Source organism: Eleutherodactylus coqui, chromosome 9 (genome assembly GCF_035609145.1).
Source record: "Eleutherodactylus coqui strain aEleCoq1 chromosome 9, aEleCoq1.hap1, whole genome shotgun sequence".
NCBI classification, from domain to species: domain Eukaryota; kingdom Metazoa; phylum Chordata; class Amphibia; order Anura; family Eleutherodactylidae; genus Eleutherodactylus; species Eleutherodactylus coqui.
Genome location: NC_089845.1, coordinates 994541 through 1066629, shown reverse-complemented (window position 1 = coordinate 1066629; position 72089 = coordinate 994541).

The window sequence follows — 72089 nt, the reverse complement described above, 5'->3', positions numbered from 1 at the left end:
GGCAGAAATGTGGGCCGAGGCCAAGGTCGTTAGCGGGGTGAAACTCTCCCATGGTTGGGCACTCTGATTTCTTCCTGTGTAATACCATCTTTGTGCACGGACAGCATAGGTGAGCCCAAGGAATTCAAAGAGTTCCCCTTGCAGTGTGGAGCTATCTGTTTGGGGACACATGGATTTCCCATTGCTGTGTCACTCAGGGCACCTTGGGTCACACAAGGTGGAGGCTGGGACCAAGCCTGACCCTGGGCCTGCTCACGTACTTCCCACACAGATTATAGAGGGTCCTGGTCATAGTTTCTTGGCCTTGTAATGCCACCTCCTCCTCCAGCTTGGGGTCATGGAATCAGCACTGGGTAATATGTATTTTCTCTCGTGTTACCACAGTTATCCGCAGCACTGGTTTGGGCCAAACAAGAGGAGCGTTACTGCATTAATGAGACGTTCACAGCTGCACTAGCATCGGAGTCCGCTCTATGCCCGCGATTGCTGAGGGTGTGTGCAGAGGCCTATGTCCTCGGCGCAGTGAAAGTCTTCCATGTTTGGGCACTGTGATTTCTTCATTTTTAATACTGTCTTTGAGTTCCTTGGACTCGCCTATGCTGTGGGTGCACAAAGACTTCCCATAGCGGTGTTTTACCTGTCTGGCACAAATACACTGACTGACTTGGGTAGGGTGCACAGTGCAGATGGCTTTCCCCTCGCGTTGTCGATTGAGGTATCCGACCCCTACACAGAATGAATAGTGTGTGGACAAATGGATTTCCCATTGCTATGTCACTCGCGGCACCTTGGGTCACACAAGGTGTTTGCTGGGACCGAACCTGACCCTGGGCCTGCTCACATACTTCCCACACAGACTATAGCGGGTCCTGGTCATGGTTTCTTGGCCTTGTAATGCTACCTCCTCCTCCAGCTTGGGGTCATGAGATCAGCACTGGGCAACATGTATTTTCTCTCGTGTTACTACAGCTATCCGCGGCAATGGCTTGGGCCAAACAAGAGGAGCGTTACTGCATTAATAAGATGTTCACTGCTGTACTAGCATCGGAGTCCGCTTTATGCCCAAGATTGCTGAGGGTGTGTGCACAGGCCGAGGTCCTCGGCGGAGTGAAAGTCTGCCATGTTTGGGCACTGTAATTGCTTCATGTTTATTACTTTCCTTGGGTTACTTTGGCTCGCCTATGCTGTGAGTGCGCAAAGACTTCCCATAGCGGTGTTTTACCTGTCTGACACTAATATACTGACTGACTAGGGCAGAAAAGTAGGCTGAGGCCCTTCGCAGGGTGAAACTCTGCCATGTTTGGGCACTCTGATTTCCTCATGTGTAATACCATGCTTGAGTTTCTTGGGCTAGCCTATGCTGTGAATGCACAATGACTTCCCATTGCATTGCTTTACCTGTCTGGCACAAATGCACTGACTGACTAGGGAAGAAATGTGGGCTGAGGTCCTTGGCGGGATGAAACTCTGCCATGTTTCGGTGCTCTGATTTCTTCTTGTGTAATACCATCTTTGTGCACCGACAGCATAGGCAAGCCCAAGGAACTCAAAGATTTTCCATTACGGTGTTGAGCTATCTAACACCTACACAGAATGAATTGTGTGTGGACACATGGATTTCCCATTGCTATGTAACTCGCGGCACCTTGGGTCACACAAGGTGGAGGCTGGGACCGAGCCTGACCCTGGGCCCGCTCACGTGCTTCCCACACACAGTATTGTTGCATTGTGGAGATGTGTAGAAGTGCTGGCACCTGAGTCCCCTTTATGCCCACGTTTGCGGCTCCTGACAATTTTGCGACGGAGGTGCCACGGGATTGGAATGATGATCGCATGTCAATTGATCATCGATTCTCAACAGCATTGTGGGCTATCACCCCCACTTTCAAAGAGGGTCGCTGCCTGGCCCTGCTAACCCTCTGCAGTGTGTCCCTCCAGTTCCTTCTCATCGCAGACGCACTTAGAAATAGATATGAGGGTGGTGTAGCTATGAAGCGAGCGTGTGGCATGAGGGCAGCTGAAGGCTGCGCAGGGAAACTTCTGTGTGCGCTGTGGACGCAGGGTCGTGCGGGGGGTGGGACAGCAATGCCAGTATGTAACCCAGGAGAAGAGGCAGCGGTGTCACCCGCAGGCAGTGATTGTCATTGGTTGCAGGTAGTGTGGTGCTTAACTAAGGTGTGCCCTGCTAATGAGGGTTTGTCCAAAGTAAAAATTGTTAGGAGGGTGACGCCAGACTCTTGTCCCCATTTTGGCTTAATAGTTGGACGTGGGAGCCTCAGATGAAGCCATGCATGCTACCCCTGCCCTTCCTTATCCGTTTCTGTGGTGTTTCCATTTCTTTCTCTTAGTTTTCTGGTGTTTCACAAGTCATGACCTATGCCAAGCATCAGTCCTATACAAAAATGCTCGAGTCGCCCATTGACTTCAATGGGGTTCGTTACTTGAAACGAGCTCTCGAGCATCGCGAAAAGTTCGACTCGAGCACCCGAGCATTTTGGTGCTCGCTCATCTCTATTCCCAACCTTCTTTAACATTTCTGTACTTAAGAACATCCAGCCATTGGATTCTTCCTACCCTCTTCCTGCCTTTCTGAAATCCAACCTTGAGGTCTGAGTTTTCTTAGGTCTTCCTCCCCTTTTTATTCACAATTCAAGGATAGTATGATCACTGCCTCCTAAGGCCCCAGCCACCCTTACTTCCTCAACCATTTCTTTCCTGTTGGTAAGAATTAGGTCCATGGCAAACAAACTCCTGACATCGCAGCCAGTGTCAGGTTAAAACAAGGTCATGCTGACAGGTCAGTGTATCTCGACTGGGGCAGGAGGGTGAAAATGAAAGGCAGCTTTTGTTGGCTGCCCCACTAATCATGGTATAGTTAATCTACCATGGACGTTAAGTAGAACGCAATGTGCTCTCCACCTCATGGTCGTTCTCACTGTGTCGCCGTCATGTGATGTTCATTCCCTGTCAGAGGCTGAAAGAGGTCACAAAGTAGAAGAGAAAAAAAGGGGATCTGCGGGTATTCCCGCTTGTCTTCTGCATAAAGCTGTTCTCTGCTCAGAGCGCCTGGCTCATTGAGCGCTGTGTACTCGGGGAAGAAAAAGGCAGAAAGGGTTAAAAACCTCTCCTGCCTTCTCTTCTTGGTTATCAGCTGTCACTAACAGTTGATAACCCATCCTGCCTCTGATTGATTGCAGGAGGCTTAAAGCGCCTCCGTAATTTTACATATGGCTAGGCTTTAAGACCATGACCAGGCGCTGTAAATTTTCAGTTCCTGGTCCTAAACAGGTTAAGTGTATTATATAAGCTAGATTTTTATTGTAATGATGGGTAGGTTGGTAGGGGAACTAATCCTGTATAGGGTTTTCCCTTGTTACTTCATCACCTTCAGGCAATCTTTGTCAGAGCCGGGGAGACACACATCTCTGCTGTGGAGAAACCTGGCTGCAGTGTCATATCCACTATACTCAATTTGTAGGTGAGGAATCCTCCGTTTTGTTAGAGCTCAGACCAGCAGGGGGTTATTTTCTTTATTTGCATGAGTCTACATCTAGTACGCGGCTATGTTCCCCAAAATTTCTGCTTGTGTTCTAAAGAAAGCCAAGTTAACTGTCTCAGCAATTGTGTCTTTGCTAAACCGCAGCCCCAAAACATACATTGTGACACCACTGTGGGAGATGACTGAAATGTTATTCATTTTGTATGTATATTTTCATATATTCAGCTATATAGCTTTTTGCATTGGTTTAGTGGCCCAGAGTTAGGGTATCTCTAATTGGTGTTTGTCTACCCCAGTTGAAATGTCTTTCTTCTTTTGTGTGTATGTGGATCTATGTACCGTGTTCATGTTGGTGTCACTATTCTTGGTGGTGTTGGTGAGTCTGTCTCCCTAACCTGCTCTGTGTGGCGTGATTGGTCATTAGAGAGGTTGGGGGTGGAGCTAGTGGGTGGAGGAGGACTTGTGAGCAGGCGGCTCTGCTGCCTCTGCTTGGGCAGGGCCCAGGCCTTTTTCCCAATTGCTATGGGAAGTATCCCTCCAGGGACTGGAGCTCAGAGACTGAATCCTGTATGAGGAGTTGACAGATAGTATCACACACTCCCTGGCTTAAAGGGGTTGTCTCATGCCGAAACGGGCTTTTTTTAAAATTCAATAGGCCCCCCGTTCGGCGCAAGACAAACACAAGGGATGGGTTAAAAAAAAAAAAAGTTTATTACTTACCCGAATCCCCGCGCTGCGGCGACTTCTTTCTTCCTTTACCAAGATGGCCGCCGGGATCTTCACCCACGATGCACCGCGGGTCTTCTCCCATGGTGCACCGTGGGCTCTGTGCGGTCCATTGCCGATTCCAGCCTCCTGATTGGCTGGAATCGGCACACATGACGGGGCGGAGCTACGAGGACCAGCTCTCCGGCACGAGCGGCCCCATTCACCAGGGAGAAGACCGGACTGCGCAAGCGCGTCTAAAAAAGCCAGAAGACAGCGAATTTAGACGGATCCATGGCGACGGGGACACTAGCAACGGAGCAGGTAAGTGAATAACGATGTATATTACAAAGTACATTAATATGGCCATACAGAAGTGCTGAACCCCACTTGATTTCACGAGACAACCCCTTTAACTACATGTTGGAGAAAAGGGACTGACTCCACTATTGCAGGTCAGAGGGCAGGTTTTATGTAAGCAACTGCTCCGCAAGAATGCCGCTAGAGAAGCAAGTTCAGGGATGTAGCAAGTGATGAATCAGGAATAAGTGTTTCCCCTCCTTGTTCGGAGCGTTCTCTCAAGAGTTCTACCATCAGATGACTAAGACTGATGATGACTGTACTAAAGGAGAAGAGTTACTCCTAATTACCGAAGTGTTGTACCTAAGATTGTCTGTCAATTACACCTTTGACTGTGGACTCATTTATTTGACTTGGGTGATTTATCACTCAGAAGAGGCACTGGCATCACGTGAACAGATAAGTATCGAGAGTTCCATAGCATGGTTACTAATTTTATCCCCTGCATGCAGCCGGGCCATGTGTTTTTTGGAGGTACCAGGAGGAGATGATAGCAAATTGTGACCTTCCACCATCTTTATTTCCTACTGTCTTGGCCAGATGTCTGATCCCGGTCGCTGCATTGTTTTTTATGTTTCGATTTTTGAATATGCTTGTTCCAGCAACCATCCCTCATACAAAAAGAGAGTGTTGATTCCTTTTCATCTCTTACGTAGAGAACCTTCAAAGTAAACAGGAGAAAACAGGAAAAAATGGATTCTTATCTTGCGCAGGAAACCAGCAGAGAGAGGAGATGCATAAGCCTATTTCTTACTTTGTCATGTGGCAAGACTCTACTGAGCATGTCTGTTAATTCCTCTCCCTTTTTGATTACGTCATGAACACTCCCCATGAAAATGACCTATCAGTACACGAATATGTTGTAATGTAGTTGCAATATAAACTCTTTCCCACCAAAATTAAAACAGATGTCCTTTGGTTCACACACTATACTGCATGTTATTCATTGGCTTCTCTGAGCTTGTACCAACCATGTCTAATTTGGCACCCACAGTATATCTAAGAGAGCATTTTAGCTAACACCTCTTACACACATTTTCATCCAGACCAAGCATTTTATATACCAACTTTTTGTATGGCACAGTATCAAACACTTTGGAAAAATTGAGATATATGACATCCAATGACTCTCCACAATCCAGCCTCAAACTTACTTCCTCATAGAAGCTAATTAGATTCATTTGACAGAAGTGATCTATCACAAACCCAATTCTGATTAGCTATTTTCATTGAGGTAATGTAAGAGGAACAGTTAGTAGAGTGCACACTGGCTCTTTTTGTCAAGAGGCAGACGTACACACCAGCCCTACAGCCCAAAAACTGGAGAGGAGACAGGATGTGGCATGCACCATTAGAACTAGGATGCCAACCGACTGCAAACCCAGCAGTAGATGAGCGGGGGTAACAGTGGTGGCGCACCGTAACAGACTCCGTGATTTGTTTTGTTTATTCCTTTTAAAGCAGCTCCACACTTTTTCCTGGTTTAGACTGGTGATATTTAATGAACAGTTTACTTTTCAACATTCCCTTATAAGAATGAAATCAATGTGGCTGGACAAGACTGTAAGGGGGGCAATAAAGGGGGGGAAAAAAGCGTTTAAACTACTAAAATAAGAAGGCAGCGAAGAAGCGTTACAATCATACAGAGAAAAAAAACAAATCATGTAAAGAAAAGATCAAAATTACTAAGGAGGAGGCAGAAAGACTGATCGCCAAAGAGCAAGGATAACCCTAAACCTTTTTCCAATTACATAAACAGTAAAAGGATTTCCACTGAAAGCACTGGCCCGCTAGCAAATAATGCAGGAGAAACCAGATAAGATGATGGGGGAAGGCAAATCTATGAAATAATTTTTTTCAAGTGTATTCACAAATGAAAAAGAAATGCCACACGAGATGAAAGGGAATAAAAGGACCCCTCCCCATTAAATATTGCATGCCTAACAAAGGAGAAAGTGCAGAGTCAGTTAAAGAGGATTAAAATTGATGAATTCCTGGTTCCAGATGGGATACACCCAAGGGTTCTAAGGGAACTAAGTGATGTGATAGCTAGACCGCTATTTCTTATATTTATGGCCACTACTGAGACCCGGGTTGCACCACTGGATTGGCGCATTGCCAATGTGGTTCCAATATACAAAAAGGGGTCCAAAAGAGAGCCTGGTAACTACAGCCCGGTAAGTCTCACTTCAATAATTGGAAAAATATTCAAGGGGTTTCTGAGAGATGCCATCCTAGAATACCTCAAATAAAACAACGGCATAACTCCTCACCAGCATGGGTTTATGAGGGTTCGATCATGTCAGACCAATTTGATCAGCTTATATGAAGAAGTAAGCTCTATACTGGACCTAGTAAAGTCTATATGGATTTATATGGATTTCTCTAAAGGATTTGATACCATGCCACATAATAGGTTGATATATAAAATAAGATAGCTCAGTCTGGGTGAAAACGTGTGTATCTGGGTAAAGAACTGTCTCAGAGACAGAAAGCAGAGGGTGGTCATAAATGGTTTGTACTCTGATTGGGCCACCATTGCTAGTGGGGTGCCACAGGGCTCAGTATTAGGCCCCATTCTGTTCAATATATTTATCAATGACCCAATAGAGGGACTGCACTGTAAAATATCAATATCTGCAGATGATACAAAATTATACAAGATAGTTAATACAACGCAGGACAATGTGCGGCTACAAAAGGACCTAGATAAACTGTGGGCTTGGGTAGAAAAATGGCAAATGAAGTTCAATATTGATAAATGTAAGGTTATGCACATGGGCAGGAGAAATGGATGTCACCAATATACACTAAATGGGGTGCTACTAGGGAAAAGGGATATGGAAAAGGATCTGGGGGTACTAGTGGACTGTAGATTAAACTGGAGCAATCAATGCCAATCAGCTGCTGCAAAAGCAAATAAAGACTTGAAGTGCATTAAAAGAGGTATAGGGGCGAGGGACAAGAACATTATTCTTCCACTTATAAGGCACTTGTCAGGCCCCACATGGAATACTGTGTACAGTTCTGGACACCGGTGCTCAGGAAAGATGTTGCAATGCTTGAGGGGGTTCAAAGAGGGGCAACTAAATTAATAAACGGAATGGGAGGACTGGAATAACCAGAGAGGCTATCCAAATTGGGATTATTTACCCTAGAAAAAAACAGCTAAGGGGCGATCAAATAACTATGTATAAATACATTAGGGGACAATAGAAGGATCTCTCCCATGATCTGTTTATACCCAGGTCTGCGACGGTAACAAGAGGGCATCCTCTACGTCTAGAGGAAAGCAGGTTTCATTACCAATATAGAAGGGGGTTCTTTACTGTAAGAGCAGTGAGACTGTGGAACTCTCTGCCTGAGGACGTGGTGATGGCAAAATCCATAGAGGAGTTTAAGAAGAGACTAGATGTCTTTCTAGAGCACTATGACATTACAGGATATAGACATTAGGTGACCAGCGTGGTTGTTGATTCAAATGACTGATCCCGGGATTACTCTGGCTGCCATTATGGAGTCAGGAAGGATTTTTTTTCCTCCAAATGAGCTAAATTGGCTAGTTGGGTTTTTCTGCCTTCCTCTGGACCAACAAGGGGAGAGGGGAATTGAAACAGGCTGAACTAGATGGACATTGTCTTCATTTAGCCTATCATACTATGTATCATAGATGAACACAACATGGCACTGTGCTACACCTGAAAGCGTAAAGTAAGGTATGGCCAGGGCACAAATGTAGGAGCTATAGCTTTATGTAAGCATACAAAGCAGCATCACAAGGCCACATGGGACAATAAAACTGCCCCACAACATGAAGAACTTGCTACTGCTCCGAATCCCTGTCATCGTCTGGTAGCCAGGCCTCATCCACAGGCAGTACAGTCTCGTTTTCATAATCACTTTCATCTAGTGCTAGCTATCTATAACAAATCTATAGCCAACAAACCGTACTATGTACTCAGTCATCCAGTTGTGTAGCTGAACTCACACCAGGCTAAGTTGTTTGGGGTGCAGTCATTGCTGTACCACCTGGTTGAGTCCAGTGCCTTTAGGCATCTGATGGGGTGCACTTAGCCTAGGTGCAGATACCTAGCTGCCATTACTTCTCCAAGAAAGTCATCCCTGCCTTGTGGAGGAAAGGTTGGAATAGTCCTTGCAATTGTTGGTGTGCAGCAAGGTGCATGCCTCCATCAATATGTGGAACAGCAGTTATGGCCATGGATAGTATATGTTTCGTGGCTCACTGTGCCAATATTTTGCAGTATGATGCACCACCGCAACAAGGCAAGGCATTACTGATACCTTCACAATTCTGCTGGTCCAGTTTAACGTCTGACACCAAGGACATATCCTCCTTCTCCATGTCCTCCTCAATAGACATAGCTTACACTCCTCCTCCCTTCTTTCAAAGGTGAAACGCTGCAATGCTGAATTACACCTGCTGAGCTTGGGCCAGAAATGTTACACAGGGTAGGAGCTGCTGCTGTCCATGAAAGAGGAAGCCTCACTCTGGCTGTCTCCTTGAAAGCTCACACTGAGCAATGTGGTCTGATAACTGTTTAAAAAATCATTCAAACAAATAAAATGGAAACAATATCGTTCAGTTTAAACACGAGTCAATGGCGAAAAAACTAAACAAATCATTCACTTTTCATTCTTCGTTCATGTTATGCAGGCATAAGAACCCAACGGTTCGTTCACTTATCATTCGATTTAATTACTGGTCGTTCAGTTCCTCTCACTAGCTTAGGCCTCTTTCACATGAGCGTATATCGGCCGCCGTTTTCACGGTCAGGCGCTATAAGCAACGATCTGATGCATTGGATTCCAATGCATCAGATCACATTGTCGTATTCCCGCGGCGTAAAAGCGCCCGGCTGGGTCAATATAGCGCCGAGTCCTGGAACTATCTTTCGGGTCGGAATACGTCGGTCGCTGCATGGCCTCCTATGGGAGCCAACCAGTGGCCGGAGAAGGGAGGTGGGAGAAAGTTTAGCAGCGTGACTGCTAAACTTTTTGCCTCTTCTCTCCTCCTCTCTCCTCTCCTCTGGCATTTTGCAATGGGAGGGGGCAGGACAGGGCGGAGCTAGGCTCTGCCCCCCATTGCTGGCTACAGACAAGGGACAGAGAGGGGCTGGAGCTTAGCTCCACCCCGTCCAACCCCTTCCCATTGCACACAGCCGGACGGGAGGAGAGAGGAGGTGAGCCAGTGAGGGGGGGAGGGAGGGGAGGCCCAATGGCATTGCGGGCTCAATGTGTATGCGTCGGGGCTTGTGCCATCTGAATGGATGCACAAGCGTTAGATTTGTGCCCCCGTCCACGTGCTCTTATGGCGCCGGTAGGCGCAAATAAAAACGACTATAGCTGTGTGAGGGAACCCTCATACAGAGACTGAACCATTCTCATTTGAATGAGCCAACGATGTATCTGCCTGTCTAAACAGGCTACACAAGAGCGAACAAACCAGCATTCGCTTGTTAAAATGATAATTGTCTCATCTAAAGGGACCCTGAGCAGTGATCACAGGATTTATTTACCATATTCATCACAAAGTACCTTCTTTTGTTCATTTCAGAAAAAAATGCCTATTTAGGTGATATATTGAAGCCAATGAGCTGTAGTGTAACAACACTATGAAGCAATGTCTTTCTGTCCTGTATACTGTGTGTCATGAAGTTCAGAAAAAGCTTGAATATTGTTTTAAATTATTTTTATTACAGTCTAATAATTAAAATCCTGCACATTGAACATGCATGTAGAAGGGAAAAAAGATCCCTGGCAAAGAACGTATCTCTTGGAAAAGGTTATTAAAGGCAAAAACTGCTTCATGTAAATAGTTCATTCTATACAGATGTACACACCTACAACATATACTGTTCACTGCCCCTAAGGGTGTTCTCATTGTAGGAATCTATAGTATACTTTTCATCTTAAGACTGGACAGGTCACCACTATTAAACTTACACCCCCCAGGCTGAATCTTAACCTTTCACATTGAGTATTGATCAGCCAAAGGTTATCTGTTCAGTATTTTTCGATTCAATGTACAAAGCATTCTGCGTCCGGCACCTTGTAATGCTCCTACATGTCCATAGGAACCTAAGGCTTACTATTTCATTAGTCATCCCATTTGTCATCTGAAAAATATTTTGGAATCTTTATTCACTTTTTCTTCTGAAGTTTAATTGCTGTGTGTGAATTAGAATGAAATGCCAATTTAGTTTAGGCCATGCTCAGAATGGGCTTTGTTGTTGATATTTGGTGAATATTTTACACCAACAACCTGCAAGAGATTACAGCCAAATACATGCAACATGTTAACCCTCTTCACATGTTTCTTATTTTGTGTTGCAGTAGAAGCCAATGTTCTGCATTTAATCCATTAGGGACCCGGCGCGGTAAATATACGGCACCTGGTCATGGACTTAAAGCACCGCCGATAGTCAAATTATGGTGGCGCTTTAAGCCTCCTGTCTCTGCAATCAATTAAGTGTGCAAATGAACCCTCCACTGAAGACAGTTAATAGCCAGAGGCTATTATCTGTGCTCAGATCCTGTGTTCTCCACGGGAAAACAATGTTATCAGCACTCCCCGTGGAGAACTTCTAATAAAAGTGAAAGACGAATTTTAGGTTGCACTGAATTTAATGATCAGCTAGCAGTGCCCGAAAAGCAGGTGATGGGCGCACATTTACACGCACCAATTATCGCTAAAACGATCGCAGATTAGTGATTTTTTTAGCGATTATCGGCTGGTGTAAATGCGCCATAACTTTCACTACAGGAGCATGTGACCACTGGAGTTCCCTACTACAGCAGAGCTGGAGGGTCATACTAGACCTTGGCCAGCTCTGCCAGTGACTAATGTCACTACAGGGCTTGTTTTCACCTGTAACTGGTGCTCCTATGGATGCCCCAGCTACAGTGGAAAAGTGTCAAATACAAAATTTAAAAAAAAATGCATGTCCCCCAGAGGTCTTATATGATGTCATTGGGGACATATATAGTAAAAAAAAAAACATGATTACATACACAAATAAAACAAAATTACAGAATAAAACAACAATATATACATAAGAAAGAAAATAACACAAAGCGACACCAACCAAAACCGTCGTTGTATGCGCCCTATAAACCAAAACCATACATACTATATATCAAAACGTCTGAAACAAAATAAGGAACCCCTTCCCATACTTTATTTTAGCACTAATGTACTACATAAAAAACAAACAAACTATAAATGTTTAAAAAACCTTTTTTTAGCATCTTATCCTCAATAAAACAAAAAAACGGAAAAAAAGTCAGTGAAAAACATATTTAAAAAATCGCACTATATGTCACGGGGAAAAAACGCAAGAGAAAACATTTTGGTAGCTAAAGGAAACAAAATAGGGCAGTAAAACAGCCACATGGGTAAAATCCCTAAAAAAGTGTCTGGTCCTTAAAGGGGTTGTCCCGCGCCGAAACAGGTTTTTTTTTTTTTTAAACCCCCCCCCCCCGTTCGGCGCGAGACAACCCCGATGCAGGGGTTAAAAAAACAACCCCCACAGCGCTTACCTGAATCCCGGCGGTCCGGCGTCTTCATACTCACCTGCTGAAGATGGCCGCCGGGATCCTCTGTCTTCATGGACCGCAGGGCTTCTGTGCGGTCCATTGCCGGTTCCAGCCTCCTGATTGGCTGGAATCGGCACGTGACGGGGCGGAGCTACACGGAGCTACACGGAGCCCCATTCAGAAAAGAAGAAGACCCGGACTGCGCAAGCGCGGCTAATTTGGCCATCGGAGGGCGAAAATTAGTCGGCACCATGGAGACGAGGACGCCAGCAACGGAGCAGGTAAGTATAAAACTTTTTATAACTTCTGCATGGCTCATAATTAATGCACAATGTACATTACAAAGTGCATTATTATGGCCATACAGAAGTGTATAGACCCACTTGCTGCCTCGGGACAACCCCTTTAAGGTACAAAACAGCCTGGTCCTTAAGGGGTTAAGGAAAAAAATTCCTTCCTGGCTTCAATCTGAATAATCCCCAGATCAGCGAGCTTCTGAAATCATAAGTGATTATAATATACAATATTGTCCTGGGCCATTTGTTTCCTTGTGCTACAATTGACTGTACTTTGTGATGTTATTGTGACATTGATGTATTGTGATGCAGATTTTGTGTGATGGTGTATCTCCCTGGCACTCTTCAGTGGCGACTAGGAGGATGACCCCAGGCATAGCTAGAAAGTGAACTATGCATTAGGCGCTTTGCCTAATTAGCCATGCCAATATCTAGAGCATGTGAAGTTACTCCTGAGCAATACATGGGTGGTGACTCAGAGCCAAGAGACCTTGGTGCCAAAATATTGTTGGGTGTTCACTAAGGATAAAAAGAGTTTCTGTGATTTTGTGTGCCACAGTTAGCAAGCAGGGTCGGAGCTACTGAGTTCATGTAATGGAAGGACCTGTATGTGACCTGAGTGGCAGATTTATAGGAAGCTGAATAACTGTGACCAGGAGTGGACTGGGCTAGATGGCAGGGGGCATAAGCCCCCCAGGCCAATCCCCCAGAGGCTTTAATGGCTGTGCGATCTAGTCTTCCCCTTTAGTTAAAACATACCATATATAGCGCTAAGTCACAGCAGACTTCAGCTGAGCTCCTCCTATCTCCGGTCTGATGCTTCATAATGCTTACTTACTGCTATGAGAGAAGGAAGCAATGGATGAAATCTGCATGCCGTGTGGACCCGCTGTGACTGTCAGCAGTACAGATAGGATGTTGTGTCTTGCTGCGCAATATCTTTGGGTGGGTGGGGTGCACAGACGGGGACCCACTAAATCGTGGCCACAGAGGGCATGCAATATAACTTAATGGTGGCCACAAAGGAGATGCAATATCGCTTAATGGCCACAGAGGGGACTCGCTATTACTTAGTGCATCCTCTCTGTGGCCACTATTAAATAATAGTTGGTCCCCTCTGTGGTCACCATTATCACTTAAAGGGTTTCTTTCAGACACTTTTTATTTATGGCCTATCCTCAGAACAGGTCATCATTAGATGATCAGCTGGGGTCTGCTGCTGAGGACCCCGACTGATCAACTGTTCTATTGCCCACAACATTTGAGATCAACAACCCCACTGGTCACCTAATGTCTATATCCTGTAATATCATAGCGTTCTAGAAAGACATCTAGTCCCCTCTTAAACTCCTCTATGGATTTTGCCATCACCACGTCCTCAGGCAGAGAGTTCCACAGTCTCACTGCTCTTACAGTAAAGAACCCCCTTCTGTGTTGGTGATGAAACCTGCTTTCTTCTAGACGTAGCGGATGCCTCTTGTTACCGTCGCAGTCCTGGGTATAAACAGATCATAGGAGAGATCCTTCTATTGTCCCCTCATGTATTTATACAGTTATTTGATCACCCCTTAGCCATCTTTTTTCCAGGGTAAATAATCTCAATTTGGATAGCCTCTCTGGGTATTCCAGTCCTCCCATTCTGTTTATTAATGTAGTTCTATATATTAGTTTAGTTGCCCCTCTTTGAACCCCCTCAAGCACTGCAACATCTTTCCTGAGCACCAGTGACCAGAACTGTACACAGTCAGTGGAGTAGCAAGTTGGGTGCGGAAGGCGCCAGACAGCCTGGGTGCCATCAGTGAGTGGGTGACAGCTCAGCCAGTCAGCTGTGGTCAAACAACTTGGCAGCGACGGGTGGAGAAGCTACTATTGGAGTCTGCCAGAAGCCCCTCACATAGCCTGCACTGCCCCATAGCGCCAGTTAACCCTCCCCCGGCAGTCCTGACATGAGGGGACACACAAACCTGCAGAATCGGCAGCTTTCAAGACCTATGATGATGTCATGTCACGTGATACCCTGTGTGGGAGGAGTCAGGGATCACATGACCACAGGGGAGATCAGTAAATGTAGGACTCTGCTGTGTTTTGTGTACATGTGTGTTGGAGCTGTGAGAGTCAGGATGGATGGATGGATTGATGAAGTGAGTGAATGAGTGGAGCTGTGGGGGTCAGGATAGATGGATGTATGGAGTGAGTGAGTGGAGGTGTGGGGGTTAGGATGGATGGATGAATGGATGGATGCATTGAGTGAGTGAGTGTAGCTGTGGGGATCAGGTAGGATGCAGCAGAGCTGGGTGTGTGATGTGTGGGGGTCAGGATGGATGTAGCGGAGCTGTGTGTGTGATGTCCGGGAATCAAGATGGCTGTAGTAGAGATGTATGTGTGATGTGTGGGGATCAGGATGGATGTAGCGGAGCTATGTATGCGATGTGTGGGGATCAGGATGGATGTAGTGAAGCTTTGTGTGTGATGTGTGGGGATCAGGACGGATGTAGCAGAGCTGTCTGTGTGATGTCTGGAGATCAGGACGGTTGTAGCAGAGCTGTGTGTGTGATGTCTGGGGATAAGGATGGATGTAGCAGAGTTGTGTGTGCAATGTGTGGGGGTCAGAATGGATGTCCAGACGGCCCTGCAGTGACAGTGTCGGGACCCGAGGATGAGAGCAGATGAGCAGTAAATGAGGTACAACAAGGTTTGCACCATGTACTGCATGTCATCTTGTATGTTTAGGTGGTACACGTTATACCAGCTGTAGATATAATTACGTACAGGACATATCTAGGTTACATCAGCATCACTACATACAGTAGATGTATATCTGCTATATATAGTGATATGAAGCATGCTGGGGTAACCCGGGTATCTCCTGTATATAATTATATATGTACTACTGGTATAAGCTAGACATCTCCTGTATATAGTGATATGGAGCATGCTGGTATAACCTGATATATCACTATATACAACAGCTGTACATACATAATATACAGGAGATATCCAGGGTAGGGATCCTTTACAAGGACGAGCACGATATGTAAATCACGGCCCGAGAATTGCGCTCCCCACCATGTGAAAGCCCCATGGATGCGAGTTGTTTTCATGTGAAACCAAACTCTCATCACTGCAGGGATGGAGAGAATCCCCGCTGCAGCTGTCACAGCTGCAGCAGAGGATCGAGGGCTTAGCTGCAAGTCAGCAGGGAAACAGTAAACATGATACAAATAGCGCATTTTTCACTTGCGTTTTTTGGGTCAGTGTCTTTTTTTTTTTTTTAGATCTTTTTACTTAAATCTCTCCATGAATAATGGCAGAAAAAAATGCTAAACAATAGTAAACAAATAATCGCCACCCAAAACACACCTGTGAAAAACTCTTGTGTCTGTTAAAAAAATGTTGACATTTTTTAAATCCATTTTGTGTGTGTGTGGGGGGGGGGGGGGGGGGGAATCACCCAAAAATTGATGGTTCAGGGAAGCCTTAAAGGAAATGTAACATCTGTATTCTTTTCACTGAGGAAAACCAGATAGTGAAACGTATTCTTTTTCTCTCTTTTTTTTTCCTATTTTTATTTTCTTATTATAGACTTTATTTTTATTCTATTGGATGTACACGACTACGGGGCGGCCATCTGTCTTTACTGCAGTTCACAGCAGTTAGAGAGATGCTTTACAGCAGAACTCATGGGCCTTTCACACAGTGGACAGAAGCTGACCTAATGATTTCTACGAGAAACTATTCCAGCATGCACTGTGACCTGTGCAGGGAGAGGGAGGAGGTAAGCTGTGACTATCACTTTAGCCTTAAGAATCTTGTTAACATTATGTGTTTCTGTAGCATCATGTGAGAGGAGTTTTTCAAAACTAAAATTAATGAAGAGCTCTCTATGGTCCACTATGAGTCAGACTCGGCTCTCTGGCTTAGCCATCTTGTCAATTGAAAACAAAGTAGTGAAAGGAATTGATTTTGATGATGAGATTTCAAAACTTTCAGAGAACAAAGTTGGGAGACAAAGATTTTAAGTGTTTATGCTCCAATGTTAAGTAAATAAACCAGAAAAATACACTTGTAACAGTAAGTATCTTGTCTTTCCTTCTTTTAATAAATTCAAAATTGTGGCGGGGAGCGGTGGGGGGGGGGTGACAAAAAATTTTTACGCACAAGGTACCACCTGACCTTGCTACGCCCCTGCACACAGTATTCCATGTGAGGCCCAACAAGTGACTTATGTAGTGGAAGAAATAATGTCCTTGTCCCTCGCTCCTATACCTCTTTTAACCCCTTCCCTCCATATGACGCAAGTGTACGTCATGGCAGCGGGGCAGCGCAATGCGCCCCCCGCTGTTAACCCCTTCCCTACCGCGATCTATGTAGATCGTAGCATGGGAAGGGTTCAGAGAGGGAGCTCGCTCCCTCTGTGATGTTATCAGGCTCTCATGATATAATCGCAGAGAGCCTGGCTGGTTGCCATGGTAACAGGACGCAACCTGCAGGCGTCCTGTATTACCACTGCCTATGATCGCTGTAATAAGCAATAAGTTATTGCAAAAGAGAAGTCCTGCAATGCCTTATCATAGCGATCATTGGTGCTTCACAAATGGTGGAAAAAAAGATCAAAATAATGTACAAAAAATACAAATGTAAAAAAAAAATGTAAAAAAACCCCCCTTTTTTGGGATTTTTCTCATATTTGCATTAAAAACATCCCACATGTTTGGTATTGTTGTGTCCGTAACGACGCCTACAATAAGCCGAACATGCTTTTAATCCTGCATGGCGAAAAGCATTTAAAAAAATGAGGCAAAATCCTAATCCTAATCCTGCATTTTGCCTCCCAAAAAAAGCCACAAAAGTGATCAAAAAAGCTGTACGTACCTTAAAATTTGTACCAATAAAAAAATACAGCTTGTCTCGCAAAAAGTAAGCCCTCACAGAGCTCCGTCCATGGAAAAATAAAAAAGTTATAGGACTTTGAATGCAGTGATTTAGAAAAAAAAAGATAAAAAAAGGGTTTTTTATTGCAGAAAAGTGAAAAACCTAAAAAATATAAGAATTTTGGTATGGTTGTAATCGTACCGACCCGCAGAAAAAAAATATTGTGTCATTTATGCTGCATGATTAACACTTAAAAAAAATCTATGGCAGAATTGATGTGTTTTCTCTCCCTGTGATCATAAAAAAAATAAAATAAGATAACTTTTACAATATAGTCTTTCTACCCAAAATGGCAACAATAAAAACCACAGTTCGCCACGCAAAAAACAAGCCTTTATATAGCCATGTCGACGGAAAAATAAAAAAGTTATGGCTTTTGAAGAATGGAAATTAAAATTCACCCAAAATCGTTGCGTCCTTAAGCCAAAAATAGGCCATGTCCTTAAGGGGTTAATGCACCCCAAGACTTTATTTGCCTTTGTAGCAGCTGATTGGCATTGATTGCTCCAGTTAAATCTACAGTTAACTACTTCCCCCAGGTCTTTTTTCATCTCACTTTTCCTTAGCTGTACCCCATTTACTGTATATTGGTGACATCCATTTTTTCTGCCCATGTGCAGAACCTTACATTTATCAATACATAGTAACTAGAGATGAGCGAACGTACTCATCCGAGCTTGATATTCGTGCGAATATTAGGGTGTTCGGGATGTTCGTTATTCGTAACGAACACCATGCGGTGTTCTGGTTACTTTCACTTTCATCTCTGAGACGTTAGCGCGCTTTTCTGGCCAATTGAAAGACAGGGAAGGCATTACAACTTCCCCCTGTGACGTTCAAGCCCTATACCACCCCCCTGCTGTGAGTGGCTGGGGAGATCAGGTGTCACCCGAGTATAAAAATCGGCCCCTCCCGCGGCTCGCCTCAGATGCCTTGTGACTTAGGGCGCCCACCCACTGGCGTTTTTTTACCTGCGTTTTGCGTTTTGCGTTTTTCCTGCACAGGCATAGAGATAACATATGTTCCTGTCCACTGGCGTTTTTTTTGCGTTGCGTTTGCGTTTTTAACATAGGAACTGTCAGTTGCATATGTGTCCTTATTTTTCTCCTAATGCACCCACGAAAGTCAATGGAAATTAATGGAAAAGCCGCGAAAACGCCGCGAAAAACGCGCGGAAAAATCGCGGTAAACGCGGCGAAAACGCTGCGTTTTTTCCCCGCGGAAAACGCAAACGCCAGTGGGTGGGCGCCCTTAGCTGAGGGACAGTGGTATCGTGCTGGAGCTGCTGTAGGGAGAGCGTTAGGAGTTAGTGTAAGCTTCAAGAACCCCAACGGTCCTTCTCAGGGCCACATCTAATAGTGTGCAGTACTGTGTTAGCACTGTATTTTTTTTCCAAAATTGGATCTGCAGAGCATTGCGCCCTGCAATAGGGACAGAAGTGGGGGTTAGGCAGGGAGAGTGTTAGGAGTTAGTGTAGGCTTCAAGAACCCCAACGGTCCTTTCTAGGGCCACTTCTATCCGTGTGCAGTACTGTCCAGGCTGCTGTTAGCAGTGTTGCATATTTTTTTTTTTTTCTCAAAACCGGCTGTGCAGACCATTGCACCCGGCATTAATACTACAGGGATAGAATTGTGTAGGCAGGGCCAGAAGACATTTATTATTCATTGAATACACACAGTGTGGCTTGTCCTTTGAAAAACAAGGGAAAAAATTCTATTTTGGCTGCAGGCTGGCGCCACTTTCTTTCCTGCCTGGGAAATCAAATCACTGGTAATACACCATACTGAGGGGTAGGGGTAGGCCTATAGGACGTGGACGCAGGCGAGAACGCGGAGGCCCAAGTCAGGGTGTGGGCACAGGCCGAGCCAGTGCGGTGGCCAGGGGTAGAGGCAGGGCCAGACCGAATAATCCACCAACTGTTTCCCAAAGCGCCCCCTCGCGCCATGCCACCCTGCACAGGTCAAGGTGCTCTACGGTGTGGCAGTTTTTCACAGAGATGCCTGACAACCGACGAACAGTGGTGTGCAACCTTTGTCGCGCCAAGATCAGCTGGGGAGGCACCACCAACAGCATGCGCAGGCATATGATGGCCAAGCACCCCACAAGGTGGGACAATGCCCGTTCACCGCCTCCGGTTTGCACCACTGCCTCTCCCCCTGTGCCCAACCTGCCACTGAGATCCAACCCCCCTCTGAAGACACAGGCACGAGTGCCTACCGGCCTGCACCCACACCCTCACCTCCGCTGTCCTCGGCCCCATCCAGCAATGTCTCTCAGCGCAGCATCCAGACGTCGCTAGCGCAACTATTTGAGCGCAAGCGCAAGTACGCCACCACGCACCCGCATGCTCAAGCGTTAAACATGCACATTGCCAAATTGATGAGCCTGGAGATGCTGCCGTATAGGCTTGTGGAAACGGAGGCTTTCAAAAGCATGATGGCGGCGGCGGCCCCGCACTACTCGGTTCCCAGTCTCCACTACTTTTCCCGATGTGCCGTCCCAGCCCTGCACGACCACGTCTCCCGCAACATTGTATGCGCCCTCACCAACGCGGTTACTGCCAAGGTCCACTTAACAACGGACACGTGGACAAGCACAGGCGGGCAGGGCCACTATATCTCCCTGACGGCACATTGGGTGAATTTAGTGGAGGCTGGGACAGAGTCAGAGCCTGGGACCGCTCACGTCCTACCCACCCCCAGAATTGTGGGCCACAGCTCGGTGCTGGTATCTGCGGCAGTGTATGCTTCCTCCACTAAACCACCCTCCTCCTCCTCCTCCAACGCAACCTCTGTCTCGCAATCAAGATGTGTCAGCAGCAGCAGCACGTCGCCAGCAGTCGGAGTCGCGCGGCGTGGCAGCACAGCGGTGGCCAAGCGTCAGCAGGCCGTGCTGAAACTACTCAGCTTAGGAGAGAAGAGGCACACGGCCCACGAACTGCTGCAGGGTCTGACAGAGCAGACCGACCGCTGGCTTTCGCCGCTGAGCCTCCAACCAGGCATGGTCGTGTGTGACAACAGCCATAACCTGGTGGCGGCTCTGCAGCTTGGCAGCCTCACGCACGTGCCATGCCTGGCTCATGACTTTAATTTGGTGGTTTAGCGCTTTCTGAAAAGCTACCCACATTTGTCTGACCTGCTCGGAAAGGTGCGCCGGGTCATCGCACATTTCCGCAAGTCCAAGGCGGACGCTGCCACCCTGCGGACCCTGCAACATCAGTTTAATCTGCCAGTGCACTGACTGCTGTGCGACGTGCCCAAACGGTGGAACTCTACGCTCCACATGTTGGCCAGACTCTATGAGCAGCGTAGAGCTATAGTGGAATACCAACTCCAACATGGGCGGCGTAGTGGGAGTCAGCCTCCTCAATTCTTTACAGAAGAGTGGGCCTGGTTGGCAGCCATCTGCCAGGTCCTTGGAAACTTTGAGGAGTCTACCCAGATGGTGAGCGGGGATGCTGCAATCATTAGCGTCACCATTCCTCTTTTATGCCTCTTGAGAAGTTCCCTGCAAAGCATAAAGGCAGATGCTTTGCGCTTGGAAACGGAGGCGGGGGAAGACAGTATGTCGCTGGATAGTCAGAGCACCCTCATGTCTATATCTCAGCGCGTTGAGGAGGAGGGGGAGGAGCATGAGGAGGAAGGGGAAGAGACAGCTTGGCCCACTGCTGAGGGTACCCATGCTGCTTGCCTGTCATCCTTTCAGCGTGTATGGCCGGAGGAGGAGGAGGAGGATCCTGAAAGTGATCTTCCTAGTGAGGACAGCCATGTGTTGCGTACAGGTACCCTGGCACACATGCCAGACTTCACGTTAGGATGCCTTTCTCCAGACCCTCGCGTTACACGCATTCTGGCCACTACGGATTACTGGGTGTACACACTGCTCGACCCACGGTATAAGGAGAACCTTTCCACTCTCATACCCGAAGAGGAAAGGGGTTCGAGAGTGATGCTATACCACAGGACCCTGGTGGACAAACTGATGGTAACATTCCCATCCGACAACGCTAGTGGCAGAAGGTATAATTCCGAGGGCCAGGTAGCAGGGGAGGCGCAGAGATCAGGCAGCATGTACAGCGCAGGCAGGGGAACATTCTCCAAGGCCTTTGCCAGCTTTATGGCTCCCCAGCAAGACTGTGTCACCGCTCCCCAGTCAAGGCTGAGTTGGCGGGAGCACTGTAAAAGGATGGTGAGGGAGTACGTAGCCGATCGCATGACCGTCCTCGGTGACGCCTCTGCCCCCTACAACTACTGGGTGTCGAAGCTGGACACGTGGCCTGAACTTGCGCTGTATGCCCTGGAGGTGCTTGCTTGTCCTGCGGCTAGCGTCTTGTCAGAGAGGGTGTTTAGTGCGGCTGGGGGAATCATCACAGATAAGCGTACCCGCCTGTCAACCGACAGTGCCGACAGGCTTACACTCATCAAGATGAACAAAGCCTGGATTTCCCCAGACTTCTCTTCTCCACCAGCGGACAGCAGCGATACGTAAGCAATACGTAGGCTGTACCCGCGGATGGAAGCATTGTTCTCTATCACCATCAAAAACGGGGACCTTTTTGCTTCATCAATCTGTGTATTCTATTCATCCTCCTGCTCCTGCTCCTCCTCCTGAAACCTCACATAATCACGCCGAACGGGCAATTTTTCTTAGGGCCACAAGGCTCAGTCATATAATTTTTGTAAACAATTTTTATACGTTTCAATGCTTATTAAAGCATTGAAACTTTCACCTCAACCAATTTTTATTTTAACTGGGCTGCCTCCAGGCCTAGTTACCAATTAAGCCACATTAACCAAAGCTATTAATGGGTTTCACCTGCCCTCTTGGTTGGGCATGGGCAATTTTTCTGAGGTACATTAGTACTGTTGGTACACCAATTTTTTGGGGCCCTCGCCTACAGTGAAATCCAATAAATTTTTTGCCCACCTGCATTAAAGCTGACGTTACATCAGCTGTGATGGGCAATGCAATGGTAAATATTTATGTACCGCCGGTGGCTTCCTGGCACCCACCCATGCTGTGGGTCCACAGGGAGTTGTAACTGCATGTGTCCACTTCTAAAGAACCCCAGTCTGACTGGGGCATGCAGTGTGGGCCGAAGCCCACCTGCATTTAATCGGACGTTACCTCAGCTGTGCTGGGCACTGCAATGGGATACATTTATGTACAGCCGGTGGGTTCCAGGGAGCAACCCATGCTGCGGGTGCACACGGAATTCCCATTGCAGAGTTGTACCTGCCTGTGACTATTTATAAAAAACCGCGGTCTGACTGGGGCATGCAGACACCTTGACAGAATGAATAGTGTGTGGCACATAGGTTCCCCATTGCTATGCCCACGTGTGCAGCGCCTGATGGCGGTGGCACAGGATTATATTTCTCATTGCTTCTGTACAGCATTGTGGGCTATCGCCCCACCCCTTTTAAAGAGGGTCGCTGCCTAGCCGTGCCAACCCTCTGCAGTGTGCGCCTGCGGTTCCTCCCCATGGCAGGCGCACTTATAAATAGACATGAGGGTGGTGTGGCATGAGTGCAGCTGAAGGCTGCGCAGGGACACTTTGGTGTGCGCTGTGGACACTGGGTCGTGCGGGGGGTTGGGCAGCATGTAACCCAGGAGAAGTGGCAGCGGAGTGTCATGCAGGCAGTGATTGTGCTTTGTTGGAGGTAGTGTGGTGCTTAGCTAAGGTATGCATTGCTAATGAGGGCTTTTCAGAAGTAAAAGTTGTTGGGAGGGGGGGGCCACTCTTGCCGCTATTGTGGCTTAATAGTGGGACCTGGGAACTTGAGATGCAGCCCAACATGTAGCCCCTCGCCTGCCCTATCCGTTGCTGTGTCGTTCCCATCACTTTCTTGAATTGCCCAGATTTTCACAAATGAAAACCTTAGCGAGCATCGGCGATATACAAAAATGCTCGGGTCGCCCATTGACTTCAATGGGGTTCGTTACTCGAAACGAACCCTCGAGCATCGCGATAATTTCGTCCCGAGTAACGAGCACCCGAGCATTTTGGTGCTCGCTCATCTCTAATAGTTATTTGATCGCCCCTAAACCATCTTTTTTCTAGAGTAAATAATCCCACTTTGGATAGCCTCTCTGGGTATTCCAGTCCCGTCATTCTATGAAGTAGTTTAGTTGCCCTTATTTGAACCCCCTCCAGCACTATAACATCTTTCCTGAGCTCTGGTGACCAGAACTGTTTGCAGTATTCCATGTGAGGCCTGACAAGTGCTTTATATAGCGGGAGGATAATGTTCTCGTCCCTCGCCCCAATACCTCTTTTAATACACCCCAAGACTTTATTTGACTTTTGCAGCAGCTGACTGACATTGGTTACTCCAGTTTAGTCTACAATCCATTACTACCCCCAGGTCCTTTTCCATACCACTTTTCCCTAGCAGTACCCCATTTAGTGTGTATTGGTGACATCCGTTCCTCCTTCCTATGTGCATAACCTTACATTTTTCAACATTGAACTTCATTAACCATTTTTCTGCCCAAGCCCCCAGCTTATCTAGGTCCGTTTGTAGCCGTACAATGTCCTCCGTTGCATTGATTATATTGTATAATTTTGTGTCATCTGCAAATATTGATATTTTGCTGTGCAGTCCCTCTATCAGGTCGTTGATAAATTTGTTAAACAGAATGGGGCCTAATACTGAACCCTGTGGCACCCTGCTAGCGACGGTGGCCCAATCAGAGTGCGAACCATTTATTACCACCCTCTGCTTTCTATCATTGAGCCAATTCTTTACCCACATACACATGTTTTCACCCAATCTGAGCTGTCTCATTTTATATATCAGCCTCTTATGCGGCACGGTGTCAAATACTTTAGAGAAGTCCAGATATACGAGATCAATAGACTCTCCCAGGTCCAGCCTAGAGCTTACTTCATTGTAGAAGCTGATCAGATTGGTCTGACATGATCGACCCATCATGAATCAATGCTGATGAGGAGTTATACCGTTGTTTTCCTGGAGGTATTCTAGGATGGCATCTCTCAGAAACCCCTTGAATATTTTTCCAATTATTGAAGTGAGACTTACTGGCCTGTAGTTACCAGGCTCTGTTTCGGACTCCTTTTCGTATATTGGAACCGCATTGGCAATGCACCAATCCAGTTGTACAACCCCGTTCTCCATAGTGTCTATAAATATAAGAAATGGCAGTCTAGCTATCATTCCCTATCGTTCCCTTAGAACCCTTGGGTGTATTCCCAAGGAGACCCTCATTCTCCTGTTCATTCTGGGCATTCAGTTTTCTTGCTCCCAAAACAGATTACCTAGCACAGATGTGACGTTAGCCTATGTTGGCGAGAAAATGGGGACCCCTTTTCAGCACCCTTGAAAAAATTAGATAAGGTGGAAAGGAGGCTCTTGTGCAGCTTGCACTGTTTTTTTTGCAACTCTTACATTCCACATTGAAGAGCACTAAGAGCATTATTTGTCCAGAATGGGGGGTAGGGGACTCTCATTCTCCTGATAGGTGGAAGTCAGTGGAACCCACATCTATCAGACACATTTTTGATACTTCCCATAAGATAGAGCCTCTAAGTTTTATTGTGACCCAGATTGATGGTTCAATCTGACTATGTGGACCAATAAAGGTTGTGCCCCCTGATCTGTGGTGATGACCACCGGCCAGGAGATCCGAATGTCCACGATTAGGTTTAGGGCTCCTTCACAGCTCTCTAGAGATGAGAGAGCACCAAAATGCTCGGGTGCTCGTTGCTCGAGTCGAACGTTTCGTAATGCTCGAGAGCTCATTTCGAGTAATGAACCCCATTGAAGTCAATGGGTGACTCGAGCATTTTTGTATGGGACTGATGCTCCGCATAGGTGATGACATGTCAAACACCAGAAAACATCAGAAAGTCATGGAAACACCACAGAAATGGATAGGGAATGGCAGGGGCAGCATGCATGGCTACATCTGAGGCTCCCAGGTCCCACTATTAAGCCAAAATGGGGGCAAGAGTCTGGCGTCACCCCCTAACAATTTACTTCGAACAAACCCTCATTAGCAAGGCACACGCACTGGCACACCTTAGCTAAGCACCACACTACCTGCAACCATTGACAATCACTGCCTGCCTCTTCTCCTGGGTTACATGCTGGCATTGCTGTCCCACCCGACTGCACGACCCTGCGTCCACAGCGCACACAAAATTTTCCCTGCTCAGCATTTAGCTGCCCTCATGCTACATGCTCGCTTCATAGCTACACCACTCCCATGCCTATTTATAAGTGCGTACTGGATGAGGAGGAACCGGAAGCACACACTGCCGAGGGTTGGCAGGGCCAGGCAGCGACCCTCTTTGAAAGTGTGGGCGATAGCCCACAATGCTGTTGAGAATGGATGATAAATTAACATACGATCATCATTCCAATCCCGTGCCAGCACTTCTGCACATCTCCACAATGCAGCAATACTCTGAGTGGGAAGCACGTGAGCGGGCACAGGGTCAGGCTTGGTCCCAGTCTCCACCTTGTGTAACCCAAGGTGCCACAAGTTACATAGCAATTGGAAATACATGTGTCCCCACACAATTCATTCCGTGTATGTGTCAGATAGCTCAACAATGCAATGGGAAGACTTTGAGTTCCTTGGGCTCGCCTATGCTGTCCATGCACAAAAATGGTATTAACAGAAAAAAAACAGAGAGCCTAAACATGGCAGAGTTTCACCCCGCCGAGGACCTGGGCCCACATTTCTACCCTTGTCAGTCAGTGTATTTGTGCCAGACAGGTAAAACACCGCAATGGGAAATCTTTGTGCACCCATAGCATAGGCGAGCCCAAGGAACTTAAAGATGGTATTACACATGAGGAAATCAGTGCCCAAACATGGCAGAGTTTCACCCCGCCAAGGACCTCGGCCCACATTTCTACCCTAGTCAGTCAGTGTATTCGTGCCAGACAGGTAAAACACCGCAATGGGAAATCTTTGTGCACCCATAGCATAGGCGAGCCCAAGGAACTTAAAGATGGTATTACACATGAGGAAATCAGTGCCCAAACATGGCAGAGTTTCACCCCGCCAAGGACCTCGGCCCACATTTCTACCCTAGTCAGTCAGTGTATTCGTGCCAGACAGGTAAAACACCGCAATGGGAAATCTTTGTGCACCCATAGCATAGGCGAGCCCAAGGAACTTAAAGATGGTATTACACATGAGGAAATCAGTGCCCAAACATGGCAGAGTTTCACCCTGCCAAGGACTTCGGTGCACATTTCTACCCTAGTCAGTCAATGTATTTGTGCCAGACAGGTAGAACACCGCAATGGGAAGTCTTTGTGCACCCACAGCATAGGTGAGCCCCTGGAACCCAAGGAAAGTAGTGCACATAAAGAAATCAGAGCGCCCAAACATGGTAGTTTGACCCTGCCAAGGACCTTGGCCTCGGCTCACACCCTCATTAATTGTGGGCATAAAGCAGACTCCAATTCTAGTGCAGCTGTGAACATCTCATTAATGCAGTAACGCTCCTTTTGTTTGGCCCAAACCACTGTCTCAGATAACTGGTAACACGAGAGAAAATACATGTTGCCCAGTGCTGATCCCCAGACCCCAAACAGGAGGAAGAGGTGGCATAATAAGGCCGAGAAACCATGACAGAGGTAGAATCTGCAATATTCTGTGTGGGAAGTACGGGAGCTGGCCCTGGGTCAGGCTCTGTCCCAGCCTCCACCTTGTGTGACCCAAAGTGCGGTGAGTTATATAGCTATGGGAAATCCATAGGTCCCCACACACTTCATTCTGTGTAGGTGTCAGATAGCTCAACACTACAATGGGAAGTCTTTGAGTTCCTTGGGCTCGCCTATGCTGTGGGTGCACAAAGATGGTATTACACAGGAAGAAATCAAAGTGCCCAAACATGGCAGAGTTTCACCCTGCCAAGGAACTCGGCCATGGCCAACATTTCCGCTCAGGTCAGTCAGATAGGTAAAACACTGCGATGGGAAGTCTTTGTGCACCCACAGCATAGGCAGACCCCAGTAACATTTCTGTAGCAAGAGTATAGGCGGACCCCAGTATCATTTCTGCAGCAAAAGTAAAGGCGGACCCCAGTAACATTTCTGCAGCAAAAGTATAGGCAGACCCCAGTAACATTTCTGTAGCAAGAGTATAGGCGGATCCCAGTAACATTTCTGTAGCAAAAGTATAGGCGAACCCATCAAACCATTCAGTAGAAAACGTATAGGAAGACCCCAGTAACATTTCTGTAGCAAGAGTATGGGCAGACCCCAGTAACATTTCTGTATCAAGAGTACAGGCAGACCCCTCAAACCATTCAATAGAAAAGGTGTAGGCGGACCCCAGTAACATTTCTGTAGTAAAAGTATAGGCAGACCCCTGTAACATTTCGTTAGCAAGAGTAAGGCGGACCCCAGAAATATTTCTGTAGCAAAAGTATAGGCGGACCCCTGTAACTTTTCTGTAGCAAGAGTATAGGCGGACCCTAGTAACATTTCTGTAGCAAAAGTATAGGCAGACCCCAGTAACATGTCTGTAGCAAGAGTATAGGCGGACCTTTCAAATCATTCAGTAGAAACTGCAAAGGCGGACCCCAGTAACATTTCTATAGCAAGAGTATAGGCGGACCCAAGTACGATTTCTGTAGCAAAAGTATAGGCGAGGCCCTGTAACATTTCCATAGCAAGAGCATAGGCTAACCCCTCAAACAATTTAGTAGAAAAGCTATAGGCAGACCCCAGTAACATTTCTGTAGCAATAGTATAGGCGGACCCCAGTAACATTTCTGTAGCAAAAGTATAGGTGAACCCCTCAAACCATTCAGTAGAAACTTCATAGGTGGACCCCAGTAACATGTCTGTAACAAAAGTATAGGCAGACCCCTGTAACATTTCAGTAGGAAGAGTATAGGCAGACCCCTGTAACATTTCTGTAGCAAGAGTATAGGCGGACCCCAGTGATATTTCTGTAGCAAAAGTATAGGCGAACCCCTCAAACCATTCAGTAGAAAACGTATAGGCAGACCCCAGTAACATTACTGTTGCAAGAGTATAGGCGGACCCAAATAACATTTCTGCAGCAAGAGTACAGGCGGACCCCAGTAACATTTCTGTAGCAAAAGTAGAGGTGAACCCCTCAAACCATTCAGTAGAAACGGCATAGGTGGACCCCAGTAACATGTCTGTAGCAAAAGTATAGGCAGACCCCTGTAACATTTCTGTAGCAAGAGTATAGGCGGACCCCAGTAACATTTCTATAGCAAGAGTATAGGCGGACCCCAGTAACATTTCTGTAGTAAAAGTATAGGCAGACCCCTGTAACATTTCTGTAGCAAGAGTATTGGCGGACCCCAGTGATATTTCTGTAGCAAAAGTATTGGCGGACCCCAGTAACATTTCCGTAGCAACAGTATAGGTGAACCCCTCAAACTATTCAGTACAAAAGGTATAGGCGGACCCCAGTAACATTTCTATAGCAAGAGTATAGGCAGACCCCAGTAACATTTCTGTAGCAAAAGTATAGGCGGACCCCAGTAACATTTCTGTAGCAAAAGTATAGGTGAACCCCTCACACTATTCAGTAGAAACTGCATAGGTGGACCGCAGTAACATTTCTAGAGCAAAAGTATAGGCAGACCCCTGTAACATTTCTAGAGCAAAAGTATAGGCAGACCCCTGTAACATTTCTGTAGCAAAAGTATAGGCGGACCCCAGTAACATTCCTGTAGCAAGAGTATAGGCAGACCCCTGTAACATTCCTGTAGCAAAAGTATAGGCGGACCCCAGTAACATTTCTGTAGCAAAAGTATAGGCAGACCCCGGTAACATTTCTGTAGCAAAAGTATAGGCAGACCCCTGTAACATTTCTGTAGCAAGAGTGTAGGCGAACCCCCTGAAATATTGGTGTACCAAGAGTATAGGTGAACACCTGAAAAAATTTGGTTACCAAGAGTGTAGGTGAAGGCTGGAAAAATTAGTTAGATAACAGTATAGGCGAGGGCCAGAAAAACTGATTTACCAAGAGTACAAGTACACCCCTTAATAATTGCTCAACCGCGAGGACAGGTGAAACTCATAAACATTTTTTAAAGATACAGCTCGCTGTTGCTTAATTTGTAACAGAGCCTGGAGGCAGCCATGTGAAAAAAAATTGGTTTCTGTTAAAGTATCAATACTTTTGAAACTTTGAAAAAATTGTAAAAAACTTTTAAACAGAGCCTTTAAGGCCGCAGAAAAATTGGCAGTTCAGCGTGATAACATGCTGTTTTAGGAGGAGGAGTAATAATATCCGAATGTGATTTACAAAGCTAATTCCCCCTTTTTTGTGGTGATAGAGGATGCATTTTTCTCCTGTTGCCCCGAAAATAATTATTAGGTTCCGCTTCTTTCTACCGATGGAGAAAAGAAGTCTGGGGAAATCCAGCCTTTGTTCATCTTTAGGAGTGTAAGCATGTCGGCACTGGCAATTGACAGGCGGGTACGCTTATCTGTGATGATACCCCCAGCTGCACTAAACACCCTCTCAGACAAGACGCTAGCAGCATGGTGGGCAAGCACCTCCAGGGCGATACAGTGCAAGTTCGTGCCATGAGTCCAACTTTGACACCCAATAGTTGTATGAAGCAGAGGCATCACAGAAAACGCCTGAATGCGTCTAACGTGATGGTCACAGGAAAGGCAGCCTAACATAAAGTCAGCCATGTTTGCCAGGGTACCAGTATGCAACACATCACTGTCCTCAATAGGAAGATGACTTTCAGGTTCCTCCTCCTCCTCTTCCTCTATAGCCCATACACGCTGAACAGATGAGAGGTAAGCAGCATGGGTACCCTCTGCAGTGTGGCCTCCTCCTCCCCCTCACCCTACTCCTCCTCCTCCTCCATAATGCACTGAGATATAGACATGAGGGTGGCCTGGCTATCAAGCGACATACTGTCATCCACCGTCTCCTGTTCCAACCGCAAAGTGTCGGCCTTTATGCTTTGCAGCGAACTTCTCAGCAGGCAAAGCAGCGGGACGGTAACGCTAATGATTGCCGCATCACCGCTCACCATCTGGGTAGACTCCTCAAAGTTTCCGAGGACCTGGCAGATATCTGCCATCCATGCCCACTACTCAGTAAAGAATTGCGGAGGCTGCCTACCACTCCACCGCCCATGTTGCAGCTGGTATTCCACTATTGCTCTACGCTGCTCGTACAGCCTGGCCAACATATGCAGCGCAGAATTCCAGCATGTGGGCACGTCGCACAGCAGTCGGTGCTCTGGCAGCTGAAACTGGAGTTGCAGGGTCCTCAGGGTGGCAGCGTCCGTGGTGGACTTGCGGAAATGTGTGCAAACGCGGTGCACCTTGCCGAGCAGGTCAGACAAGACGGGGTAGTTTTTCAGAAACCGCTGAACCACCAGATTGAAGACGTGGGCCAGGCATGGCATGTGTGTGAGGCTGCCGAGCTGCAGAGCCGCCACCAGGTTACGGCAGTTGTCACACACGACCATGAGCGGTTGGATGCTCAGTGCCAAAAGCCATAGTTCGGTCTGTCTCTGTCAGACCCTGCAACAGCCTGGGGGCCGTGTGCCTCTTGTCACCTAAGCTGATTAGTATTAGCACGGATTGCTGACGCTTTCCTACTGCTGTGGTGTCGCGCCGTGCGCTACCGACAGCTGGCGATGTGCTCACACTTCTTAATTGAAAGGTAGAGGTGGTGGAGGAGGAGGAGGGGGAGGGTTTGGAGGAAGTGGCATAAAACACTGCAGATACCAGCACCGAGGTAGGACCCGCTATTCGTAGTGTGGGTAGGACGTGAGCGGTCCCAGGCTCTGACTCTGTCCCAGCCTCCACCAAGTTCACCCAATGTGCCATCAGGGAAATATAGTGGCCCTGCCCGCCAGTACTTGTCCACGTGTCCGTGGTTAAGTGGACCATCCCAGTAAACGCGTTGGTGAGGGCACGATTTATGTTGCGGGAGACTGCTGGTGTAGGGCTGGGACGACACACCAGGACAAATAGTGGCGACTGGGGACCGAGTAGCATGGGACAGCCGCCGCCATCATGTTTTTTAAAGCCTCCGTTTCCATAAGCCTGTACGGCAGCATCTCCAGGCTGATTAATTTGGCAATGTGCACATTTAAAGCTTGTGCGTGCGAGTGGGTGGCGGGGTATTTGCGCTTTCGCTCCAACGCTTGTGTTAACGACAGCTGAACGCTGTACTGAGAGACATTGCTGGATGGAGGACGGTGGAGGGGAGGGTGTGGGTGCAGGCTGGGAGGTGCTCATGCCTTTGTCCTGGGAGGGGGATTGGATCTGTGTGGCAGGTTGGGGCACAGGGGAAAAGGCAGTGGTGTGAGCCGGAGGCGGTGAACGGCCTTCGTCCCAGCTTGTGGGGTGCTTGGACATCATATGCCTGTGCATGCTGGTGGTGGTGAGGCTGGTAGTAGTGGCTCCCCGGCTGATCTTGGTGCGACACAGGTTGCACACTACTGTTCGTCGGTCGTCCGCTCTCTCACTAAAAAACATCCACACCTTTGAACAGCTAGCCCTCTGCACAGAGGCTTGCCGTGAGGGTGTGCTTTGGGAAACAGTTGGGGGATTCTTCGCTCTGGCCCTGCCTCTTCCACTGGCCACTCAACTTCCTCTTCCAACCTGTCCTGCTGCTGCACTTGCCTCCCCCTCTGAAGCCCTGTCCTCAGTAGGCTTAGCAAACCAGGTGGGGTCAGTCCCTTTATCGTCCAGCTGCTCTTCCTCCGAATTCTCTGTGAGCTCCTCCCTCGGACTTACTGCCTTTACTACTACCTCACTGACAAACAACTGTGTCTCATCATCCTCATCCACAAAAATCTCTTGGACAGTTGCCGGAAGTCCCCAGCCTCATCACCCAGACTCCAGGAACTTTTCAAAGGTTGGGCATCAGTCATGACAAACTCCTCAGGTGAGAGAGGAACAGTTTTTTCCCACTCATGGCAGGGACCCGAGAACAGTTCCTGGGAGTCTGCCTGCTCAGAATATGTCATTTTCATGGAATGAGGAGGCTGGGAGGAAGGAGGAGCAGCAGCCAGAGGATTCAAAGTTGCAGTCTGTAGGCCGGGAGTAGTGGACTGTGTAGAAGACTGGATGGTCGATACATTGCTGGACGCGTTTTCTGCCCTCCACGACAGGACCTGCTCACACTGCTCTGTTTGTAATAAAGTTCTACCACGCGTAAATTGTGATATGAAGCTGGGGAGCCCAGAAACTTGCCTCTCTACTAATCCCGCAGCAGCAGGCTGTGATTCACAACGCCCAGGAACTTGGCCTGTGCCCACACCCTCACTTGGATGTCCACGTCCACGTCCTCGACCCTTACCCCTACTCCTCATCATGGCGGATTAAGAATAGAGCAGGGCCCAAATAAATTACCCCGCTGTACAGCGCTGACAACTGTGGCTTAATTCACCACACAGAGACTTGTAGATAGTGGAGGCTCTATGCTGTGACTGGAAAAAAGTAACCCACTGTCTTGCGCTGATACCTAGGGGTAATTTACTGCTCGGAGAGACTTGTAGATAAGAGAGGCTGTATGGAGTGGGAGAAGACTCTAAAGCCAGTGGATAGTGCTGGTAACTGCGGCTATCTCAACCCCACCAAGGAAAGGGTATTGTGAGAAGCTCTGCACAGCGGCAGAGCTGAAATACTCTGCAGTGGCCCCGGTAATATTAGAGTACTGTTTAGCGGTGAGACCTCTGTCTAATGCACTGCAGACACAGAACGGTATAACTGAAGTAGTTTGCAGTAGGCTAGGAAATGTTAGTGTGTAATTTTCCGGTGAGAGCTGGTTGTACGGCACTGCAGCCTGAGAACACTATTACTGAAAGGCTGGGAACAGGCCTAGATGCGTAATACAAAAATTGATGCACTACCGCTCCCAGCCAGCCACAAGTATAATGCACATGGTGAGATGTAGCCCTAAAAGGAGCTTTTGGGTTTCTTGTACGGAGGATCAGGACAGTATAGTGTATAACTTTCCCTATATAAGTAGCTGTGTCCCTACACTCTGTGTTACGCACTGCAGACACAGAACAGTAAACCTGAAATGGCCTGCACAGCCCGAGATGCTTAAAAAAAAAATTGGTGCACTACTGCTGCTAGCCAGCCACAACAATATTGCACACTATGAAGAGTAGCCCTAAGAAGGACCATTGGGGTTCTTGAAGACAGGATCCTACGCTAACACTATCCCTGTATCAGCAGCAGCACTTTCCCTAACCTCTGCCAGCATGCGTCTGAGGAGAGCCGCGGGCGGGACCAGTTTAAGTACTCAGCGGTCACCTGATCCGCCCAGCCACTCACTACTGTGGGGGGTGGGAGGGCTGGCACGTCACAGCAGGAAGTGGTAATGCCTTCCCCGCATGTCTATTGGCTAGAAAATGGCGCTAAACATGCGAGGAAGGAAATGCAATTTACTCGAGTACCGCATGGTGTTCGTCTCGAGTAACGAGTATCTCGAGTATCCTAATACTCGAATGAGCATCAAGTTTGGACGAGTGTGCTCGCTCATAATTTTTACACACTAGGCATTTTTATGCTGTTTTGCTGCTATACAGCGGTTTTATTTTGCATAATTTTCTACTGACATTTCTTTTCTGGACCAACAAGAAAGGGGTTGAAACAGGCTGAACTAGATGGACATGGTCTTCATTCAGCATAACCTGCTATGTTACTATTCCATCTGGGCCCCACATTTTATCGATTTTAATCCTCTTTAACCGCCTCTACACTTCCACCTTTGTTAGGTATGCAATTTTTTAGCGGTGGGGTTCATTTCATTCCCCTGCATCTCATGTGACATTTCTCTTTCATTTATGAATACACTTCAAAAGAAACAATTTAATAGATTTGCCTTCCCTGCATCGTCTTCTATGGTTTCTCCTGCATTATTTGTTAGAGGTCCACAGCTTTCAGTGCAAATTCTTTTACTGTTTATATATAGTTGAAGAATAATTTAGGATTATTTTTGCTCTCTTAGGGCGCCCACCCACTGGCGTTTTCGCCGCGTTTACCGCGATTTTTCCGCGCGTTTTTCGCAGCGTTTTCGCGGCGTTTTCGCAGCTTTTCCATTAATTTCCATTGACTTTCGTGGGTGCATTAGGAGAAAAATAAGGACACATATGCAACTGACAGTTCCTATGTTAAAAACGCAAACGCAACGCAAAAAAAACGCCAGTGGACAGGAACACATGTTATCTCTATGCCTGTGCAGGAAAAACGCAAAACGCAAAACGCAGGTAAAAAAACGCCAGTGGGTGGGCGCCCTTAGGCAATCAGTCTTTGTGCCTCTTCCTTTGCAATTTTGATCTTTTCTTTACATAATTTGCTTTTTTCCCTGCATGATTTTAATGCTTCTTCGCTATCTTCTTGTTTTAGCAGTTTGAATGCTTTCTTTGTTTTGTTTATTGGATGTTTTTAAACTTTTCCCATTTGTCGTCTGTACTGTTATTTATGAGGATGTTGTCCCAATTAATGTTACCGATAGTTCTGAGCTGATCAAATTTTGCTTTACTAAAGTTTAGTTTTCTTGTCACTCTCTGATAAGGTTTCTTATTGAATGACAGCTGGAAATTAATTGTATTGTGGTCACTATTACCCAAGTGTCCCTGCACCTGCACCCCCAAGATTCTGTCTGGTTTGTTAGTTAATAATAAATCCAGAGTGGCCCTCCCTCTAGTTGGCCCCCGTACAAGTTGGGTAAGGTAGTTAATCTTTAATTGTTCAGATGTAGTCTTCCCATATTATATCCGGATAATTAACCCCCTAGTGACGGAGCTTTTTTCCATTTTTGTTTTTTCCTACTCCCTTTTAAAAAATCGTAGTTCCTTTATTTATCCATCGACGTCGCTGTATGAGGGCTTGTTTTTTGCGGGATGAGTTGTATTTTTCAATGGCACTATTTATTGTACCATATAATTTAATGAAAAACTTTTAAAAAATTCTAAGCGGAGAGAAATGGAAAAAAAAAAAGGACATTCCACCATCTTTTGGTGCGTCCTGTTTCTACGTCGCACAAACTGCAACAAAAACAACCTGATATTTTTATTCTATGGGTCAGTACAATTACTACGATACCAAACTTATATGGTATTTTTTTTGCTGTAGTACTTGCATTTTTTTTTTAAAGATATATAATTTTTTTCAATTATTTTCTGCGGTCATGTTGTGCGCGTAATAACTTTTTTATTTTTTGTCGACATAGTTGAGCAAGGGCTCATTTTTTGCGGGATGTTTTGTAGTTTCAAATAGTATGAATTTGGAATACATACGACTTTTTGGTTGCTTTTTATTGCGTTTTTTCTGGGAGACAGGGTAACTAAAAAAATGTATTTCTGCTGTTCTTTATTTTTTTTTCGGACGACGTTCATCGTGCAGGAAAAATAATGCACTACTTTGATAGATCGAACTTCTACGGACGCGGCGATACCAAAACCATATTTTTATTTTTTGATTTAGATTTTTTAATAATAGATATGGCAAAAGGGGGGTGATTTCAACTTTTATAACTTTTTTTTTTTACCATAAAAAAAAACTTTATTGATTTTTTTTTTTATTTACTTTGAAGTCCCCCTGGGGGACTTTACCTTGCGATGCTTTGATCGCTCCTGCAGTATGACGTAATGCTATAGCATTACGTCATACTGCTATTTCACAGGCAGCTTATGAAGCAACCCCACGGGGATGGCTTGATAGGCAGTCTGTTAAGGCAGCCCTGGGGCCTTTCATTAGGCTCCCGGCTGCCATGACACCTGCATGGCTCCCCCGATCTTACAGTGGGGGGGGCCGTGCGGGACTCCCGAACAGCGTTCGGGGCATTTAAAGGGTTAATAGCCACGATCAGCTGAACAGCCGAGCGCAGCTATTGCCCGCGGGTGTCAGCTGTAATAAACAGCTGACGCCCGCGTTGTATGGAGGGAGATAGCGGCGCTATCTCCCTCCATACACGTCCTGCGACAACAGGACGTAGAAAGACGATAGTGACATCGCTAAGGGGTTAAAGTCCCCCATAATAATTACTTCATTGCAGTTTGACACCTCTACTATTTGCCTTAATAATAAGATTTAGGTTTCTTCTGTTGCTTTTGGTGGCCTATAGAAAACCCCTATCAGTATTTTGTTATTTTTTTCTCCCTGTATTTCTACCCACAGAGATTCCACGTGTTCATCTCCTGCACCTATGTCTTCTCATGGCCACGGCATTAAGTAGGATTTAACATACAGACACACCCCTCCTCCTTTCTGTTCCCCATGGTCTTTTCTGAAGAGATTGTAACCCTGTAAATTCACTGTCCAATTGCACTTATAATCAAGCCATGTTTCCGTTATTCCAACTATATCGTAGTTTTCATCAGTCATTCTTGCTTCAAGCTCACCCCCTTTACCGATCAGACTTGCCATACAATTTATACGGTTGTTGTTCTTTATATTCATTTTGCTACTAATGGTACTATTGTCAGGGTAATCTTGCATACAGCACCAATCAAGCCCACCCCAATGCCCCGTCACGTCATTAGAAGTGTGTATCTGTTTTATTGGTTCAAATCCACCGCATAACCATATATGTGATGTCCGCAGTTCCACCTGAGACAGAGTTAGTTAAACAGTCATTATCTAGATAAGGCACTTCTGGTTTCTAATTTCTGTGCAAAGAATCATGTAGTCAATTCTGGGAAAGCAGCCAAGCATGCGGTCTGTGTATCCAGTCCTTCTTTATCTTTTCTCAGGGACACATCTCTCTACCTTGCAAAGCTTTGGCATAATATCTAGTGAGACCTCATTAAGGTCCATATTAAGTTTTTGCATTATAGCATTGCATAGAATTAGCATACGTATAAAAAAAGAAAGACATATATATATGTATGTGTATATATATATATATATATATATATATATATATATAAATTATATATATATATATATATATATATATATATATATAAGTATATATATATATATTCCACCTACATACACATATATTTCCCTCTCAAACCTCCCTAAAAACTTAATATGGAGATCAAGCACCAGACCTCACACTCTCCCTAGGTCGCTCCTCCTTTACGTTTGGGCTTCCCCACTGCCCGCAAGGCCCTACTCTTAGGAGGGGAGCTCCCTACCTCATCCCAGAAGGAGGCCATGGATTTTCTGGGCTCGTCTTCCTGGAATCCATACCCTCTATCTGTACAAGTTGACACCCCAGAGAGTGCCCCCTTGCTGGAACCTATGGTCTTCTACACTATCCCTGGGCAAATGGGAAATCCACTGACAATCCATCTAGGAGACTGGGGCAGGCACAGTCCTAGTCCATCTCTCCATTTCTTTGGTAACGTACGGTAGTTGGCATTATCAGGACTGGCTATTCATCTCTTTCAAACTAAGGAAATGTTGGTGTCATATTGTCCAGTCTCTTACTCTTTTTGATCAAGGGGATAATACACGTACAGGAAAGCAGCAGAACTAACAAAACGATGCCCAGGATTATACCCACTTGAAACAGGACTTTCTGCCATCCCTTCAGCCATGAAAAGTATTGGTCCCCGGGATCTGTGATTCCTGAATTCCTTTTAAGGTGTTCTGACAGACTGGTTAGTTTTTTTATAGCGACAGTCACTTTACCTTAAGGTCCAGTGTTATTGGGAATGTAGGTGCAACAAGTTTCACCAATCATCGTAAATACGCCACCTTTTTCTACTAAAATCATATCCAGGGCCATTCTATTTTGGAACGTCATGGATGCGGTGGGCCCCAGTTGTTTAGCTAACCCTTGCAAAGCATCCCTGGTGTAATTTACAAATCTTTACAAATCTACATTCTCGTTAACAGTGAAAATAGTAAATAAGGACTCAAAGCCTGCCTTAACCTGATCTCTGGCCTTGAATTCATCCAGTACTCCCCAAGGCACTCCTATTGCATCTATCTATCTACCTATCTATCTATATATATATATACTAGCTGATATACCCGTCTTCGCCCGAGTTAATGTGGTACTGGTGTTTATCTGGTGTTCAAACGGAAAATCTTATGAAGTCGTGGTTACTTTAGAGAAACCGAGGAAAAAAATATGTTCACCATTTTGCATGGTTCTTTCAGTTACCCAGGAAACACCACGTGGAGGTAACCGTGCAACGTTTCCTTTATATAAAATGACATCAGGAAGTGAGAGAATTAGATTATGTACATAAAATGTGGACGCTAATTCTTTTGTGCTTAAAATTGAATAATCAAGTTGGGACCCATCAACTTTTCCTATTTATGACATAATCAATGCCTGTGCCAAATTTCAAATATCTATGACATAGGGAAGTGAGAGAATTAGTTACGTACGTAAAATTTTGATGCTAATTCTTTTGCGCTTAGAATTGAATAATCAAGTTGGGACCCATTAACTTTTCCTATTTATGACATAATCAATCTCTTACCAAATTTCAAGTTTCTATGCCACCGGGAAGTGAGAGAATAAAATAACGTGCATAAAATTTGGACGCTGGTTCTTTTGCGCTTACGATTGAATAATCGAATTAGGACACATTAGCTTTTTCTATTTATGACATAATCAATGCTCGTGCCAAATTTAAAGTTTCTATGACATTGGGAAGTGAGAGAATTAGATTACGTATGTAAATCTTCAATGCTAAATCTTTTTCACTAGAATTGAATAATCGAGTTGGGACCCATTAACTTTTTCTATTAATGAAATAATCAATGCTCATGCCAAATTTCAAATTTCTATGACATCGGGAAGTGAGAGAATTAGATTCTAATTAGACGCTAATTCTTTCGCACTTACAATTGAATAATCGAGTTGGGACCAGGTAACCTTTCCTATTTATGACACATTCAATGCTTGTGCCAAATTTCAAGTTTCTATGACATTGGGAAGTGAGAGAATTAGATGCTGTACGTAAAATTTGGACGCTAATTATTTTGCGCTTAGAATTGAATAATCGAGCTGGGACCCATTAGCTTTTCCTATTCATGACATAATCAATGCTTGTGCCAAATCGCAAGTTTCTATAACATCGAGATATGAGAAAATTAGATTACGTACGTAAAATTGGACGCTAATTCTTTTGCGCTTAGAATTGAATAATCGAGCTGGCACCCATTAACTTTTCTTACTTATGACACAATCAATGCTCATGCCAAATTTCAAGTTTCTACGACACCGGGAAGTAAGAGAATTAGATTCCGTACGTAAAATTTGGACGCTAATTCTTTCGCGCTTAGAATTGAACAATTGAGTTAAGACTAGAGATGAGCGAGCATACTCGGAAAAGCACTACTCGCTCGAGTAATTTGCTTTATCCGAGTATCGCTGTGCTCGTCCCTGAAGATTCGGGTGCCGGCACGGAGCGGGGAGCTGCAGGGGAGAGCGGGGAGGAACGGAGGGGAGATCTTTCTCTCCCTCTCTCCCGCCCGCTCTCCCCTGCTCCCCGCTGTGACTCACCTGTCAGCCGCAGCGGCACCCGAATCTTCAGGGACGAGCACAGCGATACTCGGATAAAGCAAATTACTCGAGCGAGTAGTGCTTTTCCGAGTACGCTCGCTCATCTCTAGTTAAGACCCATTAGCTTTTCCTATTTATGACACAATCAATGCACGTGCCAAATTTCATGTTTCTACGTCATCGTGAAGTGAGAGAATTAGACTACGTACAAAAATTTGGAAGCTAATTTTTTTTGCGCTGAATTGAATAATCGAGTTGGGACCCCTTTACTTTTCCTATATATGACATAATCAATGCCGTGCCAACTTTCAAGTTTCTATGCCACCGGGAAGTGAGAGCATTAGAATCCGTATATAAAATTTGGACGCTAATTCTTTTGCGCTAGAATTAAATAATCGAGTTGGGACCCATTAGCTTGTTTGATTTTTGACATAGTCAATGCTCATGCCATATTTCAAATTTCTTTGACATCGGGAAGTTAGAGAATTAGATTACATACTTAAAATTTGGATGCTAATTCTTTTGCGCTTAGAATTGAATAATCGAGTTGGGACCCATTAGCTTTTCCTATTTATGACATAACCAATGCCCGTGCCAAATTTCAAGCTTCTGTACCACCGGGAAGTGAGAGCATTAGATTCCGTACTTGAAATTTGGACGCTAATTCTTTAGCGCTAAAATCAAGTTGGGACCGATTAACTTTTCCTATTTATGACATATTCAATGCTCATGCCAAATTTCAAGTTTCTATGACATCGGGATATGAGAGAATTCGATTCTGTACGTAAAATTTAGACGCTAATTCTTTTGCGCTTAGAATTGAAAAATCAAGTTGGGACCCATTAACTTTTCCTATTTATGACATAATCAATGCTCGTGGCAAAAATCAAGTTTCTATTACACCAAGAAGTGAGAGAATTAGATTTTGTGCGTAAAATGTGGACGCTAATTCTTTTGCGCATAAAATTGAAAAATCGAGTTGGGATCCATTAACTTTTCCTATTTATGACATAATCAATGCTCGTGCAAAATTTCAAATTTCTATGACATTGGGAAGTTGGAGAATTAGATTATGTACGTAAAAATTTGGACGCTAATTCTTTGGCGCTTAAAATTGAATTATCGAGTTGGGACCCAAAAGATTTTCCTTTTTATGATATAATCAATGCTCGTGCCAAATTTCAAGTTTTTATAACATTGGGAAGTGAGAGAATTAGATTACGTACGTAAAATTTGGACGCTAATTTTTTTGCGTATACAATTGAATAATCAAGTTGGGACCCATTAACTTTTCCTATGTATTACATAATAATCAATGCTCATGCCAGATTTTAAGTGAGAGAATTAGATTACGTATGTAAAATTTGGACACTAATTCTTTTGCGCATAGAATTGAATAATTGAGTTAGGACCCATTAGCTTTTACTATGTATGACACAATCAATCCCCGTGCCAAATTTCAAGTTTCTATTACACCAAGAAGTGAGAGAATTAGATTTCGTACGTAAAATGTGGACGTTAATTCTTTTGTGCTTAGAATTAAACAATTGAGTTGGGACCCATTAGCTTTTCCTCTTTATGACATAATCAATTCCGGTTCCAAATTTCACGTTTCTATGACAACGGAAAGTGAGAGAATTACATTCCGTACGTAAAATTTGGACGCTAATTCTTTTCCGCTTAGAATTGAATAATCGAGTTGGGACCTATTACCTTTTTCTATTTATTGCATAATCAATGCCTGTTCCAAATTTCACGTTTCTATTGGACGGGAAAGTGAGAGAATTACATTCCGTACGTAAAATTTGGACGCTAATTCTTTTGCGCTTAGAATTAAATAATCGAGTTGGGACCCATTAGCTTTTCCTATTTATGACACAATGCTGGTGGCAAATTTCAACTCTCTATTACACCAAGAAGTGAGAGAATTAGATTCCGTACGTAAAATTTGGACGCTAGTTCTTTTGCGCTAGAATTGAATAATCGAGTTGGGACCCAATAACTTTTCCTATTTATGACACAATCAATGCTCGTGTCAAATTTCGAGTTTCTATGATACGAGAAGTGAGAGAATTAGATTCTGTACGTAAAATTTGGACGCTAATTCTTTTGCACTTAGAATTAGACAATCGGGTTGGGACCCCTTAACTTTTCCTATTTATGACATAATCAATGCTCGTGCAAAATTTCAAATTTCTATGACATTGGGAAGTTGGAGAATTAGATTCCGTACGTAAAATTTAGACGCTAATTCTTTTGCGCTTAGAATTGAATTATCGAGTTGGGACCTCTTCACTTTTCCTATTTTGGACATTATCTATGCTCTTACCAAATTTCATGTTTCTACAACATCGGGAAGTTGGGGAATTAGTGGCGAGTCAGTCAGTAAATCAGTGAGTGAGTCAGTGAGGGCTTTCTTCTTTATATATATAGATGTGGATCAAAAGTACCCCCTGGAGCATTAATTTCTCTGTTGGTCAGATCATGACCAGAGATGAGCGAGCACTAGAGATGAGCGAACGTACTCGTCCGAGCTTGATATTCGTGCGAATATTACGGTGTTCGGGATGCTCGTTACTCGTAACGAGTACCACGCGATGTTCGAGTTACTTTCACTTTCATCTCTGAGACGTTAGCGCGCTTTTCTGGCCAATTGAAAGACAGGGAAGGCATTACAACTTCCCCCTGCGACGTTCAAGCCCTATACCACCCCCCTGCAGTGAGTGGCTGGCGAGATCAGGTGTCACCCGAGTATATAAATCGGCCCCTCCCGTGGCTCGCCACAGATGCATTCTAACATAGCTGAGGGAAAGTGCTATCGTGTTGGAGCTGCTATAGGGAGAGCGTTAGGAGTTATTTTAGGCTTCAAGAACCCCAACGGTCCTTCTTAGGGCTACATCTAACCGTGTGCAGTACTGTGGAGGCTGCTTTTTGCAGTGTTGCACATTTTTTTTTTTTTTTTGGTATATCGGCCGTGCAGAGCATTGCGCCCTGCAGTAATATTCCAGGGACAGAAGTGCTTAGGCAGGGAGAGCGTTAGGAGTATTTTAGGCTTCAAGAACCCCAACGGTCCTTCTTAGGGCCACATCTAACCGTGTGCAGTACTGTGGAGGCTGCTTTTTGCAGTGTTGCACATTTTTTTTTTTTGGTATATCGGCCGTGCAGAGCATTGCGCCCTGCAGTAATACTACAGGGACAGAAGTGTGGAGGCAGGGACAGAAGACATATTATTGATTGAATATAGGCAGTGGGCCTTTTCAAAAAAATATTGGGCAAAAAATCTATTTGGCCTGCCTGTGACTGTGCTCAGTGTTCTGGGTCTGTGTGTGCTGGGTGTAGTAGTTCTACAAAATCATACGCAGCCAGCTAAGTGTTACAGCAGGCTTGCGCCAAATTATTTCCTGGCTCTGTCTGGGCTGTGAAATCACTGCTGTATTGCAGTCCACAGTGCAACACTCTGCAGTTCTGTGACATACTCCAGGGACAGAAGTGTGGAGGCAGGGACAGAAGACATATTCATTGAATATAGGCAGTGGGCCTTTGCTAAAAAAATTTGGGCAAAAAATCTATTTGGCCTGCCTGTCACTGTGCTCAGTGTTCTGGGTCTGTGTGTGCTGGGTGTAGTAGTTCTACAAAATCATACACAGCCAGCTAAGTGTTACAGCAGGCTTGCGCCAAATTATTTCCTGGCTCTGTCTGGGCTCTGAAATCACCGCTGTGTTGCAGTCCACAGTGCAACACTCTGCAGTTCTGTGACATAGTCCAGGGACAGAAGTGCGTAGGCAGGGACAGAAGACATATTAATATTATTGATTGAATATAGGCAGTGGGCCTTTGCTAAAAAAATTTGGGCAAAAAATCTATTTGGCCTGCCTGTCACTGTGCTCAGTGTTCTGGGTCTGTGTGTGCTGGGTGTAGTAGTTCTACAAAATCATACACAGCCAGCTAAGTGTTACAGCAGGCTTGCGCCAAATTATTTCCTGGCTCTGTCTGGGCTCTGAAATCACCGCTGTGTTGCAGTTGACAGTGCAACACTCTGCAGTTCTGTGACATAGTCCAGGGACAGAAGTGCGTAGGCAGGGACAGAAGACATATTAATATTATTGATTGAATATAGGCAGTGGGCCTTTGCTAAAAAAATTTGGGCAAAAAATCTATTTGGCCTGCCTGTCACTGTGCTCAGTGTTCTGGGTCTGTGTGTGCTAGGTGTAGTAGTTCTACAAAATCATACGCAGCCAGCTAAGTGTTACAGCAGGCTTGCGCCAAATTATTTCCTGGCGTTCCGTAAATGGTCATGTGTGACAACGGCCGTAACCTGGTGGAGGCTCTGCAGCTCTGCAGCCTCACGCACGTGCCATGCCTGGCCCACGTCTTTAATTTGGTGGTTCAGCGCTTTCTGAAAAGCTACCCACACTTGTCATACCTGCTTGGAAAGATGCGCCAGCTCTGCGCACATTTCCGCAAGTCCCACACGCACGCTGCCACCCTGCGGACACTGCAGACACTGCAACATCGGTTTAATCTGCCAGTGCACCGACTGCTGTGCGACGTGCCCACACAGTGGAACTCTACGCTCCACATGTTGGCCAGGCTCTATGAGCAGCGTAGAGCTATTGCGGAATACCAACTCCAACATTTGCGGCGTAGTGGGAGTCAGCCTCCTCAATTATTTACAGAAGAGTGGGCCTGGTTGGCAGCCATCTGCCAGGTCCTTGGAAACTTTGAGGAGTCTACCCAGATGCTGAGCGGGGATGCTGCAATCATTAGCGTCACCATTCCTCTGCTATGCCTCTTGAGAAGTTCCCTGCAAAGCATAAAGGCAGACGCTTTGGAATCGGAAACGGAGGCGGGGGAAGACAGTATGTCGCTGGATAGTCAGAGCAACCTCATGTCTATATCTCAGCGCGTTGAGGAGGAGGGGGAGGAGCATGAGGAGGAGGGGGAAGAGACAGCTTGGCCCACTGCTGAGGGGACAGATGCTGCTTGCCTGTCATCCTTCCAGCATGTATGGCCAGAGGAGGAGGAGGAGGAGGGGGAGGAGCATGAGGAGGAGGGGGAAGAGACAGCTTGGCCTACTGCTGAGGGTACAGATGCAGCTTGCCTGTCATCCTTTCAGCGTGTATGGCCAGAGGAGGAGGAGGAGGAGGAGGAGGAGGAGGATCCTGAAAGTAATCTTCCGAGTGAGGACAGCCATGTGTTGCGTACAGGTACCCTGGCACACATGGCTGACTTCATGTTAGGATGCCTTTCTCGTGACCCTTGCGTTACACGCATTCTGGCCACTACGGATTACTGGGTGTACACACTGCTCGACCCACGGTATAAGGAGAGCCTTTCCACTCTCATTCCCGAAGAGGAAAGGGGTTCGAGAATGATGCTATACCACAGGGCGCTGGTGGACAAACTGCTGGTAAACTTTCCATCCGACAGCGCTAGTGGCCGAAGTCGCATTTCCGCGGCCCAGGTAGCAGGGGAGGCGCAGAGATCAGGCAGCATGTACAGCGCCGGCAGGGGAACATTATCCAAGGCCTTTGCCAGCTTTATGGCTCCCCAGCAAGACTGTGTCACCGGTCCCCAGTCAAGGCTGAGTTGGCGGGAGCACTGTGAAAGGATGGTGAGGGAGTACGTAGCCGATCGTACGACCATCCTCGGTGACGACTCTGCCCCTTACAACTACTGGGTGTCAAAGCTGGACACGTGGCCTGAACTCGCGCTGTATGCCCTGGAGATGCTTGCTTGTCCTGCGGCTAGCGTCTTGTCAGAGAGCATGTTTAGTGTGGCTGGGGGAATCATCACGGATAAGCGTACCCGCCTGTCAACCGACAGTGCCGACAGGCTTACACTCATCAAGATGAACAAAGCCTGGATTTCCCCAGACTTCTCTTCTCCACCAGCGGACAGCAGCGATACCTAAACAATACGTAGGCTGCACCCGCGGATGGAAGCATCGTTCTCTCTCACCATCCAAAACGGGGACATTTCTGCTTCATTAATCTGTGTATAATATTCATCCTCCTCCTCCTGCTCCTCCTCCTGAAACCTGACGTAATCACGCCGAACGGGCAATTTTTCTTAGGCCCACAAGGCTCACTCATATAATTTTTCTAAACAATTTTTATACGTTTCAATGCTCATTAAAGCGTTGAAACTTTCACCTGAACCAATTTTTATTTTTACTGGGCTGCCTCCAGGCCTATTTACCAATTAGGCCACATTAACCAAAGCGATTAATGGGTTTCACCTGCCCTCTTGGTTGGCCATGGCCAATTTTTCTGAGGTACATTAGTACTGTTGGTACACCAATTTTTGGGGGCCCTCGCCTACAGTGTAATCCAATTAATTTTTAGCCCACCTGCATTACAGCTGACGTTACATCAGCTGTGTTGGGCACTGCAATGGGATATATTTATGTACCGCCGGTGGGTTCCTGGCACCCACCCATGCTGTGGGTCCACAGGGAGTTGTAACTGCATGTGTCCACTTCTAAAGAACCCCGGTCTGACTGGGGCATGCAGTGTGGGCCGAAGCCCACCTGCATTAAACATGACATTATTACCTCAGCTGTGATGGGCAATGCAATGGGATATATTTATGTACAGCCGGTGGGTTCCAGGGAGCCACCCATGCTGTGGGTGCACACGGAATTCCCATTGCGGAGTTGTACCTGCCTGTGACTATTTATAAAAAACCGTGGTCTGACTGGGGCATGCAGACACCTTGACAGAATGAATAGTGTGTGGCACATAGGTTCCCCATTGCTATGCCCACGTGTGCAGCTCCAGATGGAGGTGGCACAGGATTGCATTTCTCATTGCTTCTGTACAGCATTGTGGACTATCGCCCCGCCCCTTTTAAAGAGGGTCGCTGCCTAGCCGTGCCAACCCTCTGCAGTGTGTGCCTGCTTTTCCTCTGGCAAACGCACTTATAAATAGACATGAGGGTGGCGTGGCATGAGGGCAGCTGAAGGCTGGGCAGGGACAGTTTGGTGTGCGCTGTGGACACTGGGTCGTGGGGGGGGTTGGGCAGGATGTAACCCAGGAGAAGTGGCAGCGGAGTGTCATGCAGGCAGTGATTGTGCTTTGTTGAAGGTAGTGTGGTGCTTAGCTAAGGTATGCATTGCTAATGAGGGCTTTTCAGAAGTAAAAGTTGTTGGGGGGGGCACTCTTGCCGCTATTGTGGCTTAATAGTGGGACCTGTGAACTTGAGATGCAGCCCAACATGTAGCCCCTCGCCTGCCCTATCCATTGCTGTGTCATTCCCATCACTTTCTTGAATTGCCCAGATTTTCACAAACGAAAACCTTAGCGAGCATCGGCGATATACAAAAATGCTCGGGTCGCCCATTGACTTCAATGGGGTTCGTTACTCGAAACGAACCCTCGAGCATCGCGAAAAGTTCGTCTCGAGTAACGAGCACCCGAGCATTTTGGTGCTCGCTCATCTCTAGCGAGCACCAAAATGCTCGGGTGCTCGTTGCTCGAGTCGAGCTTTCCTAGATGCTCGAGGGTTCGTTTTGAGTAACAAACCCCATTAAAGTCAATGGGCGACTCAAGCATTTTTGTATATGACCGATGCTCGCTAAGGTTTTCATTTGTGCAAATCTGCAAAACCTACGAAAGTGATGGAAACGACACAGAAACGGATAGGGCAGGCGAGGGGCAACATGCAGGGCTGCATCTCAGGTTCCCAGGTCTCACTATTAAGCCACGATAGCGGCAAGAGTTGACCCCCCCCCCAAACAATTTTTACTTCGGACAAACCCTCATTAGCAAGGCACACCTTAGCTAAGCACCACAGTACCTCCAACCAAGCACAAGCACTGCCTGCGGGACACACCGCTGCCTTTTCTCCTGGGTTACATGCTGCCCAACCCCCCCGCACGACCCTGCGTCCGCAGCACACACAAATGTGCCCCTGCGCAGCTCTCAGCTGCCCTCATGCCACATGCTGGCCTCATAGCCACACCACCCTCATGTCTATTTATAAGTGCGTCTGCCATGAGGACGAACCGGAGGCACACACTGCAGAGGATTGGCAAGGCCCGGCAGCGACATTCCTGAAAGTGCGGGCGATAGCCCACAATGCTGTTGAGAATTGATAATAGATTGACGTTCCATCTTCATTCCAATCCTTTGCCACCTCCGTCAAGAGCTGCAAACGTGGGCATAAAGGGGACTCCGCTGCCAGCCCAGCACTTCTACAACCTCCACAATGCAGCAGTACACGGTGTGGGAAGTATGTGAGTGGGCCCTGGGTCAGCCTCTGTCCCAGCAAACACCTTGTGTGGCCCAAGGTGCTGCGAGTGACATAGCAATGGGGACTCCATGTGTCCACACACTACTCATTCTGTTTGGGTGTCGGATACCTCATTAACAACACAAGGGGTAATCCATCTGCACTCTGCACCCTACCCAAGTCTGTCAGTGTTTTGGGGACAGATAGGTAAAACACCTCTATCGGAAGACTGTGTGCACCCACAGCATGGGTGGCTATCAGAAACACAGACTGTACAGAAAGAAATCCCATTGCAGTGCCCCGGATAGCTGAGGTTACGGGAGAGGAAATACATGTTGGCTGCGGCCCACACGCCATGCCCGAGGACAGCGGAGATGAGGGTGTGGGTGCAGGCCGGGAGGCGCTCGTGCCTGTGTCCTGAGAGGGGGTTGGCTCTGAGTGGCAGCTTGGGGCCCAGGGGAAGAGGCAGGGATGGCGGTGAACGGCCTTCGTCCCACCTCGTGGGGTGCTTGGCCATCATATGCCTGCGCATGCTGGTGGTGGTGAGGCTGGTACTGGTGGCTCCCCGGCTGATCTTGGCGCGACACAGGTTTCACACCACTGTTTGTTGGTCATCCACGCTCTCACTTAAAAACATCCACACCTTTGAAGACCTAGGCCTCTGCAGGGTGGCTTGGCTCGAGGGGGTGCTTTGCGAAACAGTTGGGAGAGTCTTCGCTCTGGCCCTGCCTCTACTCCTGGCCACCCCACTGGCTCTTCCAACCTGTCCTGCTGCTGCACTTGCCTCCCCCTCTGAAGACCTCTCCTCAGTTGGCTTAGTGAACCAGGTGGGGTCAGTCACCTCATCGTCCAGCGGCTCATCCTCCGAATCCTCTGTGCGCTCCTCCCTCAGGCTTACTGCCCTTACCAAACAGATAGACAACTGTGTCTCATCATCATCGACCTCCTCACCCACTGAAAGCTCTTAAGACAGTTGCCGGAAGTCCCCAGCCTCATCACCCGGACCCCGGGAGCTTTCCAAAGGTTGGGCATTGGTCACGAGAAACTCCTCAGGTGGGAGAGAAACCATTTTTTCCCAATCAAGGCAGGGGCCCGAGAAGGGTGGTCTGAATAATTATGCAATTAGTGGCGTGCAGTTGGAGGCTGATAGCGGTTATGTTATGCACACTGCAGTCCGCAAAAAATTATATGCTAGGCTGCAAAAAGGCCTAGCTGGGTAATAGTGAGCCACTACAACTCCCAGCGGCCACGCAGTAAAATGCACATGGTCACAGCTAGCCCTAAGAAGGAGCTTTTTTTCAAATTTTTTTGAAAAAGCAAACAGCCTAGATAGCGTGTATATGTCTTTCCCTCTATCAGTGGCTGTGGGTGAACGCTGTGCGTGAAGTTGACGGGACGCACAGAGCGGTGTAAAAAATTAGGTTATTATTTGCCTGCACTTGGAGGGCCACAGTGGTTATGTAACGCACACTGTAGGCCGAAAAAATTATACGCTGGGCTGCAGAAAGGCCTAGCTGGCTAATAGTGTGCTACTACAACAGTAATGCACACGGTCACAGGTAGCCATAAGGAGGAGTGTTTTTTTAGTTTTCTTTTTAAAAAAAAACACCAGCAGCCTAGATAGCGTGTATATGTCTTTCCCTCTATCAGCGGCTGTGGCCGTACGCTGCGTGTGAAGTTGACGGGACGCACAGAGCGCTGTAAAAAATTAGGCAATTATTGGCCTGCACTTGGAGGGTCACAGCGGTTATGTAACGCACACTGTAGGCCGAAAAAATTATATGCTGGGCTGCAGGAAGGCCTAGCTGGCTAATAGTGAGCCACTACAACAGTAATGCACACGCTCACAGGTAGCCCTAAGGAGGAGGTTTTTTGGGGGTACTTGTTGACAGGATTCTACACTACCACTGTCCCTGCCTGACCAGTACTGCCCCTATACACTGTATAATTGGCTGCAGACTGAGAGCGCAATAGTCTGCACAGCCCAAGGTGAAAACAAAAAAAAAAGTGCAAAACTGCTCCCAGCTGCCACAACAGTAATGCACACGGTCAGAAGGACCGTTGGGGTACTTGTAGACAGAATCCTACACTACCATTGTCTCAGCACCACTTTCCCTATACTCTGTATTACCGACTGCAGACTTAGAACGCTATAGCTGTAATAGCCTGCACAGCCCAAGATGAAAAAAAATAATTTTGGAGCAAAACTGCTCCCAGCTGCCACAACAGTAATGCACACGGTCAGATGTGGCCCTAAGAAGGACCGTTGGGGTTCTTGCAGACGCAAACAGTAGCCTAACACATAGCGCATAGCAGGAACAGCACTCTCCCTAATCTTTGCCAGTGTGTGTCTGAGGCGAGCAGCGGGCGGGACTGCTTTATATACTCGGGTGACACCTGATCTCGCCAGCCACTCACTGCAGGGGGGTGGGATAGGGCTGGAACGTCACAGGAGGAAGTTGTAATGCCTTCCCCGCATGTCTATTGGCCAGAAAATGGCGCAAAACATGCAGGGAAGGAAATGGAATTGACTTGAGTACCGTGTGGTGTTCGTCTCGAGTAACGAGCATCTCAAGTACCCTAATACTCGAGCGAGTATCAAGCTCGGACAAGTACGTTCACTCATCTCTAATCATGACCTTTGTCTGTGGGACCTGGGAGAGAAGCAGACACTACAGAATGTGTTACTGACAATTCCTTGGAGAGACCTATGACAAAATTAACAAGAGAATCATTCCCCAAACTAAGCTGCTGTGGTATGTACCCTCCTGAGAAAAAAAACGAATGGAAGGCACTCAATCCAAGATTTACCCGTATCCTCCATTGCCTTTCTTATCTAAAATTTCAGGGTACTGTTCATCCCTTCTACTTTCCCCCTACTCCATGGATGGTAGGGTGTGTGAAAAGCCTGGAATATACCCAAAGCAGACATGATGTGTTGCATTATTTCACCTGTGAAGTGTGTACCTTTGTTGACTCAATCACTTCCGGTGCCCCGTATCTGCAGATTACCTCATTCATGAGCTTCTGTGCGGTTACCTGCTTATTTACTTCGGTAACAGGGTAGGCCTCCAACCTGAAAAACATCAACAACAACAAGCACATATTCATGCTTCCCAACAAGTGGGAGCTGAGTGTAGCCAATTTGCAATCTCTGAAATTCGTAGAGTGGCCCCGGCAAGTGTGATGTGGCAAATTTACTTCTGCACTGTTGCCTATAGCACAGATCATGCAAGATTGGACAAATGATGCAGCAGCTACAGAGAACCCAGGAGCCACTCGTCCTCGTTCAAGCATTGATGTCATTGCTGCTTTTAATAGGTGTGTCTTTCCGTGCATTAGCTGGGCAATCATGGGACACAGGGACTGTGGTAGGCAAGTTCTGTTGACAGTTCGCATTACACCATCCTGTTCTGTTGCTCCCATTTTTAGTTCATTTTTCCTTTTCGTCCTTGCTGGCTTGTAACTGTAAAGTCCTTAGCATATCAATGTGCAAAGTTTTGTCAATGTCCAAAGTTTGTCTTTGACTTATGCTGTCAGTCTTCTTTTCTTCTTTTCTTCCACGGCTTGAGGGCCGCTGCCTTTGCTGTGTGGTCTGTGATGGCATTGCCTCTTGCTTCTCCAGTGTAGGAATTGGTGTGAGCTCTCAACTTTGTCAGGTAGAAGTAGGGCCTCTGTGAGAGTCTGCACTACTGCACTATTCTTAATTGGCTGTCCTGCTGAGGTAAGAAACTGTCTGGCCTTCCATATTGGGCCGTAATCATGAGCTATGCCAAATGCATACCAAATGTTTGCCGTCTTACCTTCTGCCACTCTACTCGCCTCAGTGAGGGCCTTCAGTTCCGCTTCTTGTACTGAAACATGCAAAGGCAAAGCTTCTGCTTTTAGGACATCTTGTTGTGTGACCACTGCATATCCGGTGTGGAGTCGTCAATCCTTACCCTGGTACCATCTATAAAAAACTCAAAATATGCATTGTCAAAAGGGGTTCCAGTGACTTTTTTTTAAAACCTGAAATTCCTTGTTGCATCAATGCTAGACAATCATGCTAATCATGCTGATAATAAAAAAAAAATAAAAAATAGCTGATCTGTAATACCTAGATCACCTATGCCTTCTCCTCTCCATTGAACCAGGATACTCGAGTGTCTCCCTTGGTCTCCTTGCGGTGGCTCCGGTGTCGCGCCAATGTCCCACAATGCCTTGCTCGCGGTTCGCTTCTGGCGTCCGGAACTCCACTGTAACATGCATAGGAATGTACCAGGGGAATACCTTGATATACATAGTTGTTAGAACGCCCCCTTGTTACAGTCCTGGGTATTATAGATGATGGGAGAGATCTCTGTATTAACCCCTGATATATCTCTACATTAGTTATTAGAGCGCCCTTAACCCATGTTTTCTCTAAACTAAATAATCCCAATTTTGATAACCTCTCTGGGTATTGTAGTCCACCCATTCCGTTATTTACTTTAGTTACTCACCTTTGTACCTATTCAAGCTCTGATATGTCCTTCTTGAGTACCAGTGCCCAAAAGTGCTGTTGTGAAGAAAAGGAAAAGGAGAGTGGTGGTTGTGGGGGATTCCCTGTTGTGAGGAACAGAGGCCGCTGTCTTCCGACCTGACACCTCAGGAGAGGTGTGCTGTCCTCCAGGTGCACAAATCAAAGATGTGTCTGATAAGTTGTCAAGACTCTACAGTCCTACAGGACACTGCCCATTCCTACTAACACATGTAGGGACAAATGACACTGCAAAAAAGGACCTTGCAACTATCTGCAAAAACGTTGAAGTCCTTCGAAAGAGGGTGAAGGAACTAGGAGCACAGGTGGTCTTCTCATCCATCCTCCCAGTGGATGGCCATGGAATAAGAAGATGGAACAGGATTCCAGAGGTGAACAACTGGCTACATCAATGGTGCCGTCAGCAAAGATTTGGATTTCTAGACCATAGAGTGAATTACCTATATGATGGACTGCTTGCGAGAGATTGGTTGCACCTTACAAAAACAGGGATGAATTCATGAATGGGTGTGAGTGAGAGCTGCCTCTGATTGGTGAGGCTGTGACCAATCAGAGGCAGCTCATTCAGCAGGCGGGGATTTTAAATCCCAGGCTGCTGAATACTACAGAGAGCAGTTCAGGAGAACTGCCGGCCAGACGCAGCTGAACTCCGGCTGCAGCGGAAAGGTGACTATACATTTTTTTTTAATTTTTACACATTTTAGGATGATTTTCAGGTAAGGGCTTATATTTTTAAGCCCTTCCCAAAAATTCATCCCGCGCTCGCCGGCAGCACATTGCTTTCAGTGGAACCTGCTGTATTGCCGGCTCCATTGAATTCAATGGGCTAACATCGTTCTTCTCTGCCACAGCTGTTACAGCTGTGGCAGAGGAGAACGATCTGTATGCTGACAGTGCGGGGGGGGGGGGGGGGGGGTCAACTCTTGCCGCTATTGTGGCCTAATAGTGGGACCTGGGAACTTGAAATGCAGCCCAACATGTAGCCCCTCGCCTGCCCTATCCGTTTCTGTGTCGTTCCCATCACTTTCTTGAATTGCCCAGATTTTCACCAATGAAAACCTTAGCGAGCATTGGCGATATACAAAAATGCTCGGGTCGCCCATTGACTTTAATGGGGTTCGTTACTCGAAACGAACCCTCGAGCATCGCGGGAAGTTCGACTCGAGTAACGAGAACCCGAGCATTTTGGTGCTCGCTCATCTCCAATAATTATATAAATAATATAGTTCTGATATTAATGAGCTAGGCTTAGGTAGCATGTAGGTAACCAATGGGCTTGGTTCTCATACAGTAAAACTTGGTTCTGGGGCTGTATATATGTAATGAGCTTGGTTTCAGTTCTGTATATATCTAATGAGCTTGCCTCTTGTGCTCTGTTAATTGTATGAATTTGGTTCTGGGACCGTATTTATGTTATTACCTCTGTTCTAGTTCTTTGCCTGGTTTTGGTGCTTTAGAGATTAGTTTGGTTCTGGTGCTATATCTATGTGCTGAGGTGAATTCTTGGGCTGTATTTATAGTATGAGCTCGTTTCTGATGTCTTGAGCTTGGTCTTGCTACTATATTTATGCTATAAGGTAGATTCTGGGGCTGTATTTTTGTTATGATTTCAGATCTGGTGCTCTATTTATGTTATGAGGTTAGTTCTGATTCCGTATTTATATTATAAACTTGGCTGTGTTGCAGTATCTATGTTATTATTTTAGTTCTGATACAGTATTTATATTATGTACTTGTTTCTAGTGCTGTTTTTTTGTTATAAACTTGGTTCTGGTGCTGTGTTTATGCAGTGAGTTTGGCTCTCCAATTGTGTTTATGGAATGAGCTTGGTTCTGGTACTTTATGTAATTAAGTGCTCGCTCACGTCAGTGTTCGAAGGCCCCATTATTCTGATTTTACGCTAGAAAACAAAATAAAGCAGCTAGGTGCACTACTTCATCCTGTAAATTTTGGCAAAATGCCAGACAGCTGGCCATACATTGACTGGACCACCATTATAGTCAATGGTGGTCTCTTTGCAGCGAGCAGGAGTTGTCAGGATTTTAAAGGGGTTTTTGGCTAAGAAAATTAGGGTTGGTTTTTCGTAATGCCAGTGCCTTTTTGTAATCTGTTCCTTGAGCAGAATAAGGAGACAAGTCAGATGGTGATGTGGTAAAACTGAAGGCACACAGTTTACTAAGACTTGTCAATTGAATAGAGTTCACAGATTTGAGTTACAACAAATAATGAAATTCACAACATATTTCTCAAACATTTCTTGGATGATCACCATTAATTTCTCAACCCCAATTGTAGGATAAGTTTGGATCACTAGACTTAAAGGAATGCTTGCTGAAACTCACAGTTGCAGCATTTGGTTTACCTCCGACACATGCAGGGCTCTGACCTGGCTCTGGTGCCTTCTGGCAGGGTTGCAGAAGACTCCTATCCCATCCAGGGCTCTGTCCACTCCCAGCCATGGGCCTTGTACTCCCTGGTGCTCACTCCTCTGCACGCACACCTCCTCTCTTCACTGTTCTCTCTACACTTCTCTCACTTCCCTTCCCCCACTGGCTTACTTTCCCGGGCTTCTCCTGAATTTGCCACTCCACCAATCACTGGGGCTCTCTCTCTCTCCTGAGTCACCTGGCCATTTTCCTCCAGTAGCATAAATCCTCTCATATGGAGAGGCTGATCAACCCAAAAATTAGCTTCAGGGCGAGCACCCACTGGCGGTTTTTTACCTGCGTTTTGCGTTTTGCGTTTTGCGTTTTTCCTGCACAGGCATAGAGATAACATGTGTTCCTGTCCACTGGCGTTTTTTTTGCATTGCGTTTGCGTTTTTAACATAGGAACTGTCAGTTGCATATGTGTCCTTATTTTTCTCCATGGAAATTAATGGCAAAGCCGCGAAAACGCCGCGAAAACGCCGCGTTTTTTTCCCGCGGGAAACGCAAACGCCAGTGGGTGCTCGCCCTTAGACAGCCAATCACAAAGGGCACTGTTGCTGGACAGATCTTGATTTAACCCTTTTAATGGGCAAAGCAGGGTTTCTTTTCCTGGAGGGTGCCTAAGGGCTCATAGCAAGGTCCCTAGGACTTATTAACCAGTAGCCTGTTCTGTAGGACCCTCCGGGTCACTACATATTCGGTGCCATTTGTTTTCGTCATATGATGAAACTGTTTGGGCAGGGAGTGCGTGTTTTCCTGATCCCTAAATGGAGCAGGAAAATTGAACTCCCAAATGCTGATGTAAAGAATCCCTAACTTCGTTCTGGTATTAATGATTCTATAAATATATGATATATTTTGAATATTGTAAATGTTTCATTAGATTGTTTATTTAGGGATACTTTTCTGCAGCACGCTACACTGTATGCATATTTTAGACAGCCAAGTTTAAACATTTTGTAACCACTCCTGGTGTAAGGTCTTGTCCTGCTGATATAACCTCCGGCCATTTATCTCTGTAACCTACACTTTCTTTTACTTTGCAATATTTGCTCGTTTTATCCTTTCTCCATTTATTTCTATTCTCCCTTCAATTCTTCCATTTTGGCTCACATACCTTTCCAGATTCTGGTTGAATCCCTACCCTCCTCCTAGATTTATTGTGCTGTCATTTTCATTTCATACTAATGTGTGTCTGGCTTATTAACAGTCTTCCAATGTATATCAGGTGTTATAAGCTTTTTTGTCACCAAGTTGTTTATATTAAAATGAATAAGCTTTATATAACTTTTACTATTTATTTGTCAATTAAAGAAATTCCTATCTATCATGACTGAACAGCAAAGTCAATGCCTGCTTCTCTAAGAAGAAAAACACATTCTCAAACTAGGATAGCTAATGTGACTTTGTGATCTACTCCAACCCCCTAGGTCATGGAAGCCTGGTAGACAGATAGCTCTTCCTATACGCTCTTGAACTTTACCATATCTGGCTTTACTAATCAATAAAACTTCCTTTTGGCGCACACAATTATGATTCTCAGCACTGTCAGTATTTTAGCAGACCATTTTAATTGATTGCTTTCTGCAGGTCTACTGATCCTTCTATCATGTGAAAGCCACAGGGAGCCTTTAATTGTGACCAGTTTGACAGTTCTTAGCACCTTGTATTTCATATAAGAAGGGAAGAATAAAAATGAATGAGAAACTCAGTGAATAAAAAGGCCAATAATGTGAAGCGTAAGTAGTTTTAAGGGTGGACTCATAGGTTATGTCATTTCCACAATAGAGACATACATTGTATTCTATGGGGATGAAACAATCTGTAGCACATAGGTGGGAAGTTTTTCTGCTGCAGAAATACTTTCCACAGTGTTTTAAATGAATCTGTCATCACATTTCCATAAACTAGTCTAAGCTAATGTGGTAGTAGGGCTCATGCAGATAATGCGGCAGCACTAAAAAAAACAGTTATAGCCTAAATGGTACCTTTTAACAATCTTCATTTACAGTTTTCCCACCTAATATGCGAATTAGCTGAGAGTAGTCAGATTTTGGCAAATGAGTCAGATTTTGTCAGCTCTACAGGTCCAGTTTTGCAAATGTCTTACTTGCCTAGAAATCTGGCGCAGGTGCTGAGTCCGTAGATGCCTGCGCTGCTGCATCACTACATGCACAGTGCTCATCAAAGGTCCTGCAAGTCTGGGGGGGGCGTGCCCAGCAGCCATGCTGTGAGAACGCAAGACACCAGAGCTCCGTGAAAAACCTAAAAATCCTGCACAAATCCTGAATACATAGACCCCCAAGCGGGCTCCACAACTTACCGACGGACAGGTGAACACTCCTGGCAGCTCCTGGAAAGCTTTGGCGGACCTCCGACGGCGACTTTTGGTTACTTCGGCCCCAGCCGTGCTCCTCCAGAGACCGCCGGCCGCAACTTCCGGTGAGACAAGGCGGCGGGAAAACTACAACCACCCGCCAAGAAAGGGATCGCAAATTATCCTCACCCATCCCGCTGCGACGACCGGTCTGTATCGGGAGACCTTTCTCCCCCTGAGCGCCCTGCGTGGGAAGCTGAGCCGAGCGCCGGCACTTGAATAACATTGCCCGCAGCCTTGCGCGCCCCGCCGAATCTCCTTCGCCGGCTGTCCTCTGCCCCACGCTGTGAGCGCTCTGCCGCGCACCCGACCTCCAGGAACAGCTGATCGGACCCACCGGAGAACAGCCGCTGCACACAGGCACCTGGATAACACTGCCTGCAGCCCTGCGCGCCCCGCCGAATCTCCACCGCCGGCTGTCCTCTGCCACACGCTGTGAGCGCTCTGCCGTGCACCCGACCTCCAGGAACAGCTGATCGGACCCGCCGGAGAACAACCGCTGCACACAGGCACCTGGATAACACTGCCTGCAGCCCTGCGCGCCCCGCCGAATCTGCACCGCCGGCTGTCCTCTGCCCCACGCTGTGAGCGCTTTGCCGCGCACCTGACCTCCGGGAACAGCTGATCGGACCCGCCGGAGAACAGCCGCTGCACACAGAGAACCCGACTACACGAGACTCACTGACAGGTGGGACTCGAGGCTCCGGCTGAATATCCTCCCGCCCGGAGGTGGTCGGCTGCGCGGCGTGAATCCCCGGAACGGAGAAGATAAGTCACCCCACTGGTGAGTTGCACCCAGCCGGGGACAGCACCAGGGGGCTAGGATCCTGTGATAATAGGTGGGGAGGGAGACAGCCAGCAGACCATAGTACCCCTGCGCACCAGGCACGACATCCCGGCCAGCGCCCACTGTAGACACTACATCCAGCCGGTGGGGGGCCGCGGGATACCCCGGGAGGGGACTGGGACTCCCATTCCAGTTGCAGGACTGCTTCCCTGGGACACCTACCACCGCAGTGTGGGAAACTATTATAACGGCCCCGCCTCGTGCCCCCTACGCCGAGTGGCATAACTCAGCAGGGCAGCAGCCCAAAAATACTACTGCAAGACAACAGCAGACCAGATAACCTCCAGGCGACTCCCGCAGAGCAAATCTTGGCGACTGCGGCAGCGCATTCAGGACTACATTCTCTATAGAACGCATGCCGTTGCACGCAGCGCCGACAACGCCATATCTGCAACACACTGAGGCAGTACCAAGCCACAACTATAGAACACCGGTCCTTAATTCTGCTAAAATACTCTACTGCAAAGAAACCACCGCCACTGAACCACCCAAGCCCTCCTCCTGTCAGATAGCTAGCCCTCAGTGTCAACCTCCACGCTCCGGAGTGGCCCTCCATACCTTTCCAGACGGCGGCGCACATCAGCTACCGCTTGAGGCTCTGATCATAGACAGCTACGCCAATCAACCCTAAACTTTTCTACAACCTAAAACTTAACCTCTCTTCATCTAAACATTACCTACTTAAACATCTTGAACAGCGATCTGGAAGAGAACCCCCCACAGACCCAGCAGTGTATAAAGACCGCAAACATACCGCCGCCACCCTCCTCCCGCAGACGGGGCGGCCGCAGGTCCTCCAAAATGAGTCGCAACCCCTCTCCACCGATAACAGAGCGCCTTAAAGCATTCGTGTTAGAACCAGCAAACGATACTCCACGTCAAACCCCTAGATCTGACATGGAGGCGGCCAGCACGTCAAGCGCCATCTCTACCCCCGAAACTGAGGGAGAGCCAACACTACGACAAGTTACAGCACAGCTTCTCGAGGCCATACACTCCAGCACTACCTCCTTGACTGGGAAAATCGAGGAAGTCAAAATCGATGTAGGTCTGCTACGACAAGACATGCATAGTCTCAGAGGCAGAGTGAGTGAAGCTGAGACACGCGTTTCCCAGCTCGAGGACATCGTGGCCCCGATCCCCGACAAGCTCACCGAGCTCAATAGGGCAGCAAATGCATGGGCCCAGCGCGCAGACGACCTAGAAAATAGACTGCGTAGAAACAACCTTCGAATTCTAGGTCTACCAGAACGCGCCGAGGGCCAAGACCCCTGCTCATTTATGGAATCCTGGCTGAAAGAGCTCTTGCCTGGAGCCAAGTTTACTGCAGCCTTCGCCATCGAACGGGCTCACAGGGTTCCGGGCCGCCCTCCGCCTCCAGGCGCACCCCCAAGACCGATGCTGGCAAGGCTTCTCAGTAGCAAAGACAGAGATATAGCCCTCCAGGCTGCCAGGCGCATGCAACCCCTTCAATATCAGAATGCTAACATCTCTATATTTCCAGATTTCTCCGCCTCTCTCCAGAAAACCAGAGCGACCTTCGTGGCCGTCAAACGCCGGCTGAGAGAGGCCTCCATCCCTTACTCTATGATGTACCCAGCTCGGCTTCGGGTGGTTCACAACGAGCAAACCTCCTTCTTCTCCACACCAGACGAGGTCGAGGACTGGCTTAACCGGATGCCGAAGTCGCCGAGGCGCCAATGACAACCTAAAGACTCCACTCGGGTAGGGGGGAGGGGGTGAGGGGGGCTGGACATTGAAGACGTTAACTTCCCACCCCCAAAATTGATTAGACCTAAGCAAGCATATGTCGTGTCTCTCCCCCTCCCCCTCCCCCCCCACTTCCTCTTCATTCACCCCTTTCCTCCCCCTCCCCCCGCCCCCTTCCTCCCCCCCTCCTCCCAGGCCGCTCTTCTATATGACAAAGTCTTTCATCCATTATGCCTGTCACAAATACTCAGCGATGGTAGACAGAAAGACCCGACTACACAATCATTATGAGCCACTCCCGTTTCTATCGCTTAAGAAAACCCCGTCTTGGGTGGTCGAAATTTAGCTCCTGCAAAGATGGGATCACGGAGCTCCAGCAGACTTGATCTGTTTGACTGTGCCCAGATTTAACACCGCACCTTGGGTGCACAGTCTTCCCCGTAACCGTATGCACGTTTATAGTTCAGTAATAGTTAATATGTTTGCTGTATCCAAGCAAGCTTATACTGGTGAAATGTTGAAAGTAACTGTTAAGTTAGGTTTTTGCAGTACAGGGTTCATAAACAACATAAGACACTACAGACGGCCACAGCTACCACTCAAAATACGGAGGATCCTAACAGTGACCCAAACTTTAACTCAATCTAACCTCATAGGGGATATTCCCCTATTCACATACCAGAACAGCCACACCAATGGCTAACATTAATATTATCTCCTGGAACGTGCGAGGAATGGGCACCCCTAGGAAAAGATCCATGGTATTCTCATGCATCAGAAACCACAACCCACACATTATATGCCTCCAAGAGACACACATGATCCCAGAAAAAACAGGACAACTACAGAAGCCATGGATCCAGTGGTCCATACACTCCACATACTCATCCTACGCTAGAGGAGTCTCAATTCTGATTCATAAAAGACTAAGATGGGAACTGGGACGTACAGTTAGAGATCCAGAAGGCAGGTTTATCTTTATCCAGGCATGGGTGGAATCCCTTCCTTATGTAATTATAGCAGTATACCTCCCCCCGCCGGCCAACATCACAATTCTCCACCAAGCTGCCCAATTCGCCTCACAATACCCTAACGCCTCGGTGCTGTGTGTGGGAGACTTGAATCTAGTGCTGGACGCTCAGATGGACAGATTCAGTGCCCCAGAAAGTCACCCAATTCAAAGTAGCCCCACGTCCTTAGCCCTATTTGCGCAGGAGGTGGGCTGGAGGGATGTCTGGAGAACTAGACGACCAACGAACCGCGAATACTCATGTCATTCGGCCGGCAGAAATACTCTCTCCCGTATAGACTACTGCTTTGGGAATTCTAGATTATGCACTGCAGTAACCCAAATTGAATACTTGCCCAGGGGTATATCAGATCACTCCCCCATGCGCATCGAAATTACCACTTCGGATGCACACTCACATAGACACAACTGGCGCATACACCCCTTCTGGTTAAATTTGTTTGGTACAAACGACAGGATACCTGACCAACTGACCAGCTTCCTAGAGTTAAACCAACCAGATGCTGACCCGGTGATACTGTGGGAAACACTAAAGGCCTTTCTGCGAGGCGCCCTAAAATCTTCCATATCATATATAAAAAAGGACTCCTCCAGGTTAGAACAAGAGATGGCCTCCCAGTACGTGCACCTGGAAGCGGCCTACGTTGCAAACCCAACTGATGAACACAGAGAGCAATGGTTGAGACAGGGGAGACAATACTTAATTCACCTACAAGAGAAGGCCCGTAGAGCCTCCTTTTTTGTAAAACAACGGTTCTACGAATTGGGCAACCAATCCAGTAGCCTACTAGCCCACTTGGTACATCAAAACACGTCCTCCCCGTCGATACTACGTATCGCCTCTGAAACGGGAGAAATCCTCCATGAAAAGGACCTTATAGGGGCACGCTTCCAACGCTTCTACAGTGGTCTGTATGCTACTGGATTCCATGCCTCTCAACAGGAACTCGAGAATTATCTTTCAAACCTTATCTTCCCGACCCTTACTCCAGATCAACAGGCCTTAATGGATACCCCATTCACACTGACAGAACTCTCTGAAGCCCTCCAAGAGATATCCAACGGGAAGGCCCCCGGCCCGGACGGCCTACCGATAGAGATATACTCTAAATATCAGGAAACACTCCTGCCCACACTACTAGCAACCTATAATGCGGCATACAGTAAAGGATCACTCCCTCCATCCTTTTACGAGGCCACGATTGTTCTTATCTTGAAACCAGGAAAAGACGCATTGGATTGTGGCTCATATAGGCCCATTTCCCTTCTTAATTCAGATTACAAGCTTCTTACTAAAATGCTGGTTCGACGCCTCAATACCGTTATCCTAGACCTCATCCACCCGGATCAAACCGGATTCATGCCGGGAAAATCCACGCGAGAAAACCTACGACGGGTTCAGGTGGCGACACAGATAGGCTCGGAGGGGGGGAGAGATTGGGCCCTGGCCTCTTTAGATGCTACTAAAGCCTTTGATTCCATTGAGTGGCCCTTTCTACTCCAGGTGCTAAAGAGATTCGGGTTCGGAGAAAAATTCATATACTGGATCTCACTAATATATAAAACGCCCTTGGCGGCGATATCAGTAAACGGCACCTGTTCCCCGTACTTCCCCTTGTGTAGAGGTACGAGACAGGGATGCCCTCTCTCCCCGCTCCTTTTTGCCCTGGCAGTGGAACCACTGGCCATTCTACTCCGGACATGCCCGATATACTGGGGGATAGAGATAGGAGACAGAGAAGATCGTGTGGCACTTTATGCAGATGATCTTATGCTCTTTATGTCGGACCCGTTGGCCTCCCTCCCCCGCGCTATGGACATCATTAACAAGTTCGGGACATTCTCGGGCCTACATATCAATTGGGCAAAATCTGCCTTAATGCCAGTCTCCACACAAAGCCCTTTACAGCTGATGGACTCATTCTGCGGTCTGCAAGTAGCTAATGAATTCAAATACCTGGGCATCCAGATCACTAACACAACAAACCGGGCCCTCGATCTGAATGTACTCCCCTTGATAGACCTTTACAAATCCAAATTTAAGATCTGGGGATCTCTCCCTCTGTCAGTGGCGGGCCGCATTAACCTAATTAAAATGATAATGCTGCCTAAGTGCCTTTATATTTTACAGCATATCTCTGTGCCCGTCCCCAGGAAATTTTTCCGGACCATGAACTCCCTCATGTCCGCCTTTATATGGGGAAGCTCCCGACCGAGACTTAAACTCTCCACCCTCCAAAGGCCTAAGAAAGAGGCCGGGTCGGCACTCCCAGATCTGTTTTTATACTACTTAGCGGGTCAACTGCTGCACCTGAAACCCTGGCTACTAAGTAGCCCACTACCTAATTCAGAAGCACACCTGGCTCAAACCCTGAACATACCCAGTCTTTGGCCGGTGTTGGAGTTCCCCACCACAGTGAGGGGAGGAATGCTACCCATACATAAACTGGCGACACAAGTTTGGCGCCGGGCTAGGGAGGTAAACGGGTTCGTCGATATAATAGCGGACATGCCGCTGTGGGAAAACCCCGGGCTACGAGAGCTAACAAGGTTACCCGACCTTGAAGCTTGGAAACAATACGGTATAACAAACCTAGGCGACCTATACAACCTAAATGTCTTCCTGACCTTTGAGCAACTGCAAAATCAACATCAAATTCCCCGAAACCACTTCTACAAATATCTGCAAATTCGGCATGCACTCCAGGTGCAATTCCCACCGGCAAGTAGCAATATATCTCATTACCCGTTAATAGGCATATTAAGATCACAAGGCCCCAGGGGTCTCGTTTCAATACTGTATTCCCACCTAACAACCTCAAAGGCCGCTCGGGAGGTCCCTCCAGCTCTCCTCAAATGGAAGTCCATAATCCCAACACTGACGGAAGAAACTTTCCAAGAAGTTCTAGAATCCCCTCTATATGTCTCTCCATCAGCAAATAACAAACTGACCCAACTGTATATAATTCATCAAAGCTATCTTACCCCAGCGAGGTTATACAAGATGGGCAGAAACCCAACCCCACACTGTACCCGATGCAGCTGCGCATACGCGGACTTTTGGCACATGATTTGGGACTGCCCACAGATCCAGTCATACTGGGGGGAGGCTGCTGACTTGCTATCCACAATCCTGGACGTCCCGGTTCCCATCACTCCAGAGATCTGTCTCTTTGGCGTCCTTGACGCAGAACAATGGCAGCACTATGACAGAGTCTTCTTGCGGGAAGTATTATTCCTAGCCAGAAAGGTCATTGCGTTGCGCTGGATGGACCCAAGAGGTCCGATCTGACAATGTGGAGAAAGATCACAAACTCAACCATTCCATACAACAATCTGGTTTACAAAGCGCGCAAATGTCAGGACAAATTCCAAAAGGTATGGGGCCTGTGGTGTGACTCAGCGCTAACCTTGTTCCCCCAGCAACCACTAACTCTAGCTATATCAGCGTTACAAAGGCGACGCCGTTGATTTGAAGATCCAGACTGACCCGCCCCTATATAAAATTATTTGCCTATTCGCTTAAAATACCCCACCCTCGCTCCCCTCTTACGAATTTACTAATGGATGCTCTCCCCATTTCTCCTCTACCCCCCCTACCCCGTTCCTCCACTCCTACCTGCTGTTGAGAGTACTATACCAATTAAAAATTTGTATAGCTTATAGATACTTGGTATCTAAGTGTTGTGAACGCCCGTGTACTGCAAATGTTGTTATGTTGTAAAAGATACTTACTTGTCAATAAAACGAGTTTAAAAAAAAGGTCCTGCAAGTCTCTAGAAGACTCCTAATGTATTCAAGAACACTAAAGAAGTGAGCTGCACTACTGGTACAGTTACAGCACTTTGCGCATGTGCAGGATTTCAGAATATGGGGACAGTATTGACTTTTTTTGAAGGGCTGGGTTAAGGCGGGCTAAGAGCAGCAACTGCTATAAATTATAATATTGGGCAAGAAATATATAAACTGGAATACTGGGGTGACAAACCCCTGCTCTGCATTGCAGAATTTCATAATAGCCTTCAATGCTATGTGTAATTCCACTCTGAAGTTTGCAGCACAGTTGTGCAGCATATATGCTTTTTTCTGTATTAATAAGGAAGTTGTCAGTTGATAAGATTTAGGACAGCAGTTATTGATTGATAACTGGTTTATTCATGCAGAAATGCAGCTTTTTGTGGCCAAAATGGAAGGTTCCACATTCTGAGAGTGGCTGCTGCTGCACAGAATGCAAAGACGATTTTAGGAATGCCAAAGACAGGAAGTTCGTACTCGGCTCCAGTGGTGAGTTAGGTCACTTAAAATGCCAGTAATGTAGCATTTTCTTCAGGGCACTTTTAGTAAAATCTTTATTTTGAGAGAGCATATTCACTTTCTAAATAGAACTGATATTGCCGTATTGATGGCAGACAGTCTGTAAAGCTCCCCCTCTAGTAACCGTCAGCTTATTACATTGCAGAACTGCTGCACAAAGTCGATGACAGTGGAGAAGCAGTCAATGGATGTCTCTGAGGGAGCGAGGACTTGAATGAAATGTCTTCCTAAAGCACATTGTGTAGGGAGCTTTTACTCTTGTAGTCGCACAACCTGTAATCCTCAAAGAAGTTCAACTTGATAGTTAAAGAAACAAACATAAAAGTATCATACTAATATTCCTTCTTTATGTCTTAAACTATATAAACTGCTATTTTAGATTTCTGAAGATGCACTGGTTTGTAACCGGGCTGGAGGTACACGCCCAGGGTCAGGACGGCGCGGCAATGACAGACGGAAGTGGAACACCCCTTTGTTATTGTTAGCGCAATATGCCTGCAAAACCAAGTATATCTTGATTGTGCCAAATTTGTTTATTGCTGCTGCTTTGGAAATCAATAAAGTCACACTTAGGGCCTATTCACAAGGGCGTATGAGTACAATGCTGGAGTTCAATGGCTGGATATTCTTAAGTACAGAAATGTCCAAGAAGTTTGGGAAATATTGCGAAATGAGATTCTCAAAGCACAATCGTTTGTAACAAAGAAGTCATGTGAGACAAATCTAATTTCCTTCTATGACAGAATCACCGACCTGGTTGATCAGGGAAATGCGGTAAAGATTATGACAAAGTATCTCATACCATACTTATTGAAAAAATGACCAAATAAGGGATTGACAAGGCAACTGTTAGGTGGATTCACAACTGGCTGAGTGATTGTACTCGAAGAGTGGTCATAAATGGCTGCACATCCAAGTGGAAGAATGTATCAAGCGGGGACCACAAGGCTCTGTCCCAGGCCCAGTGTTGTTCAACATTTTTATAAATGATCTGGAGGAGGGAATTGATGGGAAACTGATCAAATTTGCCGACTACACAAAGGTAGGAGGGATAGTTAAAACTAGGGAAGAAAGGAAGAGTATTCAAAAAGATCAAGAAAAGCTTGAACAGTGGACAGCGACTAACAGAATGGCATTTAGCAAGGAGAAATGCAAAGTCCTACATCTGGGCAAGAAAAATGAAAAAAGCCCATACAGAATGGGAGGAATTGGGCTAAGCAGCAGCACATGTGAAAAATACTTGAGTATACTAGGAGATCATAGACTTAACATGAGTCAACAATGTGATGCAGCAGCCAAAAAGGCAAAAACAATTCTGGGATGTATTAAGGGAAGCATAGAGTCTAGATCACATGAGGTAATTATCCCCCTCTACTCTTCCATAGTCAGACTTCATCTGGAATGCTGTGTCCAGTTCTGGGCATCCCACTTTAAAAAGACATAGACAAACTGGAGCAAGTTCAGAGAAGAGTTCCCAAGATGGTGAGCGGTCTGCAAATTATGTCCAATGAGGAACGGTTAAAGGATCTGGGAATGTTTAGCTTGCAAAAAAGAAGGCTGAGAGGAGACTTATTAGCTGCCTACAAATATCTGAAGGGCTGTCACAGTGCAGGGGGGATCAGCCCTATTCTCATTTACACAAATAAAGACTAGAAGCAATGGGAGGAAACTGAAAGGGAGGAGACACAGATTAGATATTAGAATCATAGAATGGTAGAGTTGGAAGAGACCTCCAGGGTCATCGGGTCCAACCCCCTGCTCAGTGCAGGATTTACTTAATTATCCCAGACAGATATTTGTCCAGCCTTTGTTTAAACACTTCCATTGAAGGAGAACTCACCACCTCCTGTGGTAACCTGTTCCACTCATTGATCACCCTCACTGTCAGAAACTTTTTTCTAATATTTAATTTGTGTCTCCTACTTTTCAGTTTCATCCCATTGCTTCTAGTATTTTCTTTCAGATATTTGTAGACAGCTATTAAGTTTCCTCTAAGCCTTCTTTTTTGCAAGCTAAACATTCTCAGATCCTTTAACTGTTCCTGCTGCTTTCATTAGTATCCTAGGATGTAATTCATCTTGACTTTGAGACTTGAATTCATTTAAGTTAGCTAAGTGTTCCCTCACCATCTCTCTGCCTATAGATAGCCTGCTTTCTTTTATTCCCCCAATAGCACAAGGAAGATCAGTTCCATCTACTTTCTTAGAGAAAACAGATACAAAATAAGAATTTAAAAGTTCGGCCTTCTCAACATCATTCTTAACCAATTCACCATTTTCATCTTGTAAGCATCCAATGGCATCTGTGACTTTTCTTTTGCTTTTGACATACACCCAAAATCCTTTTTTATTGCTTTTGGCCTCTGTTGCAAGCCTCAATTCATTATTAGCTTTTCTGACACCTGCCCTACTGTTTCTGCAGACCCCATTATATTCTTCTTTACACATTTTCCCCTCTTTCCATTTGATAAGTATATTTTTCTTTGTTTTTAAGATGTGTGCGGACTTCCGGTTCCGGCACCATGTAGTGAAGCAGCGGAAGACGCGAGCTCTGACCCCACCACACCAGAAAAGAACCCCACACAGCTGCGGATCGCGCTACAGCCTGGGCACAACCTCCATTAGGTCGGCAGAATCTGTCAGTGGCTGGGGCGCTATGAGTAAGCGGCGCTAACCGCTCCGTTCACCCTGCTGCGCTCACTACATGCCGAGGAGCAGCGGTGAGCAGCGCTAGTCTGCGCGCTGTGGGCTGCATCTGCCGCGGCCACTGATCCTGCGATCACCAATAACAGGTCCTGCTCCCTGTCCCTCACTTACCCGCCCGAGGTGCTGGGAAGGAAGCTGCACACAGAAGAGACGTGTCTGCCCTCCTCCCCCCGAGGCAGCTGTAGCCATCTAGGGACACACGTGCAGGGACAGGCAGCAGTGAAAAGTTGCCTGAGAGGAGAAGCTGAATCAACAAGCCAAAGCAGTGCAGAAACTGTATAGCCTGCACTGCTGGGGAAAATACTGCACAGAATACACGACCACACCATAAACCAGTCCCTGATAACAGTGCCACTAATATAACTCTGCTATACTAAGCAGGGGGGAAAAAAAAAAAAAAAAAATCTTATGCGCAAAAACTGCACTTGAAAATCCGGACTGATGCCCATACAGCATACCAGAAGTCACAGCTCCGTCCAGCCCAGCCCCGTGTCGCTGACCCCTTATTATACTGGCGCAAGGAATTTTATACGCTCAATAGAGAATTCAAGGATCTTTCTGTATGTGTATATATATATATATATACACACACGACCATTACTATATTGCATGGAGGACTTTGTCATTAAAATGGGTCGTTCTAAGGCAAAGCAAGTTGATACGACCCCAAACACAATCCCGGAAAAAGTCGCTATAAATAAGGGAGGAACTTCGATCACTGCGCCCCCGTCTCCCCCGGCAACATCAGAATATAACAGTCTCACAGAAAAGGAAGCATCAATAATAGATTATAAAAAGCTGGCGATAGAGGTGGCAGAACTAATCAACTAATCTCTCCTGACATACAAGAAACTTTGGCGGCGACAGTTGCGGGCACTCTGCGCCAGTTACACGAGGTGGTGGCGCAACGTGGCAATCGTTTGGAGAATATAGAACATGAGATTGAAGTTTTGTCAGCGGAGTACAGCTCCACATCTAACTGTATTGACAACCTTCTAAGCGACAACAAAAAATTATGGGATCGCCTAGAGGACTTAGAAAACAGATCCAGACGAAACAATCTGAGAATTATAGGGATCCCTGAATCAGTCTTACAAAAAGACTTACGCCAACTGTGTGAATCCATGATCCCCAACGCACTAGGGGTCAGCCATGCATGCAAAGTCGAACGTGCGCATAGACTGGGGCCAGACGTACGGGCCACCAGAGATAGTAAATACTCACCCACAAAGAAGCGACCTAGACCGGTCATCGTGAAATATTTGGACTATACTGATAAGACCTCTATTTTACGTAATTTCAAGAGCCGACAAAACCAACTGGACATTGGGGGGGAAAAAATCTTAATCTTTGCAGATTTTTCTGCAGAAGTCCAACGGAAAAGAAAGACATTCTCACCAATATGTACGGCTCTGTACAGAAAACCACAGAAGTTTGCGCTCCTATATCTGGCGATTTTGAAAGTCTTCCAACCAGACGGCTCTTGCCTTACATTTCAGGATCCGGAGAAAGCGGAGAGAGAGCTGCGACTGACGTCACCCAGAACCTCACCAGGCCGACTGGAAGAACCCCCCTGCGCAGGTCACGGGACATCATGGACTGGCGAGAAGTCACCTCGGCCCCTATCGCGGCACCAAAGGAGCAACGGCGCAGGCATGCACCAGCACCGACACCAGCTACTTAAAGTTTGAGCGACGTGTAGTGAGTATGACGACTCGAACAAATGCGCTAATTGAAAGGTGAACTGTTGCAGGACTCTAAGCATAATTTCGCATTAGATATACATTCCTGATATTGATGCATAGTTTAAGATTCTGGAGCGGAGATACAGATTTAATTGGAGAAATGGTTTGCTCCACTTTGTTATACTATCTTTATCTCCTTAAATATGTTGTTAAAAAAAAAAAAGGAGCAAAAAAAAAGAGGAGATGTGAGGTGATATCTCCACCATTGCACACAGATTGGGATAAAGTTTTTCTTTTTCTCTTCCTTCCCGACGCTGCTCACAAAGTGGAAGTAAGGGAAGTCAATTCATGCCCCCTCTTTCCGGGCTTATGCAAGGCATTCTTCCCTAAAAGAGGCCGCATTCTTCTTCTCTTTTTTGTTCTCTAATTCGTACTTTACGTGACTTGAGAGAACTCCAGTTTAGTAATAGTTTAGTGATTTGTTTTTCTTTCCCCCTTTCTTTTTCCCTTTTTTTTTTCTTTTTGTTTAAATCTAAGGTGTTATTTGGTGGTTTTACTAGCAACTTGCAAAACCTTTATCAGTTATAGATAGACAAACATTTAATATGAAGATTATCTCATGGAATGTAAAAGGACTTAGGTCCCCACAGAAACGCACAATGATATTGCGCCATTTGAAACGGTTAAAAATAGATATCGCGCTACTCCAAGAAACACACCTAAATGAGGCGGATTACTACCGCATGCGCAGGCTATGGGTGGGGGAGGTCTATGGGTCACCCTCAGTACACTCAAAGGAAGGGGTGTTGATACTCATTAAAAAAGGTTTGGGACTAACAGTTCAGGAGCATTGGCACGACTCTAACGGGAGGATCCTCCACATACGCATCAAAAATAGTGTGGAAGAATTCAGTATTTATAACTTTTATGGCCCTAATAGCAGCAGCAAGCAATTCTTCATGGAATTGTCTGACCGGTTACTGACAGATACCGGGACACTTAAAATAGTAGGAGGAGATTTTAACTCAGTCCTCAACGATACTGAAGATCGCCGTAGCCAGGCAACGCATAGCAACACTCCTAGATATCTGGACAACACATTCAAAAAATTCTATGGGACACAGCAGCTTAGTGATGTATGGTGAGACCGTAATCCAGAGGGACGCGAGTTCACCCATTTTTCCCACGCACACAACTCCTGGTCTAGAATCGACTATATACTGGTTTAATCTAACTTGATCTCTAGAGTTGCCAAAATTGATATCGGGGAACTGGTGATCTCCGATCATTCCCCAGTAGTGCTGACAATACGCGACAAGGTCCCCAGGGGCACCGACTACATATGGAGATTCCCTTCATACCTGGCGGAGGATGAAACCTTCCAATCAATGTTTGGGGGATGGTGGCTGGAATTTACCTCAGATAACGAGGTGCACTCTGATAATCCCCAGCTGCTTTGGAATACAGCCAAGGCAGTCCTCAGGGGCAGACTGATGTCATATGTAGTTTCACTAAAGAGGAAGACTAACGAGAAAATAGAACATTTTAGCTCACTCCTACGAGAAACATATACCAATTCCAATCAAAACCAAATTCGCAAAGTAAGCAGAAATGGGTGGAAGCAAAGGGAGCGTACGAACACTGGCTACAAAAACGAGAACAATTGATACATTCTCGTAGGGAGGCACATTTGTTCAAATTTGGAAATAAGGCAGGTAAACATATGGCCAATTTGGCAAGAAGACCATTTAATACGTCAAAGGGCTGAAAGATCAAAGCGGTAGATTCCAGTCCCATCCAAAGAAAATAAATGATATATTTCTTGAATTTTACGCACAACTATACACACAAAAACCAATGCCACACGACACCCCTATAGTGATTCCTCCAGATATAGAACTACCGACTCTGACCACAGAACAATGCGAGTTTTTAAACTCCCCTATTTCTCAGTTAGAAATAAAAGATGCCATCTCAAATCTAGAAAATAACAAGGCCCCGGGTCCAGATGGATATACGGGAGAGTTCCTTAAAATCCTTAAAGACCAGACAACCCCATTATTAGAATCCTTATTTAATGGATATATGCAAAATTCCCCTATACCACCTGAAACTAATACTGCACACATCAAGCTACTCCCTAAACCTGGCAAAGATCCCAGCAATGCAGTCATATAGACCAAGTTCCCTGATAAACATTGATCTGAAGCTGATGGCGAAAATCATGGCAGACCGACTTGCCGTTGTGATGCCGCAACTGATCACCCCTCTGCAATCGGGTTTCGTAAAGGGTAGATCAGCAATTGCAAACATAAGGAAGATTCTGACCATCCTGGATGAGATTAAAATTAACCCATCAGACCATCCTAGCGCGGCGCTGCTTACAATAGACGCAGAGAAGGCGTTTGATAACGTTTCATGGAAATGGTTGGAAGCAGTGATGGAT